We start from the raw sequence: 72,089 nt of genomic DNA, 5'->3' as shown, positions 1-72,089 counted from the left end.
GTGGTGGCAGGCACCTGTAGTACCACTTACTTGGGAGGCTGAGGCAGGAGATTCACCTGAACCTAGGTGGAGGTTGCAGTGAGCTGAGATCACGCCATTGCACTCCAGCCTGGTGACAGAGGGAGACTCCATCTCAAAAACAACAACAACAAAAAAGCCTCCAAGAAGTCTGAGATAATGTTAAGCAACCAAACATAAGAATAATTGGTGTTCCTGATGAAGAAGAGAAAAGCTTGGAAAACATATCTGACAGAACAATTGAGGAAAATTTCCACAGACTTGCTAGAGATCTAGACATCTAAATACAAGAAGCCCAAGGAACACCTGGAAAATTTATCACAAAAAGATCATCACCTAGGCACAAAGGCATCAGGTTATCTAAAGTTAAAGAAAAGAATCATTTTTTTTAGACAAAGTTTCTCTCTTGCTGCCCAGGCTGGAGTAACAATGGCATGGTCTTGGCTCACTGCAACCTCTGCTTCCCCATATAAGCAATTCTCTTGCCTGATACTCCCAAGTAGCTGGGATTACAGGTTCCTGCAGACATACCTGGCTAATTTTTGTATTTTTAATAGAGACAGGGTTTCACCATGTTGGCCAGGTTGGTCTCTAACTCCTGACCTCTGGTGATTTCTTATCTCAGCCTCCCAAAGTGCTGGGATTATAGGCCTGAGCTCCCGCACCTGGCAATAAAGTAAAGAATCTTAAGAGCCATGAGGCAAAGCATCAGGTAATCTCTAAAAGAAAACCTAACAGATTAACAGTAGATTTTTCAGCAGAAACCCTAAAAGCTAAAATAAATTGGAGCCCTGTCTTTAGCCTCCTTAAACAAAACAATTATCAATCAAAAATTTTGAATCCAGCAAAACTAAGCTTCATAAATGGAGAAAAGATGGTCTTTTTCAGACAAATGCTAAGATAATTCACCATTACTAAACCAGCACCATAAGAATTGCTGAAAGGAGCTCTACTTGAAACAAATCCCCAAAACACACCAAAATAGAACTTTCTTAAGCATAAATCTCACAGGACCTATAAAACAAAACCATAATTTAAAAAACAAGTTATTCAGGCAACAAATAGCACAATAATAGAATGGCACCTCACATCTCAATACTAATGTTGAATGTAAATAGCCTAAATGCTCCACTTAAAAGATACAGAATGGCAGAATGGGTAAGAATTCACCAACGAAATATCTTCTGCCTTCAGGAGACTCACCTAACACATAGATATTCACATAAACTTAAGGTAAAAGGGTGGAAAAATATATTCCATGCAAATGGACACCAAAACCCAGCAGGAATAGCTATTCTTATATCAGACAAAACAAGGTTTAAAGCAACAGCAATTTAAAAAGACAAAGAGGAACATTAGATAATGATGAAAGGACTTGTGCAACAGGAAAATATCACAATCCTAGATGTATATACATCTAACACTGGAACTTCAAAATTTGTAGAAACAATTACTACCAGAGCTAAGAAATGAGATAGCCAGCAACACAATAATTTGGGGGACTTCAATACTCCACTGACAGCACTAGACATGTCATCAAGACAGAAAGTCAACAAAGAAACAATTGAATTAAACTATACCCTGGAACAAATGGACTTAACAGATATTTACAAAACATTCTACCAAAAAACTACAGACTATACATTCTATTCATCAGCACATGGAACTTTCTGCAAGATAGACAATATGATAAGCCATAAAACAAGTCTCAATAAATTTGAGAAAACTGAAATTTTATCAAGTACTTTCTCAGAGCATAGTAGAATAAAACTGGAAATCAACTCCAAAAGGAACCCTCAAAACCATGCAAATACATGGAAATTAAATAACATGCTCCTGAATGATCGCTGGGTTAGCAATGAAATCAAGATGGAAATTCAAAAATTATTGGAACTAAATAATAGTTGCAAAATCTATCAAAACCTCTCAGATACAGCAAAGACTGTGCTAAGAGGAAAGTTCATAGCCTTAAATGTCTACATCAAAAAGTCTGAAAGAGCACAAAATCTAAGGTCATACCTCAAAGACTAGAGAAAGAAAAACAAATCAATCCCAGCCCCAGGAGAAGAAAGGAAATAACCAAGATTGGAGCAGAATTAAATAAATTGAAACAAAAAAATTACAAAAGATAAATGAAACAAAAATATGGTTCTTTGGAAAAATAAATAAAATTGATAGACCATTAGCAAGACTAACCAGAAAAGAAAAGAGAGGATCCAAATAAGCTCAATTAGAAGTGTAATGAGAGATATTACAACTGATACCACAGAAATACAAAAGATTATTCAATGCTAGTATAAACGCCTTTATGTGCATCAACTAGAAAATGTAGAGGAAATGGGTAAATTCCTGGAAATATACAACACTCCTAGATTAAACCAGGTAGAAATAGAAACTAAACAGACCAATAACCATCAGTGAGATTGAAATGGCAGTAAAAAAATTCCCACAAAAAAGTCCAGGACCAGATGAACTCACAGCTGAATTCTATCAGACATTCAAATAATTGATACCAATCCTATTGACACTATCTAAATAGACAGAAAAAGAGGAAATCCTCCCTAAATCATTCTATGAAGCCGGTATCACCCTAATTCTAAAACCAGGAAAAGACATAGCAAAAAAAGAAAACTACAGTCCAATATCCCTAATGAACATAGATGCAAAAATCCTCAACAAAGTACTAGGAAACCAAATCAAACAGCATATCAAAAATATAATTCATCATGATCAAGTGGGTTTCATACAATGGAGGTAGGGATGGTTTAACATGCACAAGTCAATAAATGTGATATACCACATAAACAGAATTAAAAACAAACATCACATGATAATCTCAATAGATGCACAAAAAACATTTTACAAAATCCATGTTGTGATTAAAACCCTTAGCAAAATCAGCATAGAGGGGACATCCTTAACATAATAAAAGCCATCTATGACAAACCCACAGCCAACATTATACTGAGTGGGAAAGTGTTGAAAGCATTCTCCCTAAGAACTGGAACACAATTAGGACACTCACTCTCATCACTTCTATTCAACATAGTATTGGAAGTTGTAGTCAGAGCAATCAGTCTAGCAAAAGAAATAAAGGGCATCCAAATTGGGAAAGAGAAAGTTAAACTGTCACTGTTTGCTGATGATATAATCATATACCTAGAAAACCCTAAAAACTCCTCCAAAAAGAAAATGATAAATAAAAACAGCAAAGTTTCAGGATACAAAATTAATGAACACAAATCAGTAGCTCTGCTATACACCAACAGTAACCAAGATAAAAATCAAATCAAGAACTCAACCTTTTTTATAATAGCTGCAAAAAAATTAAACAAAATACTTAGGAATATGCCTAACCAAGGAGGTGAAAGAAATCTACAAGGAAAACTGCAAAACACTGCTGAAAGAAATCATTGATGACACAAACAAACGGAAATACGTCACATGCTCATGGATACATAGACTCGGTATTCTGAAAAGTGACCATGCTGCCAAAAGCAATCTACATATGCAATGCAATTGCCATCAAAATATGACTATCATTCTTTACAGAACTAGAAAACACAATCCTAAAATTTATATGGAACTAAAAAAAGAGACTGCAAAGGCAAGGAAAGGCTAAGCAAAAAGAACAAATCTGGAGGCCTCACATTACCCGACTTTAAACTATACTGTAAGGCCATAGTGACCAAAACAGCATAATACTTGTATAAAAATTGACACATAGACCAATGTAACAGCATAGAGAACCCAGAAATAAAGCCCAGTACTTAACAGCCAACTGATTTTTAACAAAGCAAACAAAAACATAAAGGGGGGAAGAACACCCTATTCAACAAATGGTACTGTGATAGCTGCCTAGCCACATGTAGAAGAATGGAACTGGGTCCTCATCTCTTACCTTATACAAAAATCAACTCAAGATAGATCAAATACTTAAATCTAAGACCTGAAACCACAAAAATTCTAGAAGATAACATTGGAAAAACCCTTTTAGACACTGGCTTAAGCAAAGACTTCATGACCAAGAACCCAAAAACAAATGCAACAAAACCAAAGATACATAGATGGGACTTAAACTGAAAAGTTTCTGCACAACAAGAAAAAAAAAATTAGCAGAGTAAACAGACAACCCACAGAGTGGGAGAAAATCTTCAAAATTTATACATCCAACAAAGGAATAATACCGAGAATGTGCAAGGAAATAAAACAAATCAGTAAGAGAAAAACAATCCCATCAAAAAGTGGGCTAAGGACATAAATAGACAATTCTCAAAAGATTATATGCAAATGGCCAACAAACTTATGAAAAAAACTCAACATCACTAATGATCAGGGAAATGCAAATCAAAACCACAATGCAATGCCACCTTACTCTTGCAAGAATGGCCATAATCAAAAAATGAAAAGATAATAGATGTTGACGTGGATGTGTTGAAAAGGGAATACTTTTACACTGTTGGTGGGACTGTAAACTAGTATAACCACTATGGAAAATAATGTGAAGTTTCCTTAAAGAACTAAAAGTAGAACTACCATTTGATCCAGCAATCCCACTACTGGGTATTTACCCAGAGGAAAAGAAGTCATTATAGAAAAATGATACTTGCACATGCATGTTTATAGCAGCACAATTTGCAATTGCAAAAATATGAAACCAGCCCAAATGCCCATCAATGAGTGGATAAAGAAATTACAGGGTGTGTGTGTGTGTGTGTGTGTGTGTGTGTGTGTACATGGAATACTATTTATATATATACACCACCATGGAATACTACTCAGCCATAAAAAGGAATGAAATAATAGCATTCGCAGTAACCTGGGTGGAATTAGAGACCATTATTCTAAGTGAAGTAACTCAGGAATGGGAAACCAAACATCACATGTTCTCACTTATAAGTGGGAGCTAAGCTATGAGGATGGAAAGGCATAAGAATGACACAATAGACTTTAGAGACTTGGAGAAAGGGTTGGGGGGAAGGATAAAAGACAACACATTGGATACAGTGTACACTGCGCAGGTAATGGGTTCACCAAAATCTCAGAAATCACCACTAAGGAACTTATTCAAGTAACCGAACACCACCTGTTCCCCAAAACCCTATTGAAATAAATAAAATCTATTTTGTTTCATGCTTAAAAACCCACTAAAGCTATTTAATAAAATTTAAAAGTTTAAATTAAAAGTAAAACAAAAAAATACAAAGTTCAAAGTTTACCAATTATATGTAGAAATGTAAAAGATAAAAAATGTGACATGTGGATTCAATAGGAGCTATAGTCTAAATGCGTCCTCCAACATTCATATTGACTCCTTTTTCTTTTGAGACAGGATCTCACCGTCACCCAGGCTAGAGTGCAGTGGTGTGATCTGAGTTCACTGTAGCCCCGCCTCCCATGTCCAAGCAATTCTCCCTTGATTGGTCTCCCAAGTCGCTGGGATTACAGCACGTGCCACCGTGCCTGGCTAATTTTTGTGTGTTTTGGGTAGAGATGAGGTTTCATTATGTTTCCTAGGATGGTCTTGAACTCCTGACCTCAAGTTATCCACCCTCCTCAGCCTCCCAAGTGCTGGGATTACAGGTGTGAGCCACCACACCCTGCCTACATGTTGAAATTTAATCATCAATGTGATAATATTAAGAGGTGAAGCCTTTGGGGGATGATTAAGTCATGAAGGCTTAGTGCCTTATAAAAGGGCTTATGGGATTGAGCCTGTCTCTTCTGCCACATGAGGACACAGCTTTCATTCATAGGAAGCAGGGCTAAAGGCACCATCCTGGATGTAGAGACTGGTCCCTCACCAGACACAAAACCTGCTGATGTTTTGCTCTTGGATTTCTCAGGCTCTGGAATGGTGATAAATAAATATCTGTTCTTTATAAATTGTCCATCTCAGGTATTTTATAATAGCATCACTGAGAGACTCAGAGAATAAGGAAATGATAAATATTTGAAAAGCAGTCTTAACACAGGCTGTATTTTGAAAAACAGAATCAGATTCATGTCATATGTAAAAGTAATATCTAAACAAAAAAGGTAATATAAAATACTGTTTTAAAAGGATATTTTTGAAAGATTATAACACAGAAGGCCTTCTAAGCAAAATACATCTTTCACTGAAAAAAATGAGAGATTTGAATATATACATCCCTACTACTAAACAGTTAAAGAAATGATAATCCAAGTTAGAAGGTGAGTGACAGACTATAATACAATATATACAACACAAGCAACTGGGAAAAAAGTATTTAGAAAACAGTTTCTGAAAATTAATATGAAAAGTTAAGCAACCAAGCAGAAAAAATGAGCTAAGTATGTGGAAAAGTAACTCACAGAAGAAATGTAAGTGACTAGTCAAGTATTTTTAAAGGTAAAATGCTTCACTAATGGTCAGGAAAACTAAATGAAAATACCAGTATCTTTTTTCACCCAATTGCTTAGCAAAAATTAAATTATTAATAATCAGTTTTGCCTGGGGTACTGGTATAGAGAAGACTCATAATACTGGTATAATTTTAAATTAGATCCTTCTTGATAAGTGTAACTTGAAAGTCTCTATGAAAAGTTTAAATGTATAGACCTTAGACTATTAAATTCTGCTTTTCAGAATCTATCCTGAAAAAATACTTAGTATATATAGGAAAAACTTTTGCTGTATTGTTTGAAATATAGCACTTAATACTTATCAATTGTGGTATCATATTATTGAGTGTCATACAATCATTTTTTTATGTTCTGACATACAAAAATGACCATAATAAATTGATACATGAACAAGTTATGTTTAGAATATAAAATATGATTACATTTTATTTTTAAAATGCTTAGACACTATTGAGTGGGCATGCATATGTGCATGTGAATCAAAGCAAGATATAAAAAGCAAACCATGAATTAGAAAAATAAGTATCAACAATGTGGCTGAGTCTGAGTGTTTTGCACAATTTAATTTTTTTAGATATTAATCTATTGTTCAAATTAAATTTTATACAAAATTTTGAAAAGCAAAAGTGAAAAGAAAACAGAGCTTCTGTTATTGAAACAAGCACTATCCTGTCCCAACAACCCGAAGCTCCTCTGTGGAAACTCCTAGGGCTCCTTGGGGAGAAGGCTTGAAAATCACTATGTCTGGCTAATGCTGGTATGTACTAGCAAAGCATTTCTTGCTTTCTTCTTTTCCACTGCTCCCAGGAAATAGTCAATTACAAAACAATGGCACCCTATGTGTTTAGCAATGTATTTATATTCAACAACAAAAATGAAAGCAAAAGCAAGGAGAGAGAGAAACCACAGGAATCATTGTTCCATGTGGCCCCATCCCTGCTTCTACTTGGAAGCGAGGGTCCTGTGTAAAGTTAGTCTACTGGACTAGAGGTGAAAATGCTGTTAATTATTCAGTCTTCGTTCCCAAGTGCTCTCATGGTATAAGTTTCTTGTCATAGTGAATATAATTCTAATATTTAAAAATCCCCGGAATGTGTCCCAATGCTGGAGAAGATTATAACTGGATGGGCCTTAGTGAAAGATGAAAATGTTGGTTTTCACTAGCTTTTTCACAGGCAATTTTCAAAAGAAAATTTGACCATACAAATTTGTGCTTTTCCCATGGCTTGGAAACCTACATGGTTCCATGTAACATGTATTCCCACATAACATGCAAACTTTCACTATAGGTGGAAGTTTAAATATAATCCAGGATTAAAGTGGAGAGTTCATTTGAACTAACTAACTAGTGAAGCAGCGCTCAGAGACACAAAACCTGAATCAGAGCAGAGACTTAAGGCTAGTCATCCATATGATAGAACAAATTGACACAGACAACAGACAATACATAATGGAGCTAGTAGAGGCAACCAGAGGAAGTCCATTTGGGGAGCTTAGCACAAATCAGAGAACGTGATGTCTAAAAAGAATTTACCATCAGGTTAGATTCCTGTGGATAGGCGCCCCAGGGACAGATGGATACTGATGAAGATTCCAGAACCAAAAAATATACAGTGATTCCAGCAAGTAACTAGTGTCACAGAGGTGTGGTGCTAAGAGTCTCCAGGCATAGAACTGACATTCAGGGCTAGTGTTTGGCAAGGCAGAGTCTCAGTCTGAGTAAGACAATGTAATTAGCAGTCAGGGATGTCAGTATAAGACAAGGGTTCCAAATTGAGGCCAATGACTCCACTCCCCACCACAGGGACACTTAGCAATGTCTGGAGACACTCTGGCTGTCATATCTGAGGGTACTACTGACATCTAGCAGACAGAGCCCAGATATGCTGCTGAACGACAATGGACAGAACAGCCACCCCCACCCCCACCCACAACAAAGAATTATGTGGCTCAAAATAATGCCACTGTTAAGAAACCCTGGTATAGGGAATAAGACAGAAAAACCTGTTATGGGAACTATGACAAAAAAACTGTAGGAACAGGAGTTCACATGAACAAGGCAGAAATGTGTAAAGGAAGCAAGAGTAATACAACTAACTTGAGGTGGAACTGAGTTACCTGAGGTGTCAAATAGACTCTTTGATTTCCTTCTGATTAATGACCATGCAGGTCTTAGGACCCCAAGGAAAAGGCATTCTAGTAGGTTGATCTCTGCTTCACCACTTACTAGCAGAGTGGCTTGGGCCATTTATTCAGCATCTATACCTTTGTTTTCTTTTTCTATAAAATAGGAATAAACAATAGCATCTGCACCCAGAATTGCTATGAGACTAAAACAGGAATATGCATGATAAGTGCTTCTAACACTATGCCCAGCTCATATTACATGGTGGATAGTTGAGAGTTGGAGATGGGATTCAAATAGTTCAGCTTGGGAAAAGAGTTTTGAGAATGGAAAAGGGAGAAAAGCAGGGCATTATTGCTCCAATTCCCCAAAATATTACCTGGCAGAGGGTTTTCAGGAAAAAAAATTAATTAGAAATGAGATTTACTAAAATCCGTAATTTTATCATGGGTTAAAACTAACAAGAATACCAGAAGGAAAGTGCTCTGATATACAAGGACCTTGTTTAAAGTGTTTCAGTCTTCAAACTCCTGTGACAACGCTAAACTCCTTTTTCCTAGAGTGGCTAATTCCAGTACTATGCTCTTAGCACTTTATCCTGAAATATTCTGGGCCTGATATTTTTTCCTACTAAATCAAAGATATTCTGGAATATATTCAATCCCCCTTCTTCTCAAGACATTAAAACACAACACTACACTATGTGCTTGGGCATCTAACACAGATGAATTAAGAGCTCTGACCAAAAAGGCGCTGATTGTCCTGTTCTACTGCATGATTAGTTTTCTGGAATTTACATAATGAGAAACAAAAAAGAAAACAAAATGAGAGGAAATGGAAAGTCATTATATTGTGTATTTGTTCTTAAAAGTAGCTTGGCTGGGGTTTCCAACCCCCTGCTGGATCCCCAGACAGATGGAAGGGAACCACCAACATATGCTGGAACTCCATCCTCATAAAGATGCCAGTAGAGAAAAGTCACATCAAGGCCTGTTACCTTGGATTCCATCTGAAAAGAGACAGAAAAACTCTAAAAGGCCATTCTTACAATGTTTGGCCTCTGAAGCTCTCCTTCAGCATGAGCCACAAAAATGTCATTCAAAACGTACCAAAGTCGTGTCTCCTAGGTTGAAGAAAATGAATAGTATCAATCACCGAAAATGGAAGTCTATATAGTTGAGTAGATGTGTGCATTTGGAAAAAGTGTACTGGTTATCCAGTTGGCATATATGTGTACCCTTAAACAGTTTAAGATCTAGGATATAATGATTAATATTATGTATCAACTCGTTTGGATTGAAGAATATCTAGATAGCTGGTAAAGTACTGTTTATGGTTGTATCTGTGAGGGTGTTACCAGAGGAAATTAACACCTGAGTCAGTGGATTAGGAGAGGAAGACCCACCATCAATCTGGGTGGGCACCATCCAATGGCTGCCAGCGTGGCTAGAACAAAAGGAGTTGGAAGAAGGTGGGATAAGCAGCCTCCTGAATCTTCTGGATTTCATATTTCTCTTGAGCTGGGTGCTCCCTGCCCTTATACATCAGACTCCAGGTTCTCTGGCTCTTAGACTTGAACTTACACCAGTGGTTTGCTGGAGGTTCTCTGTCCTTTGGCCACAGACTGAATGCTGCACTGTCGGCTTCCCTACTTTTAAAGCTTTGGGACCTGGCCTGAGCCACTACTGGTTTCCTTACTCCTCAGCCGGCAGGCAGCCCATGGTGGGACTTCACCTGGTGAACATGTGAGTCAATTCTCCTTGATAAACTCCCTTTCATATATTAGTTCTTTCCCTCTGGAGAACCCTAATACAAAGGAACTTCATCATCATAAAGATGTCAGTCTTTACGATGGGCAATATCTGTGCAGCATGATCACCTGACAAGTTTTTTGGTTTTGCTTTGTTTTTTTTTTTGAGATGGAGTCTTGCTGTGTCACCCAGGCTAGAGTGCAGTGGTGCAATCTGAGCTCACTGCAGCCTCCGCCTCCCAGGTTCAAGTGATTCTCCTGCCTCAGCCTTCTGGGTAGCTAGGGGTATAGGTATGCCACCATGCCCTGCTAATTTTTGTATTTTTAGTAAAGATAGGGCTTCACCATGTTGGCCAGGCTGGTCTAGAGCTCCTAACCTCAAGTGATCTAGCTGCCCTGGCCTCCCAAAGTGCTGGGATCGCAGGCGTGAGCCACTGCACCTGGTCTACCTGACAAGTTCAATCAGTTCTGGTGTTGTGCTTGCCTTCCTTTGAGTGTTAACGTAAGAGAAAGGCAATAGGGACCTTGGCTAACTAATTACTTTTTAGGAAATGGGCATAATGTTGGGTCATAACCATTAATAACAACAACTAACATTTGTATTATTTTACAATTTTACCACATTTTCCTATATATCATCTCATTTGAGCTCAATATGAGTCCATTTTATAACTTTCAGAAAACTGAGGCTCAGAGAAGTTAAGTGGCTCACCCACAGTCACACAGCTAGAAAGTAATAAAAAGGGGCTCTCACCAAGATCTAACTGATTCACATCTAATGCTTGTGATTCCATGTATCTTACCACTTTCCAGCATCTTCTCTTTCAGTCAAGAAATAAGAGGGAGAGGGAAAAATAAGCCCATCTCATCTGAGAGGCTACCTACCCACAATCCTTTCTACTGTACCCTCAGGAAGAGAAAATTTTTACAGCTTTCTTTCCACCTTTCATCATCACTATGGAAGGTCCTTACAATGTAATCCAGCTTTCTCATTCCTGAATATTTTTCCCACTCTCATTTACAATGGGAATACTGCTTTCTAAAGGTTATTGGTGAAATTATTTTACATCACCATATCATATCTAGTTCATAATGTACTCCAGAATTAACCAACTTAGGTCCTCCTATTAGTCTTCATTTGCACTTAGGTCAAATTGAAAACTAAATATTTTGAATAGTGCCCATGTCATTATGTAAAAAATAACTCTTTAATGTTACTCAGGATAAATAAATGGATGGATGGATGGATGGATGGATGGATGGATGGGAAGATAAATAGATACACAACCAGACAGAACAGAATTCAACTTCAGAGAGAAATCTGTGCTGGTGTGTTGGTGTGTGTTCCTGTATCTGTGTCTGAGAGACAGAAGAGCCCTCTACAACAGAGAGAGAGAGAGAGAGAATTCAAGCTACTTTTAAATGCAGAAAGATTTCAGAATATATATATACAAATTCCAAAGTTGAAAGTGAAACATCACTCATTTTTAACCAGAGTAACAACAAATCTTTGATATGCCAAATATCACAGGTAAATGAAGACTTTACTATTATAATGTATGTTTATTTGGAACTATTTTTCTTTATTGAAGCTACCTTTAAGTCTTTAAGGTATGCTCACAGTTTCCTTTGGTGTTAAATTATAAAATAAATATGTACAATTATAGGCAATAGCAGAGCTGCGTGTTGTAATTGTTATGAGTAATAACCGATTCATTATGTTTGACATGATAATTGTAACTTTTGAAGATACTAACATTATCCTCAAAACATCTTGTTAACCATTTGACATTTTAAAAATTTCCCAGAGACCATATCAGCAATTAAATTCCTCAAGTCTTAGAGATACTTTGTATGTATTCTATTAGCTAATTAACTTCTATTTAAGTAACTTGAAAAACAATTGAGAAGTTACCTGTTATGAAAACAAAATGCAAAGAATACTTTTCGTGGCACTAGGATGGCAAGTTTTTTATTTACTATGCTTTGCTTAAATCCCCTTTATTATTTGGGAGTGTACTATCTAGACCCATCTTTAATTCTCCTCATGGTTTAGCCTTATGTTATTTAAGGAGATAATTATTAGCTTTCAATAGCCAAAGTAAGGGCTGAATTGCCATAGTGATATAGGACACATGCTACCAGTACAGCTACTCCGAAATCCACATTCCTGTAAAATGGGTTATATGGGTTAAAAGGAATGAGATCTGAGTATCATATCTTAACTAGAAATCCTTTTCCCATTTTTTTCTTTCTTCTCTATTTGTATTAATATAATAATATTTACTAAGCACTTAATACCTTCCAGAAAATGTGCTAAGAGCTCTATATACATTCATTCACTTAATAAATATAAAACTCTATAAAGTATTTTTATTATCTGATCATTGACATGATAGCATCATCATTATTAATATTCTCATTTTATAAAGAAAGAAATTAAAGTTCAGGGAGGTTAAATAATTTGCAAAAGATAAGACAAAGCCAAGAGAGAAAGCTAGGTCCAGCCGATCAGAAAGTTCATTATTCTAACCATTATATTTATTCTTAAACAATGGCAGACATTCTGAGGACTAACCCTCTCAGCAGCCCCATCCCCAGCAATGCCATTCCTGTGACCAGCAGAATAGCTGCACTTTGCATGCACCCCACAGGGCCTAAGGACTGGCTCACCCAGCAGCACTGACCCCAGCAAAGCTGTACTGCCACCTCCACAAAAACCCACAGCCTAAGCTGTTATTGATTACAGCTGAAGAACGTCTTTCTTTACAAAAGCTACTTTAAAACATTGGAAGAGGCAGCTGTTCCATCAGATGTTCAGACATGAATGTAGGGATACAGAAACATGAAAAAGCAAAGAAATATGACACCTCCAAAAGAATACAATAATTCTTCAGTAACAGACTCCAAAGAAAAGAAAATATATGAAATGCATGAAAAGGAATTTAAAATAATCTTAAGGAAATTCAGTGAAGTACAAGAAACTACAGATAGACAATTCAATGAAATCAGGAAAACAATTCATGATATAAATAAGAAATTCAACAAAAGATAGATATTATAATAAAGAGCCAAACAGAAACCTTAGAACTGAATAATTCATTGAATGAAATTAAAAATACAATTGAGAACTTTGATAGACCAGATAAAGCAAAAGAAATAATTCCTGAAATTGAAGACAGGTTTTTGAAATAATTCAGTCAGACAAAAAAGAAAGAAAGAATAAATTAAAAAGAATAAAGAAAGCCTATGTGACTTATGGGACACCCGTAAGTAAACAAATATTCTCATTATGAAAATTCTAGAAGGAAAAGAGATGAGAAAAGGAATAGAAAACCTATTTAGCAAATAATAGCTAAAAACTTTCCAAGTCTTGGAAGATATATACACATCCAAAGCCAGGAAGCTCAAAATCCCCAAATATATTCAATCCAAAAAGGTCTTCTCTAGGGTACATTATAGTCAAACTGTCAAAAGTCAAAGACAGATAATTCCAAAAACAGAAAGAAAAAAGTATCAAGTCACACATAAGAGAATCCTGATTAGACTACCAGCAGATATCTCTGCAAAAATGTTGCAGGCCTGGAGAGAGTGAAATTATATACGTAAAGTGTTGAAAGAAAAAAACAACATTAACCAAGGATACTGTACCCAGTAAAACTATCCTTCAGAAATGGAGAAATAAAGTCTTTCCTACAAAAGCAAAAGCTGAGGGAAATCACCACGACTAGACCAGCCTTACAAGAAATACTTAAGGAGATGGGAGGATAAGAGTTGGATGTAAGAGGATAATAACCACCATCATGTAAATAAGTGAAAGTATAAAACTCATTGGCAGAGGTAAATTCTAACTCAAATTCAGAACTAGTAGAGGTACATTCACTATCAAATTCAGAATACTACATTTATATAATGACAGAATATACAACTCTTTAGTATGAATACTAAAAGATGAAATAGTCAATGATAACTATAGCTATAACAACATGTTAAGGAACACACACTGTAAAAAGATCTAAATTAAGGTAGAAAATTACAAATTGTTGAGGGGGTAAAAGTCTAGAGTATCTGTATGCAACCAAAGTTAAGTTGCTTTATTCATTTAACAAATAGTACCTCCCAATTCACACACCAGACACAAATTATAATTAAATTATAAAATTTTACAGCAGGAAAGTACATGAAAAATTATTTATTTGAAATTCCTGATTTTACAGCTGAGAAACCCCAAGTGAACGAATTATTTAGTGATATTCTATTTGTTAGTACAAACCCCAATCCAAAAATCTGATCTCCAAAATGTTGCAAAATCTGAAATTTTTTGAGGCTATCTTGAAACCACAAGTAGAAAATTCTGCACCTGGCTTCATGTGACAGATCACAGTGAAAACACTGGTGAATAACACTTATTCAGTATCCCCAAGAGGACAAAGACTTTCCCCATGCATGCCCAGATTTTCCCACAAAAGCATATCCACAAAGAGTAATAAAATTGCATGTGTGCAGGCTGGATATGCCAATGGCAGATTTCCCACAATACCCCACATGGGGCAAAGACCTACATGCATTGTGGTGGTGTTCTGTGTTTGTTTGTTTGTTTGTTTGTTTGTTTTTGCTTGGTGTATGCTTTGTGGTGTAAAGATATTTCTAAAATGTCTAAAAATATTGAAATTAATAAACAAATTCAGTAAAGTTTCAGGATACAACCTCAACATACAAAAATCAGTAGCATTTCTATACATCAATACTGAACTATCTGAAAAAGAAATCAAGAGAGTAACCTCTATTTACAATCACTATTAAAAAAAAAAAACAACCTAAGAATAAATTTAACTAAGGAGGTGAAAGGTCTCTACAATGAAAACTGGAAAACATTAACAAAAAATAATAATAATAATTGAAGAGGACACAATTAAATGGAATGATATTCCACATTCATGAATTGGAAGTATAAATATCATTAATATGTCCATGCTACCCAAAGCAATCTACAGATTTAATGCAATCTCTATAAAAATATCAATGGCATTCTATACAGAAATAGAAAAAAAAAAATCCTAAAACTCACATAGAACCACAAAGTACCCCAAATAGCCAAAGCAATCTTGGGGGAAAAAAAAAAACTGAAGGCATCACACTATCTGCTTTCAAATCATATACAAAGCTATTATAACCAATACAGAATGGTACTGTCATTAAAATAGAGATATAACTTAATGGAACAGAATAGAGAATGCAGAAATAAATTCACACACCTACAATCAATTTTGACCAAGGCACCAAGAACACACATTGGGGAAACAACAGTCTCTTCAAAAAGTGGTACTATGAAAACTGGATATCCACATGCAGAAGAACTAAACTAGACCCCCTATCTCTCACTGTAAACAAAAATCAACTCAAAATGGATTAAAGACTTAAATGTAAGACCTGAAGCTATAAAACTAGTGGAAGAAACCATAAAGAAGATGCTTGATGACATTGGTCTGGAAAAGGAACTTTTTGGATAAGAACTCAAAATCACAAGCAAGAAAGGCAAAAATAGACAAATGGAATGACATCAAACTAAAAAGATTGTGCACAAGGGAAAAAATCAACAGAGTGAAGAGACAACCTACAGAATGGGAGGAAATATTTACAAACTGCATCTGAAAAGAGGCCAATATCCTGATAATGTAAGGAATTCAAACAAAATAGCAAAAAAGCAAATGATCTGATTTAGAAAATGAACAAGGAATCCAAACAGATGTTTCTCAAAAGAAGGCAAGCAAATGGCCAACAGGCAAATGAAAAAGATGTTCAACATTGCTAATCATCAGGAAGACGCAAATCAAAACCACAATGAGATATTACATCATCCCAACTAGAATGACTATTATCAAAAAGACAAAAAATAACCAATACTGGCACAGATGTGGAGAAAAAGGAACCCTTATACACTGTTGTTGATAATGTAAATTGGTATAGCTATTATAAAAAACGGCATGGAGATTTCTCCAAAAATTAAAAATAGAACTACCATATGATCCAGCAATCCCACTACTGTGTATTTATCCATAGGAAATGAAATCAGCATGTCAAAAAAAAATAGATCTGCATGCCCCTGTTTATTGCAGTACTAGTCACAATAGCAAAGATATGGAATCAACTTAGGTGTCTATCAACAGACAAATAGATAAAGAAAATGTATCATACACAATGGACTACTAATCAGCCATAAGAGAATGAAATCCCCTCGTTTGCAGCATGGATGAACCTGGAGTTTATCATGTTAAGTGAAAGAAGGCAGGCACAGAACAAATGCCCCATGATTGCACTCATTTGTGGATTCTAAAAACGCTGGTCTTGTAGAAGTACAGAGTAGGACAGTGGTTACCAGAGTCTGTGGAGGGTGGGGTGAAGGGGATTATGGAGAAAGATCAAAAGGCACAAAAATTACAGTTAGGAGGAATAAATTCTGGTGTTTTATAGCAGAGCAGGGTGACTCCAGTAAACATCACAGAGAATGCTTCAAAACAACTAGAAGAGAGGATTCTGAATGTTCTCACCACTAAGAAATGATCAATGTTTGAGGTGCTAGATATGCTAAATAACATAATTGGATCATTACACAATGTATACATGTATGAAAATATCACTGTGCCTCATAAATATGTACAATTATGTGTCAATTAAAAACAAAATAAAAATATATAATAAAAGTTCAAAGAAAGCTTTGATAGGCATCAGCACCACTGATAAAAATCCATATTTCTGGGCCTCACCTTACAATTCCTGATTCAGTAAGTCTGCAGAGGATCCCAAGAATTCACATTTCTAATGCATTCCCAGGTAACATGAATGCTATTTCATATTTTGAAAGTGCTGCTCACTATGTGTGGAAGAAGCTTAGAAGAAGCTTTAAAAAATGCTCAGGGACCACACTTTGAGAACCACTGCAGTGCAATATATTCCCTCCCATGGATGGCACTGTCAAATTAGTAATTAGAAATAATTGAAATGTTTGTTTATTTTAGTGGCTGTTGGCCAGTGTCCTTCACAGAAGTGGGTGAGAGAGCTGGGAAATAAGTGCTGCTACTCCTAACACATTTTATCACACAAAAACTAGTCCTGTGCAAGAGATTTTCTTTCCAAAACCTCCTGTCCTCTCTTACCAAATTCATAGGAAAGACACTCCCCTAAATGTATGTCATTCTTATTCCTTTCTCTGAGAAGCCTTTAACCACTTTTACTTCCCTAAGGATAAGAATATCACTTATGTGTTCATTTTCCAAATCCCATCTTTAGACTTTCCAAATCCAGGTCCATCATCAATGTTGTATGCAGCATGTGTGCAAAATTGGCAACAGCAATGATGCTGCCGTCCTTAGAGAAACTTGCAGAGCCTTTTTCCTGTCAATTAGCATGAGCTTGCTCTTCATCCTGTGGGTTTGAGAATTGAGCTCTTGATTTATTGCTATGGTAAATTTGCTTATGCTAAAAACTATGCCAAGGCTGAGCTTGGAAGGAGATTTTATGGGCCAAGTAGTAAACCCCATAAAATCAGGGTTTAAAATGGAAAATGTTATTCAGAATAATTATGAGTACGTGCAGCTGGGCATTGCTATAGCAAACCTTATTTAAATGTTATCCCAAATAAGGCCATCAGAAGAACACATGTGCTATAGACACCGCCCAAATACTTGGTCAGAGAGTAAAGAAAGCCCACAGTGGCAAAGGGGTGTGAATGTCATCACCATCCCTTTGGCTATTTCCTCATTAGACAGCAATGTAGTAAGCCTTCTCAAGATGTAAACAAAGGACAAAGAATAATGATCTTTAGTGTAGGGGGAAACACAGAAGAAATATCATTTAAATCAGAAAAGGAAAAAGCATGTCTGGTGGAAAATCTTTTCAAACCCATTTTGAACAAAATTAAACTTGCTATGAATCCAAGAGCTGAAAGGATTTAATTTCAAATTAAATGTATGAAAACTGTTTACTGTAATGGCTATAATTTATATAATTATAATGATAGGCTACTATTTTTGTTCAACTTCATTTCAATTGAAATAATAGCTTTATGAACAAATCCTAAGGTCCAAGATAACTGATTACTTTGTACTCTGGGAGATGAAATGAGTTCTAAATTTCAAATGTTCTTTCCTTTGCTTGAATTATGCAGGTGGGGTCTTTGCTGATAATTCTTGGTATTCATAATAAATAGGTCTACATTTCTCAAGTTCACGGTATTTTGAAAGGGCTGCACTCACTATGGGGAGGAAGAAGCTTAGTTTAAAAAAATGCTTTAGGCCAGGAGCAGTGGCTCAGGCCTGTAATCCCAGCACTTTGGGAGGCTGGGGGTTGGGAGGTGCGGGGGTGGATCATCTGAGGTCAGGAGTTCAAAACTAGCCTGGCCAATATGGTGAAACCCCATCTCTACTAAAAATTAGCTGGGCATGGTGGTGGGCACCTGTAATCCCAGCTACTCAGGAGGCTGAGTCAGGAGAATCACTTGAACCAAGGAGGGAGAAGTTGCAGTGAGTCAAGATCGTGCCACTGCACTCCAGCCTGGGCAACGAGAGCAAAACTCCATCTTAAAAATAAATGCTCTAAGGGCCAAGGTAAAATTCTGATACCCAAGGCAAACTATATGAAGAGATAAAGCTTTAAGGCATTTCACTCAACATGCATATATTATTCAATTTTATTCATTTATGTATCTATATATTTTTTTTTTTTTACAAACAGTTAGTGTGGACCTCAATCTTCACCTTCTCACTGCATACCTTAGCAAAGGAATAAATGAAGTTAATATGCACTTGGGAAAAAAGTTATCACAACATTCAATCGCAGTATATAGTAATACATGCTTAAGAGAAAATAAAGACCATCTCCAGAACCACAGCATAATTTAGCACCAATACATTCAAGGTCCAAATAAAAATTCTGAATAGGTGTGATAAGACATTTAGTATTTGGCTAAGGCCCTAAATTTGAACTTTAAACAATTAATTCTGATGCAATTAAATTTGTACCAAACAAACTTTTTTCTTAGGTGGGGGGACCATTCTTTTCATTTTTATATAAAAATATTGGTAATATAAAAGAAAGCACTATAAAAATGCAGAAAGAATCTTAACCCAGGAGTTGTCATCAAGTCAACCTTACACCTGAAAGCAGTGTGCATGCCACATCCTATTTATTTATTTATTTTCAACAAATCTGTTTGATCATTACTAAGTGCCAGGCATTGTCCAAGATGAGTAAGGAGCAATCCATGCCCTTAAGAAACATAAAGTCTAGTAAAGGGATAGAGTGACATAGATGAATAGCAGTAATGATGTTGCATCTATGATAGAAGTTGATGCAGCGAAATACAAAGGAGGAATGATAGATGAGGAAGGTGAGGAAATGTTTCATGAATTTTCAGCTTCCCAAAGAAGGAGACCCTTGAACTAAGCATGGAAAGACATGTAGGTGTTCACCAGGGAAGCAAGATGTTCTCCAGGTAAGAAGAATTAGGAAGGCTAATGGGGAGCATAAACAGGCAAGATGCATGAAATAGTATGATTTATTCAATTAATTGCAAATGCTCCAGTGCAACTACCTCACAGTATACAAAAAGAGATGCAGCAAGGGATGAGAGTGGAGGGGCAAATTAGGGTCAGACTATAGAGTAGTCTATGATAAGGATTTGGATCTTCATCTTTTGGAGGGCCGAGGCGGGCAGATCACGAGATCAGGAGTTCGAGACCATCCTGGTCAACACAGTGAAACCTCATCTCTACTAAAAATACAAAAATTGGCTGGCGTGGTGGCATGCACCTATAGTCCTAGCTACCCGGGAGGCTGAGGCAGGAGAATTGCTTGAACCTGGGAGGCAGAGGTTGCGGTGAGCCGAGATCGTGTCATTGCACTCTAGCCTGGGCAACAAGAGCAAAACCCCATCTCAAAAAAAAAAAAAAAAAAAAAAAAACCTGAGTAGTCATTAAAGCAAGGGAGAGACATAATCAGATCCAGGTTTTATAAAGATCCTTCTAGCATCTCTTTGAGAATGGATTGGAGAAATCAAACCTAGAGATAAGAGGATACTGGAACAACCAGTTTTGGGGACAAGAAGATAACAAGAGCCAAACAAGGGCAACAGATTGAGAATAGGGACTGGAGGAAGGTAGAAGCAATCGACTTTAGCACTTGACTGGCTGAAGGAAATGAGGGATAAGGAAAAGCAGGCATCATCAACAACTCCTAAATTCCTGAAGGGACAGTGCTTCTGTTTTCTAAGATACAGAGTTCAGGAGGAGGAAAGTACTTCCAAGATACAGAGTTCAGGAGTAAAAGGCAGTGCGCTTAGGTTTGGCCATTCTGAGTTTGTGGAAACTGTGGAACATCCAGGTGATTACGGGCGATCAGTATTTTTAGGGGCTGAGGCTGGGCATCAGAGCCTCTAGGCTATTCTTTACAACAAATGTGAGGCACAGTCATTCACAGTTTAGATGCCACAGCACAGTTGGTCAGTCCAACCCCAATAAAACCAAAGTTTCTTCTATGTTAGTATTTAAAGAAAATGGATAGCTAAATTCACTGAAGGTAAAAAGTAAGGTGGTTTTGCCCAATTGAAGGTGAAACAGAATGGGAAAGACGGCAAAAACATTCTGAAAACAGATCCATTTTTCCCATATTCTCCCTGTGCCTGATATAGCTGCTTATCAGTTATTTGAATGTTAAGGTCATCTTGTACCATTGGACTAGGCCATGGCCTGGACCCTAGTTAAACAAGACGTTGGTTCCGTATTTGATATTCTGATCAACAGAGCCTTGAATTACCTTATTCCTCCACCTGGACTTCAGACCCTGTGCCTGCCTTTTCCTATGGGGAGGCCCCTAATCTTCCAGATAGACTACTGAATTTCTCACCCCCATGTTCTAGTTGGGTACCTGACCTTCCCAAACCAGTCATCAGTCCAGGAAGTCCTTCTCCAGTACTACCCACAAGCTTAACGTAACCAGAATATTTTAGAATTAAAAACACCTATTAAACACCATAGCGAAAGATAGTTTTGCTCCATCTGTAGAAAAGCAAGTTAATTCTGACACTGTTCGTTAGAAGTTTGTATATAGATGCAACACACACATAGGTAAATAAAGCAGCATTAATCAAATATATACATTAAATGTGTACAATAAAGTTGCTAAGGAGACCGCCTATATCCAAAGACCACCTTCCAAAATAGCTAAGGGCTCTGAGAATGTAATTTGTTTCCCATCAGAGAAACCTATTTTGAACATGCCTTAAGAGACCACCTGCCTAATATGGATGCAGGCCCTTTACCCAGTGTGTTAGCCTATTAAAACAAAAAGTTTAAGAAAAAAATGTATAGCCTAGACAGCTCTAGCCTCACATATGCCTGTGTCCATAAGCAATGATTTTCTTAAAACCACCCCACATGAGGTTTTAAGTGTTCCTGCTGAGTTGTTAGACCCTTGAGTACTAAGACAACAGGCTTCCAGCTGTTCCACAAGCTAAAGTGATGCTCAACAGTGGTTCTCTTAATGGTTAGTGGTTCACGGAGAGGCTATGGCCAACCTTGCTGTGAGTTTCTTGGGTTCAACTGTGGGGACCATGGTCCATAGAAGATCACTCCAGAAAATCCTTGGGCTAATTTGAGGGTTGTTCAGAGCCAACTACATTGAGTCTGGCATAATTATAGGTTATGAGGCCCCAAAGAATCATTCTATGTGTGTTGGAAGCATAAACTATAGAGAGCACTGTTAAACCGAAGACCACCTGCCAGAAAGACCACTTAATTTTAAAACCCAGGGTGGTCTCCATATGCAGATTTCATAGTTTTATGTTATGAGCAACAAAAGGTTAAATACACTGTGCTGGGTGGTAAGTTAAGAGTCAGCATGTTGAATAACAGTAGAGTCAGAAAGAAAATTCAGCCTAATTATTTAAAGAAATAAACTTCAAGCAACACAGCAGCAAACAGGAGCAGTAAATGACCCTATCTACTATCAGAAATCAGAGTTGCTGTAGAGGGGGTGAGTTAAAAGGAAAAGGTGCAGGTACTAGAAAAAGAAACACAGTAGGCCTTCTCTACTCAAGGGTTACTTACTGAAGAGCCCACCTCCCTTTGCCAGTTCTCTCTCAGATGTTACTGGCCAATGGGATGCCACAGAAATGCACAGGTAAAGCCTTAACATGTTGTAACCTTTAAAGACTAAGATAAACATGACTACACGTACATACACATAATAATAAACCATTATAAGTAAATCTAAATTAGTAACAGGAAAATAAGCAAGGGGTGTCTGCTGGTGGTTTTGAATCTGGAGTGTATACACCTATTTTAAAAATTTTAATGAAGAATCATGGGCAGGCCCAGTGGCTCACACCTGTAAGCCCAGTATTTTGGGAGGCTGAGGCAGGAGGATAGCTTGAACCCAGGAGTTCAAGACCAATCTGGGTGACATACAGAGACCTCACCTCTACAAAAAATAAAATTAGCCAGGTATGGTGGCACAAGCCTGTGGACCCAGCTGCTCAGGTGGCTGAGATGGAAGAACTGCTTGAGCCCAGGAGGTCGAGGCTGTAGTGAGCCATGATCGCACCACTGCACTCCAGCCTGAGTGACACAGCGAGACGTTATCTCAAAAAGAAATAAAAAGAATCTCCCTAGGTTCTTAACAATGCTTCTTTTCTTAGTTTCTTTCTCCAGTTATCACAGTTTACAGTCTCCATCAAGGGAATGAAAGAGGCCATTCCTCCCAGGATGCAAGCATAAAGGTACAGAATTCTCCACTACATGTTGCTAGGCTTATTGTTGCTCTTTCTGCATGTTGCTTATGGGTTCTGCAATGAGTATATGGTTAAAAAAAAATTTCATTATGGCCAGGATGGCCTACCTTAAGCAGCCCAACATGTTAGGTTTTATAGCTGATGTTTGCACATTGTTAACAAATGCTATGAAATCCAGGAACTCTGCCTTTAAACAGCTGTGAGAATTCACTGACTTCTAATATCTCATCCTAAAAGAGCAGCATGATTAATGCGATCCAATCTGAGCCCTTTCTAAAAACCTAACTTGAAAGTTATGAGCCCTAATAAAGATGTATTAGCACCCACTTGATACACTGTCTAAATTTTACTTTCAACTGTTGGAATTGCATCTCTTACTTTCAACTTGAGACCAGGTGGTTCGTTTTGGTAAACTGATGGCTTTGAAGAGTTTTAAAACACACCATAACCTTTTTTGTTTTATTTGGGATGGTCTGTGTTCAACATTAATTGGCTCGTAAAACTCAATCTTTTGAATTCACCTTTTAAAAATGGCCATTTTCTGAAAGACATGATGAGCCACTATTAAATGCAAACTGCATAGTATCCTATAGACATGAGATATTCCGAATTCCATTCTCTCCCAAAAACAATAACCAAAGGAAAAATAAAACTAAAATTGTCTGCAAGGTACATCTGAGTGATCAAAGTCCAAAATGCTGTAAGGCATATTGTAGGGTCCATGAAACCAGTGATGTTGATATTAGTGGTTCCTGTTTCTGAAACATCACATAATTTCCATTTTGAAAGCTCAGGTCCTAACAGTGATTTGGCTTTTTAGAAATCCCTGGACACTTTGAAACAAGTTTCAGAGTTGATAAAAATCGAACTCTAGTTTAACATTGTCATAGCAGGGATTAAACAAGGTCTAGATTAATGACTTGTCTGAAATCAAATGAATACTATTAGTCACCAGCACTTCCTGTGTTTATTATGTGCCAGGCACTGTGCTAAATACTTGACATGGATTGTCTCATGTGTGCCTCAAAACAACCCTAGGAAAAAAATGTCACTGTCATTTGGTACAGCTAGTGCTCGACTTACGACCACGGTCAGGACTGCAGACCGGTCGTAACACGATTTGGTCGTAAGTCGAGTAGGCTATCTGTACAGTTGAAATGGTGCACAAGGAGATGGTAGTGCTGCCGGAAGCTGGTCCGCACTGTCGTACACCCAGCTGGGCAACGGTTGCGCTGCCAGACACGGAGCAGTCGTGGCTAGCGATTATGGTCGTAAAGTCGAATGATCATAAGTTGCATAGGTCGTAAGTCGATCAATACCTGTATTAGTTTTCTATTACTGCATAACTAATTACCACAAACTTAGCAGCTTAAAACAATACAGATTTATTATCTCACAGTGTTGGTGGTCAGTAATCCAGCACATTCTAGCTGGATTCTCTGCTCAAGGTTAAAACCAAAGGCTGAAATCAGAGTGTCACTGTCTGCATCCTCATCCGGAGGCTCTGTTAGGGAGAGAGCTGCTTCCATGCTTCTGCGACTGAGTCTCCATTTTCTTGCTAATTTTTTTCACATTGAGTAGAAAGAAACTGGGGATTTTTCAAGACCTTAATTTTGTTTTCATCTTTTAAAAATGCAAGAAATGAGAGCCCACACCAACTCCAGGTTAGAGCATGATCTATGAATGTGATTGCGTGAATCTATTTTCTTTTTAAACATCTACTTTTCATGTGTGAAATACTTCTATTTCCCGTTAATGCTGTTATTATTTAGATGCATATGCTCATTTCTAATGTAATGCAAGTTATTTCCCTCATTATTTGCTAAGTACCTAATTCCACATTGCTCTGAAGAACTACATTGGATAGACCCCAATCATTTGTAAATTTATAGGACATACATTAAACAGCAGAACTAAGTTGTAAAAATTAAAAATCATCATGTGAATTAATGCAATATATGCTTTTAATTATATAAGGAGCAAAGATAAGAGCATTTTTAACGATGAGAGGCAGAGAAAGTGCACAAGAGGATCAGGATATGCTGTTTCCTTATCCTGGAACACATACTTGCCTACTCCTGACCTGTCCACCTAACTCCTCCAGTCTAACTCTATTCATCTCTCAGATCTCAGTTCAGTTATTACCCATTCCATGAAGACTTCCTGTATCAGAAGTCTAGGTTAAATGTCCCTCCTTAGTATCCATGCTTGCCTGATCATAGCACTCATCACATTTGTTTTGTAATTACCTATTTTCAAATATACTTTTCCAAATTTCCAAATACAGAGACTACAAAAAAGACCTCACGAGGGGCTTCTGTCTTGTTCTCCATTACCTCCTCAGCACTTAGTATACTGTCTGGCAAATAGTAGACACAAATTAAATGTATGTAAAATTATTGAATTAAGTTGGGCCTGGTACCCAAGGGAAACGTGTGAGCTGATAAAGCAGAGAGGAAAAATCAGTTCTTTGGTAAATTTAGAAACTCCTAAGGGTAGAGATGGGGTTCTGGAAATTGCTGCCATTGGTGGTGTTCTATTTAATCAACACATTCAATTCAAATCATTTTGATAAACATTCATTGAGCACCTACCATCTAATGGCAGGGACTATGTTAGGCAGTGGAGCTCCCAGAAGTGGTCTGGGACCCGCAGGGCTGCTGCTGAGATCAGACCTCCCTCTTACAGTCAGACAGTCCCTTGCACTATTTGTCTTGAGATCCCTCCCCAAGAAGAAAACAATCACTCAGTGGCCACACACCTTCTTAATGAGTACTCAGGACTACAGCCTGATTGCTCACCTATGTCCAAACAATTTTCAAACAAAGATCATTATGCCTCACGGCTCTGTCATCACCAGAATCCCGAGTCTCCACGTTATCCATCCACACCTGCCATCTTCTACCACCAGCCAATTCCACTTCAGCTACCCAACTGCCAAGGTCATGGCCATCATTTTTTCTCAAACTATTCCAACCGTGCTCAGATTAGAGTTTCAAGCATCCCACTCTGACAACCATTTCCAAATCTCCCATTTGTCCATTTTTGATTATTTGTCTATTTTTGTCCCATTCCAGTAATTCTTCAAACACATGGAGATTTTAGCTATATATAAGAGCTAAAATTAAGGTTTAATATTACATGCTTGGAACAATCTGGAAGGTCTTGAATGACCTAGCGACATGCGCCCCTCCCTTCTCCACCCCCACAGATAAAATCTTCCAGCCAAACAACCCTCCTTATCATTGGGACCAGGAACAGCTCCTGCTTGTCCCTGAGCAGCATGTTTCAGTTCCCTGTGAGCCCACAGAATTATTCAAATAAATCAGTCACATCCTCCAGTGGGAACCAGATGTTGCTACCCTTTAGAAAATGAAGCCCAGCCCCTACAAATTTGCATTGCCCACTCTATTCCCAAGTGTAAAACCTGTGTGGCCCAGCATGGCATCGGTGCCCTCCTCCCTCAGGCTATAAGGATATGTGATTAATAAACAACTGTTAATCTCACCTGTCCAGTATTGGGTACGATAGCCATTCCCATAACCCTAGGGCAGGAATCTCTTCTTCACCAATGGACTGAAGAGGAAATGATCCAAACACGTTCTTATAGCCCATCCTAGATTCTGTGGTTCATCATTAAAATCATCACTTCAACACTTTTAACTCTCTTGCCCTTCATTTCCACCATCATGCTCTTCTAGAAAACACAGTTAATTAAACTCAACCATCAGTTCCATATCTGCAAAAAGAACACTTTACTGAAGAAAATGACACAATCCTATTCTCTGATCTCTTGTAAAGGTCATGAGCATATATTTTAAATAAGCACTCACTTAGTTATTCACTTAGTAACTTCCCGCATTCTGAGATCAGTGTCTCATGCTCATAGCCTGTAGCCCCAGACTCCTCCCACCCCACCTCATTACACTCCAGACTTACTAACCTGTTTGTTCCTTGAACTCATGGAAAGTGTTTCCACCTCTGGGTTTTCCTGCTTGCTGTTCTCTCTACCAAGGATTCTCTTCCTCAAAATATTTACATGACTATTGGCAATAATAACTTATCTCAAATCTTACCTTCTTAGAGAGAAGACCTACCCTAACCACACGAGCTGTAAGGATCCCTGGCATACCAGTTCACCCTATCACATTACCTGGTTTATTGTTTTCAAATCACTATCTGAAATTATCTATTTATTTATTTTTTATAGTCTGTCTTTATCGCACCAAAATGAAAGCTTTATGAGTCAGACATTTTTCACCATTCTATTTCATGAGTCTAAATTCCAAGTATATATGCTCGTTATTGAATTAATTACTAGGAATTAATTTTCACATAGAAGAGAGAGAGGGTAGGAACACTAAGTATCTCATGTCACATTAGACAAAACATTTATTCACCAGCAACCCCATTTTTTATTTTTAATGGACTTTCTCTTGTATTTTTCAATCATTTACAAACTAAGAGAACTTCAGTTAAACAAACTCTCAGTCTAAACCACTAATTAGTTACATCTTCTTAAAATTCACAAATCTTTCAGAGCTACTATACATTATTAATGGCAAAAGCCTAATCAAGATTTGAATCCAGACCTTAATATCAGTAAAACCTAGTAAATCCTATACTTCGAATCATGTTTGCTATGCTGATCTGCCTTAATGATGATTGGCATCTCTGCAGCAAGAGGAAGTAATTAAAGTTTTCTATACTAAATTAGGTTTTCTTTAAGAACTTGGTCTACATTGTTATCTGAAACCAATATTCTCAACTCCCTAGATGCCATATATTACTTTGAGCTGGTTAAGCCTACATCTGTACCACTGTATTCCATTATATTCCTTTCAAATTCATGACATGACGCATGATTAAATGTAAGGGAGACTTTGTGGCAGAAAACAGTATTTAAAACCCATTTAATTCCATGAATATTTCATGGTGCCAGGCACTATGCCAGGTGCTGCAGGGGATTCAAAGAAGAAAGCACAGCACCTGTTCTCAAAGCACTCAGAGCCCTCAGTAGCATAGGTCTGAGAGATACAGGACATCAGTGGACAATCCCTTTCACTGGGGTTATCAGATCGACTAAAAGCACCAAGCATTTCATAGGAGTTATGTATCTGATGACAGAAACTCATAACAGCCAAAGGTTAAGTATAGCTTAACATCCATAATTTACCTACTAAAATTATCTTGTCTTTTTATATTTTCTTTTATAGAACTTTAGAGTAATAATAATATTTGGTTTGGGTTTAGACCCCGGCTGACTCTGGAAATTGCTATGTAGTATTTACGAATTGTTCTAATGTTATTTTTCTACCTTGTGTTCTCCAAGATAGTTCATTATTATACATTATTACTAGTATAACAATTTATAATAATCCATATTATCAAATTATATACTTACATGGTTATAATGTAAGTATAACAAGTAAAATCAACTTATTCATTGAGATTTTGGCCTAAATATTAGTTGGATGTGCCCAATAATTCAAGCTAGCTACCATCAAATCTTAGTTGACAGGATCACATCATGTCAAATTCCTGCTAAAATTCAGCAGCTATTAGGAGCTAAAAGTATTTTGTAAATGTTCTTTAAATATTTTGCTGAAATGATTTGGGGACAGCAGGGAAGAAAAAACGGCTTTGCAGAGTTAGGTCAGGGAACCAACAGTATTCTATGTAGTGTATGTTACATAAATCAGTGTTTTATTATATATTGTATTGTTTTCTAGTAAAAATCTATCTTCAATAAAATGAACAAGGTCTTGTCTTTCTTTCTTTGTATATTACAGTAAAGAAAGGAAAAATCCAGTGCTTTAACTGTGCTGCAATATTCTCCATAAATTTATATCAATGCGTCAGGAATGATTTATCACACACAACAACTTCAGCCAAATCCTTGGTCCATAGATTTTGCAAGCCAGTTGATGTTGAACATGTAGTTCTACCTGAGGAAAGTAAGGGGAATGAGGGCCCACTGGCCTACCAACAATGCAGATTTTAATTCTAAGTTGCTTTAAGATAATAAAATGTATGCGTTACGTTGCACAGTTTATTTAAATCTAGGGATAGCTCTCATTGCTTTTTCTTAACGGGAGTGGAGAGATCAAAGAATCTAAGGATCAGTGAGACAGATCATTTTCAGGGAGAGAGGAATTTTCTTCTTTTACTTCTTTTTTTCCCACATATAAATCTCTACAGCTATGGGTAAGTATCCAAAAATGTCAACAATTAGAATAGCAAATAGGTTTCAATCCTGATGCTAAGACATAGGGAGTGGCTGCTTGAAACAATGTGCTAAGAAATAGGATTGCCATATTTTTGTCATTGCAGACCTACATGATCCTTGAATTAAGTCAGCATTTAATAAAGGAAAGTACCCTGGTCCCACCAGGCAATAGGAACCTCTAGGCCCCATAGTCTCTCTCTTGGTTTTCCTTTCTCTCTTTTTTACCTATATATTCCCTGTTTTCCTTTTAAGGCCCAACCCAAACTCCAACTTTCTCCAAAGCCTCCCTGATGTCACACATTATTCTGTCCTCAGAACATTTATTCTATGTAGTGTATGTTACATAAATCAGTGTTTTCTTATATATTGTATTGTTTTCTAGCAAAAATCTATCTTCAATAAAATGAACAAGGTCTTGTCTTTCTTTCTTTGTATATTACAGAGTCGGGTATGCTGTTAGCCACACAATATGTGCTTTGTAAATGTTTGATCTATTACTGAAGGGAAGGTCTTGAATGCCAAGCTGTTGGCAAGCGACTTTCAGAATTATCAAAAGCCAGTTCATCTGAATATGGTCATTACAGAGGAACCTAAAGACAAGTTGCAATAAAAAGAATAACATTGCTTATCTTCTCAATTTGGCAAACTAATCTCACTTTTAAGTTAGGGCCACATTTTCACAATGATGTCAAAGGCTTCCATTACAGGCTCTTTTCCTATTTCTCCTGCAACTTCTGGTCTCACAGAGATCCCCACCGCCTGCTGGTCATGTTCCTTGTGACAGGGTTCCCTCCTGCCATCCCCTGCTGCTACTGTTGGACTTAAACAAAGACTTGCCTTAGGGCTCATAGAATACAGAAATTAGGACTAATGTTTCTTTATATACATTATTTATATACATATATAGATGTATATATACACACACTTATATTTTTTTTTTTGCACTTTAGGTTCTGGGGTACATGTGCAGAACATGCAGGATTGTTGCATAGGTACACACATGGCAATGTGGTTTGCTGCCTCCATCCCCTCGTCACCTGTATCTGGCATTTCTCCCCATGTTATCCCTCCCCAACCTCCAGGACTAATGTTTCTTACAGGGAGGACGCAAGTCCTTCTCAGGACTGGAATTCACTGCAAAGTGTAGGTAGTACTAGCTATGCCATAGAGCTTCTGGGAGGCTTCACCACGGCGATGGGTGGGGCGGGGTCTGTAGTTAGGCCCCTAATATCATCAGGTAGTCAGTCCGTAAGTGGAGATCATGTTGCTGTTATTATAGTCTTGATTTAATTGTCCTTTCTTGACCTCAGCGTGATGTTTTGGCAATCCAATTTGTTCTGCTGGTTCTTATCACATTTTATGCAGGAAATTTTCTTGTCAATGCTATTCTCCAGCTGCTATAAATCCCTCTCCAGAGGATTTGGTGCCCATCCTATCATCTCAGGGCTGAGATGGTGATAATACAATTACCATGGCTGACCCTTTCCTGATAAGCTAGTTCACACCTAGCAGAGGCAACTCTTAGATGTAAAATGTTAATGTCCTTATTTGTCTTTCTTCCTGGTGAGTTGATTTTGGGTATCTTTGCACCTTTTAAAAGCCCGTATCACTTTGAAATAATGGGCTCAAAACGGAAACCATGTTCATGAGCTGTTTGTTGCATCTCTGGTATAAACCAGGTCGGATGAGGATGGAGACTAAAATTAATGGGTGAAACAAAGTAGTGAGGCTTAGAAATTACTTGTTGATACCAATTATCTATACTCTTTCATGCTCTTCTCCACACACATTTTTCTTTTTCCATTACCATGGATAACTGATAAATGAAATATGCAAATTCTGTTATCTAATTTTGAAAAAACAAGAGAAGAATTGTACTAATTGTACTATATTATGACAAGGAGGGAAAATGTCCTGAAAGCATATTATTTGGGTAAGAATATTATCATTTCTTATACAAATACTCTGTCAAGAAAGATTTTTTTTTCTGTGTCTGACTTCTGTCTCAATCTACATGCCACTTAAGAATGAAGGGATATTTACTCAAGGCCTAGTATATGTCTAATTTCAATAATATGAGTAACTTTTTCTGATGCCAAATAAAGAACCAAACTTCAACCTTAAAAACCTAAAAATCTCCTCTGGACAACTGAGTCAAATTGAATTTCAATTCTCAGGGTTTGTTCCACTTTCTAAGACTTGTTTAAGCCCAATATAACTTCCTAGATTGTCATACTTTATGTCTTCTTGCTTCTTCAATTTATCTAATAATCTAGGGACCCAATATTTTGAATTTTAATTAAATACAAGTTATCACCTCAAACGTTTTTGTTATATTGAATTTGACTTTCTCCAGAGAATCAGATAACCAAGCACAATGAGTAAGCTGAAATTCACTAAGCTTAATTTATGCCTACTTCATGATTTCTCTTTAGCCCCTCCACCACTCAAGCACATTCAGCAAGAATTTGATGAACACCTAGTCTAAGGCTCAGCATATGTAAAGGAAAAGGTAAACATAATTCCTAACCATGAGAAGCTGATCCTCTATCTGGGATTTATTTTTTTCTGCCATGGGGGGAAGCACTACCCTTAGGTATATTCACATGGTATTAACAGTTATATAAAAGTATACAACAGAACATTAGAGTTTAAAAGAAATGACTTTGGATCCAGTCCCTTCCATGTTCAAAGATAGTCATCCGTCACTTTGTCTGCCATGCCCAATATTCTTTCCCAATTTTCTCATTTAACTGATTCCATCCATGTCCCATGAAAGGCATAGCCTTATTTACAGCATGACTCTACCTGTCTCCAACAAGAACTGACTGGATCAGTTGAGCACACACCAATAGAAGCAATTCGTAAACCAGAGAAAGCAATCCATAGTCTAGGGAAAGTCAGTCTCTCTCTTTCTCTCTCTCTCATTCACTCACTACGAGATAGCCTATAGTCAAGTTGCAGTGGGCAGTAGGCACTAGAGCTGTGAATTCACTTTTAGTCAAGACAAAGCCAAGTGTGAGAAGGAGGTGAAGAAAGAATAAGCATTGTGTTAGATTGCAAAAGTAGTCAAGATTCATCCCATCTCTGTAGGCAATCCCCTTTGCCATGTGACTTTATAGCTCCTCACTTCAAGGCAAAGCTTATTTCTCTGTCCATTGAATCTACACTTGCTTTGGCTAACACAAACAGAAACTTTAAAAGTGCTTGTGTATTGGGGTTTGCTTGCACTCTCTTGCTGTTCTTTGGAATCTTGAAGTCACCATGTGAAGAAATGGCTAGCCTACTGAAGGATGAGAGGCCATGAAGAACAAAGCTGTGCTCCCCAGCTGAGGCTTCCCCAGGCCAAGCAGTCTGTCAACTGCCACATATATGAGTGAGACCATCCCAGGCCATTCGAGCCCAGCTGAGCCTCCAGCTGTCTGCAGTGATCAACAGAGGAGCCTAGACCTGAAGAACCTCCTGCTGACCCACACAATCAAGAGAAATAATAAAGGTTTGTTGTTGTAAGTCATTTACTTTTGAGGTTGTTCTTGTTTCTTTTGTTAAGATTATGTGAAATTACACTTTTCATCACTCTATTTTTTCCATCTGGGAATGGTTCTACTCGCATCTGGTGGACCTGTCAACCACATGACTCCCCAGTATCCTACCACAAAGTCGCACATGTGACACACACTAGCCTAACACAGTACCCCATTTTACTAGAAACAGGAGTGGCCTATGACCCGAGTAAAGACAATGAGAGGTTTTTTTTTTCTGCAACTGCTCTAGGTGCTAGCAAAAAGAGGTTCTCTCTCCTGTGGTTCTTTCTTTCTGGGCTGCTGACTCCATATTTATTACTATCTAATAAATGCCTAAGAATAAAATCAAAGCCAAGAGAGAGAAGGAAAAAAGACAGAATTAGAGAAAGAAAAAAAGCAAAGCCAAGAGATTAGAGAGAGAGAGAGAGAGAGAGAGAGCAGTTCTTTATAATATGATGGGAACTCCTGGATACAACCACACCTGAAGTTCTTGGACTTCCTGGCTACTATTTTGTTTGAGCTGGTTTAAGTTGGGTTTCTGATTCTCGCAACTCAAAGCACCCTAATGCACTAGTCCCTTCAATCTGTTTAAGGTATCTGATATATATAATCTCTACTCACTTCATTTCACAAAGGCTTAAGATGTGGTCTCCTGTGTTTCTTTCTCAAAAGATCAAGGCATCAAAGACAATGTCCTGACAGCACTTGGGTATCCACGGAGAGAGAAGCCTCACGGTACGTGTAAGAAATGATAACGATATATAAAATATCTGAAGAACAGCATTAAGAAAAGAAATATATGGTGATGATTATAAAAGCAGTAACTACATTCTCTGATGCCTCAGAAATCTGTCATACTTTCAAAAACCTACAATTTCCAATCTGATATCCATTATACTTGGTAAATGGTGATCTTCATGATGTGGAATTGGCTTTATTTGCCTTTCTCATCTTAAAATTAGCATTTGCTATGAAAGTGGGGAGTGAGTATTTGCTGTTTGGGCTGCCTCAAATTCATCGCATTTTCTTTGGCTACTAATTTTTTTTTTCCCGGAATTACCTCTGGACACAATCTGTGGAACAAGCAAGTGACCCAAGTTACATTAGTCAAGTACTACTCCTGGGAATTTGAATATTGAACAAGGGTACAAGAAGTTTTTTAAAGTGTTTCTTCATTTTGGCAGCCACATCTTGAAAAATTTTTTAGGTAGTTTCTGCAACTTCACCCCAGAAATGTTCCTATTCGTTCTTAGAACCACCTAATATCCTTCTAATAAATTCATTTTACTACCAACATACACCAAAATCAGTTTCAATTGCTTGCACTCAAGAATACTAGAGCAGAGCAGTCTGGCTCTCCACCAATTATCTGTGCTCACCTTCCAGAGTACAAAGTTGTTTCTGGGAGGCAGTGCCAGCCAGGACTCTATTTCCAAGTGCCCTGCCACCCCATGAGTTCACTGGACTAGTTCTCATTTAGAGTATATGAATGGCAGCAATTCGTGTCATTTCCAAACCCAGCTGGTTCAGAAGCAGGTGTGCCTTCTCCACCTTCTCTTTCTTCCTGCTTAGGTAGACTAGATGTTGTCACCCAGGGTGACCTTGGATATCACATGTTGCAAATGGTAGAGGCTTCTTCAGCTTGGGTTCCTGAATAACCGCATAGACCAGACTGCTTCCTCCTTACCAGCCCACCTAGCCCACCTCCTGTGACCCTTACCTGCACCACCTCTTGGACTTTAAGAGAAACTTCCGCTGTGTCAAGCCATAGAGACTTCAAATTTTATCTGTTACAGCAGCTGGCAGCACTTTAACACAAGCCTCAGCCAATACAAATGAAAACGCAAAAGTTATTTTATTTGCATTTTGACGACTCTGAAACAACTGCAGAAAGCCTATCTGGCAGGAGCAAGAGTCATCCGACACTTCTCCCAGTGATCCAGCTGTCCAGATGCCAGACACTGGCCCTCTCACCCTCTACCCCCAACTCCATTCTCTCCTTACCAGCAGAAAATGACATTTTCTCTCTCCTCAGCAAGAAGAGAAAGTGCTGCTTGATATGTACTATGCTCATGATGAATTAGGTTCTGAGGTCACTGTTGCCTTCTTAATGACATCATGGAGAAATCTTAACACTTCTGCCTTCTGACTGCTTTTAGAGACTCCAAAGGGACACTGAACCAGAAAGATAGAATGAGGCCTAAACAAAGAGGCGAGTAATATGTCCTTTGAGACAAAGAGCTTGGAAAAAGGCAGGAGAGCTATGGTTTTTATTAGTATGGATAATTGCGCCTTTACTAGGCTAAGAATTTTCAGCTACATCCTTCCAAAATTCCAAATTTTCTGCAGCTGATTAACTATATTAAGTGAAATGTTTGTCCTTTTTTCTTTTTTACCTGTAGCTCTTTCAATAATAATAAATTATCCTATAGTAATTTGTAGCCTCAAAAGGATGTGTGTGTGTACAGGATCAAGTGTAAAATGCTCATCTAAAGACCTTTTCCATGTTGCCTGGTCCCCTTGTCAGTAACCCTTCTCACCTGACCCTCAGGCCCTGGTCCCCCACACACCTGCATTCTTTGGAGGATGTCTGCTTGAGGGAAAAGTGTGGGATCTGGATTAACAGGTTCCAGAAGAAAGAACACAATCTCATTCAAATCATCACTGCAATTAACCACATATAAACCCATAACCTCCCTGTGACCACTTCCCTAGCTAGAAAATGGTGCTGTAATCCTTTCACTGTCTTCCCTAACAGAGATAAGGAAAGACTGCACTAAAATCCAGCAACAAAAACTCACACTGTGCTGGAAGGCAGAGCTGGGCATGGCTTGGAGTCAGGGTTTTCTCATTCTCCTCACTTATGTGACCATTACCCAAAAGCTTAAAAACTCTTATCAACTTTTAGCTGGTGGTGAGTCCAAAAGTGACTCTACTTCTCCTCCTAGTTTTATTAACTATAAAATAAGGAAAATAATATAACCCTGGCAGGTTTGTTATGCTCAGTGGGTCTACAAGTCTACAGTACTCTCTCTCTCACACACACTCATATATACATGTATATGTATGTGTAAAATGCTAAGCCCCCTAGCCAATTGAATGGAGTCTCCTCTCAGCCAAGGGCATTCCTAAGTTAACCTGAAACACTAGTTCAGGTTAAGTGAGTGTCTGGCACCTTTTTAATTCTGATAAAAAAAATGCTTAAAATCTATTCTCTCTGAAGCCTGCCACCTGAAGGCTTCATCTGTATAATGAAAACCTTGGTCTCCACAATCCTTAACCCAGACATTCCAGTCTATTGATTCCGGTATTTAGATAAACTCTTTCAACCACTTGCCAATCAGGAAATCTTTGAATCCACCCATGACCTGGAAGTCCATCCCCATCCCCACCTTCACCCCTGCCACCTTCAAGTTGTTCTGCTTTCCTGGACCAAACCAATGTGCATCTTACATGTATTGATTGATGTCTTATGTCTCCCTAAAACACATAGATCCAAGCTGTAGCCTGACCACCTGGAGCACACACTTTCAGCATCTCCTTTGGCTATGTCACAGGCATGTCCTTAATCTTGCCAAAATAAACTTCTAATAGATTGAGCTCTCAATAACTTTTTGGTTTACAATGTACACACACACACACACACACACACACACACACACAGATATAAAGATATTTCTTGGCCCTAGGCAAAGCATAATATTTACAATTGCTTCAGAGGGAGCAATACATATGCATGTATTTTTTGGTCAACATTTTGGTTTAAAATATATATACATATATAATACATATATTTTATATATATATATAAAACTTCTAAATTGAGATCTATCTCGATAACTTTTTGGTTTAATATATATATATATATATATACAGTAAAATATATGTGGTATAAATTTGGTTTAATATATATATTTTTGGTTTAAAAATACATATAAAATATATAGTATATGTATTACTATATATATTTGTACATATACATATATACATATACTATACAGATAGGTTTAATATATATATATTTGGTTTAAAATATATATATATTTTACTGTATATATATTTGAACATATATAGTATATGTATATATGTATATATATTATATATATGTGTGTGTATATATATATATATAAGTAAAATACATATATTTTTAAACCAAAAAGTTATTGAGAGCTCAATCTAGAAGTTATATACATATATAAAATAAATACTTTATATGTATAATGTATAATATATAAATATATTTATATATTTTTATATAATTATATATTTGCATATATAATTGTAATTATATATGTAAATATATAATATGCAATAAAATATATTTTATTTTATGTAATATGTAATATGTAATAAAAATATATAATACGTAAATATATATTATGTAAATATATTTTATATATTTTAATATATATAGTTTATATAATATGTAAATATATTATATACCCAAAAGTTTACCCCAAAAAAAAAATATATATATATGTATGTATGTATTCTCTTTCTGAAGCAATTGTAAATATGTTTTGACTAGGGCCAAGAAATATCTTTACGAAGTTTTAATGAAGAATGAAGAAGATATCCATATTTCTAACAAGGCTTTTCGGCTCTATGCTCCAGCTTCATCTGTAAATCCTCATACTTCAAGATTTTGGAGGTTTCTTTTAGAATTGAGATAATGAAATTACTAGCATGGCCCATTATCAGTCCTCATGGCCTGAAAAGTATACTCTTGTAAGCCCACGTTAACGAAGTCAAGCACTGGAAGAATCACTTTTATAATCATAATTGTTCTCCCCCAATGGTTGTTTACAAAGTTCTTGGCAAATATCTTTCTCTTTGTCTTAAGGTAGTCTCTGGTGGACGTTTTACTTTTGCACTGTTTTTTTATTTCTGCTTTCTCCATAATGTGAACCCTAAGTTCTTGTTAGTTCTGTATTCTAATACTAGGGATTTGCAAGTTTCTGATTTTATTTTATAATTTCTATTTCTCTCAGTGTGGAAAATGGTATTTGCGAAATTCCTTCCTCTGAGGTTGATATTTCCAGTTATTTAAGTTATTTTGGGAAAAGTTATGAACAACGTGTCAAAGTAAAGTGACTTGCCTTAACTATGTGTGATTATATGTATAGATCTTAAGATAGCAGGTTCTTAACAGACCTTAAGAAATACTACCTGCTGATAACTTTGATGATTTTGAGACAAATTACACGTTCTAAGAAAGAAAGGTTAACTCTCCTCCCCTAGATGCCATAATGTCTCCTTTTAAGCTACCTTGACAAGATCCATTTATAACTTTCATACTAGGTTCATAATTCTTTCTTCCTACTTAGAGATTTCCTAACCATTAGAGCCCATAAATTAAAGCACACCAAGATAACTATTTGAAGAACATACTTCTATTAAGAAAGCTTCTTGGATAATACCCAGTATCCTTGCTCCCAAGTTTTATAAAGAGTATTTTTCTTTTTCTAAAACCTCAAAGCTCCAATTCACCTAATTGGTCAATGCCCTGTATGTTTTCCATCGTCTAACACAAATCTCCTTTGAAGTGACAAAGTTTTTTTAAAGAACACATTTTTTTCTTCAGTTTCAAAAGTTAAAGTTCTATGTAAAGTTTATATTATACAGAATAAGGTTTTAACACAAATCATTGCCAGCCACAGAGATTACAACCTTGAATGGGCCAGTAGTTAATCTTAAAGAATTTAAGTTGCAAACCTGAGAAGAAAAAAATACATTGCAAAACTGTTACAGCAAAACTGTTACAACATATATATATATCTTAACTTTGTAAAGGTAAACAACCCTTGGGAGAGAACAATTATGATTATGAAAGTGATTATTCCACATACACACATATATGTACACACACACACACACACACACACACACATACACACACACATATATATCCTGTTTTGTCTGGCCGTTTGTGTCTTATCTCTATCAATAGTATGTGGAAAAGTGATTGGAGGGAGGGAGAATGGGAAGGGGAGAGACAGATTGGGAAAAAGAGAGAAAGATCCAGACGGAGAGAAGAGAAAGAAGGGAGGAAAGAAGGGGCAAAATGGAAGGAAGAGGCAGAATACAAAGTGACAAAGAAAGGAAGGGAGGAAGAAGAGAAGATTATTGTCTAATTTGTTTCCTCTTACAGCAAGTGAGCAGGCAAGCTCATTGTCACTCCCACGGTTTCCAGTGCTACTCTATGGCTCAGACCCTTAGAGTCCATGGGGTAGTATTACCACAGGGCAATTTCCCAGCAGCAGAGCAGTGGCTTCTGAACGTGCACACTTTAAAAAAGAAAACTGGAAATTTTTTTGTTCTACAGGGAAGACAGATACATAGACTAGATAGATAGACAGACAGACAGACAGACAGATAGATATTGGGAGTCCACAAGTCTATTCTTTTTTCCATGTGTATGGAATATGATTCTCCTAGAAGGGAGATTTTAGCTGCTCTCATTCAACAAGATAAAATGGACAGTCAATATTCTGCCATTTTGGGGCTTTAATCTACATTCACTATCGAGCTCTGAAATACACTCACAGAGTGAATTGAATTAAGCAAAATCTTCATTTACTTACATTGTGAAAATAATGCAACAAGCTCAATTTCCATAAACCAGGCAAGAAAACAGATCTTAGACCTTAGTCATTCTATGACATACAGACATCATGTAAGGGGTTGACTTTTCCACTTTTGACCTTATAATATAACCCGGGTAATTCTTCCCAGAAAACCTTTATTCCAATGCATAATCATACTCAAAACATCTACATTTCCTCATGAAAAAGACCATTTGTGTTGGATGTAGTGGTTCACGCCTGTAATCCCAGCACTTTGGGAGGCCAAGGTAGGTAGATAACCTGAGGTCAGGAGTTCGAGACCAGCCTGGCCAACATGGAGAAACCTCATCTCTATTTAAAATACAGAATTAGCTGGGTATGGTGGCGAGCACCTATCCCAGCTACTTGGGAGGCTGAAGCAGGAGAATCACTTGAACCGAGAGGCGGAGGTTGCAGTGAGGCAAAATCACGTCATTGCACTCCATCCTGGGCAACAAGTGTGAAACTCCATCTCAAAAAAAATAAATAAAATAAAAGACCATTTGCTCAGCCACTGAGTTCCATTCTGCACTTCCCCAGAAAGGGGAATGGAGAACCTGCTAATATGGTCATCAGGGTGTGTAGGAATGGATTTGTTTAAGAGGTCACTGACTTTCCCATTCCTACTTGCCAGCTGGACTAAACCAATGAATTCCTCTCTTTCAAATGCATCCTCATGTTATGGACTTTGAAAAGTCTGTGGATATTAATATGTTTGGCTCTATTTTTCTGACAAAATAGACTCTCTAAGCTGAACTCCAGAAGAAACCTTTTTTCTTGCCTGTAAATAGATTACGCTAGCCTGTAAACAGATTTAATCCTCATACTTTTTTTAGTCAATGTTCAACTGAGATTCTGATTTTCGAAGCTGTAGAACATACACTAATTTCTTAATTCAAAAAAGGTAATTTATTTTTATATTTAAAAAAATACTGCCAAGAACAAAGTTAGAGCATAATTTCAGCTATGCTACTTAGCTTTCAGTTATATTACCTTAATGAGAAATAAAGTTCAAGAATGTGGCTGGGCACCGTGGCTCAGGCCTGTAATCCTAGCACTTTGGGAGGCCGAGATGAGAGGGTGGCTTAAAAAGAGTTCAAGTCTAGCCTGGGCAACATAGTGAGACCCATCTCTACAAAACATTTAAAAATTAGCCTGTCATAGTGGCGCGACTGCAGTCTCGGCTACTCTGGAGACTAAGGTGGGAGGAATGCTTGAGCCTGGGAGATCACGGCTGCAGGGAGCTGTGATTGTGCCAGTACACCCCAGTCTGGGTGACAGAATGAGACCCCAGCTCAAAAAAAAGAATCTCACTAATGAACTACAAAAAATACAAAAACGAGTGTCATTTTAATCACTAAAAATGAGGGTATTCATGCAATTTCTTCAAAATTATCAACTTGTTTTCCTTCCTTTCCCTGTAGAGTCCAGCCTCACATCCAGTCTTTTTCACCCCCAGCAGCTATTTGCCATCTGCTGCCTGGGTTACTGATGCCAACCTCTTCCAAACATGTGACCTATTCGGAAGACTGTTTGGGGTACACTTGAGAAGAATGCACATTCTGTTGCTGTGGGATGGAATGTTCTGTAAATGTCTTTCAGGCCCATTTGGCCTCAGTGCACTCCAAGTCCAATGCTTTCTTATTAATTTTCTGTTTGGATAATTTGTCCATCTTTGAAAGTGAGTTCCCGACTATTATTACAGTGCAACCTATCTCTCCTTTTGGGTCTTTCAATATTTACTTTATATATTTGGTGTTCCGTGTTGGGGATACATATTTACAATTGTTATACCCTCTTCATGAATTGACCCCTTTATCATTATAGATATAAGAACATTTGTTCTCTGTCTCTTTACACAGTTTTGACTTAGTCTATTTTGTCCAGTATAAGTACAGTTACCTCGACTCTCTTTTAGTTTCCATTGGTGTGAAATATCTCTTCCTACGCCTTCACTTTCAGTCCATGTCTGTCTTTAAAAGTGAGGTTAGTTTCTTGTAGGCAGCACATAACTGGAACCTTTACCTCCCTTAAGTCACAATTTGGCATCACTTCCTGATTTTCCAAAACTAGACTAGGCACCCCATTCAGCACTTCCAAGGCTTTGATTCACTGTCTTTTAATTGCCTGCCTGTGGTTTCCCTGAGGACTGAGATACTGACTGACATGAGGGCAGGACTGGAAATGCGTGTTCACTGTAGTCACTGAGTGAATGAGTAAATCATAATTTTACCTCCCCATTTTCTCCTGCTCTTCTCTAATCTCCCATTCTTTGTCATCTCCAACTATCTTCATAATTGGAAAGACAAGAAGGTTGTTGAGAAAAAACACTAGGTTTGGTTTCAGTGCCTCAGAAGTCCTAACTCTATTATTGTACTCTTTGTGCTACCTTGGATTCAGTTTCTTCTTCCACATCTTTCAAGTTTGTTGTGAAGGTAAAAAAAATATGTATTAGAAAACAGCTTATAAGCTTGAAAGTGTCACCTAACTATAAAGCATCATTCAAATGTAAAGTACTGTTAACAGTATTCTTTTTCCCTATCAACCAGTTGACTATAACACCTGCTATGGTTGGATAAAAGTTATCACCAATTTTTTTTTTTTCGAGATGGAGTCTCCCTCTGTCACCCAGGCTGGAGTGCAAAATGGCACAATCTCAGCTCACTGCAACCTCTGCCTCCTGGGCTCAAGCAATTATCTTGCCTCAGCTTCCCAAGTAGCTAGAATTACAGGCGCCTGCCACCATGCCCAGCTAATTTTTGTATTTTTAGTAGAGACAGGGTTTCATCATGTTGTCCAGGCTGGTCTCAAACTCCTGACCTCAAGTGCCTCAGCCTCCGCATGCCTCAGCCTCCCGAAGTGCTGGGATTACAGGCATGAGCCACTGCACACAGCCAAAAGTTATCACCAAAATCTTTTGTGGCTGTGACATACAACATATTGAATGTATTAGTCAAGAACATAGGCATAGATGAAAGATGACTTTACTTGGTGTCACAAATATCTGGATATTGGAAATCCAATTCAAAAATCAAAAAGGTGGCTTACCTTCACTGGGGCCAAGGCTGTGTTCCTGTGCCTCATACTCAAAGTTTTCTGGATTCTAAACCTACCTTTTATTCAGCCTTATCCTTTTGTTGCTTTACAGATAAATACATTGTGCTCGCTGGCCGGTACGTATTGTTCCTATGTCCTGCCATATGGCCTGCCTTTCCCTTTATCCGATATTATTAATCCCAAGTACACGTCTTCCACTGTGATGAGTTTTTCCCACTTAGTCACGCGCACAGTCCACTCACTGTGAAGAGTGTATTTATATATTCATTCATCTCATAAGTATTTACTGGCCTCCTGCTATGTGTCAAGCATGGCCCTGGATGTTATGCAGAATACCAAAATGAGAACTGCTCCCTCTTCAGAGGAAGGAGCTTACAGTCGATTAAGGAAGAGACAGATTGAACACATAGCTAGTACTTGATATTGAAAAAGAAAAACATCTAAAGAGATTGGATCAGTGCATTATGACAGCATGAGGGGAGGGATAGTCAAGCTAGGCCTTGAGGAAGAGGAACAAAGAGAGATTACGTTGTTCTGTGCAAGGAAAAAATCTGAGCCAAGGAACAGGGCCCGCATGAAAACCGTAAGTGGCTTAGCATAGGGTGTGTGGAAGGATATAGTAGGATGTCACCCTGACGAAGTTAAATAAAAGGCAAACAGAAGTTTCTTACGGCCATGAGATGTATACAACTATTTTACCCAGACAAGATAAACATAGCCCTAAAGTATACTGAAGAGGTAGCAAAATATTAGTAAACATTCATTCATTCAATATGCATTTACAGGGCAACCATATCTGGGACTACGCCAGGGGCTGGACATAGAGCTGGAAGCAGGGAAGAGGCTCTCCCTTTAAGGAGCACAGCAGCCTGGTGAAAAGACTGATTGACTGATAAATAGGTAACGACAATACAGTGTGGCAATGGTAAATACAGGGTGCTAACCCAGTGGGAAGCCAGCGTGGGAGGGGAAGTACCGTCCAGAAACCATGCCCCATGAGGAAAAAACTGGTGTCTTCTCCCTAGTGTTAGGAAAGAACCTGGTTCATAGTAAAGATTAGATAAGTTTGTCAATTGAATAAATGAGTGAATGAATGACTACGGCATGAAATTTCATCTCATTTTAAACCATAAGAATGAGTAGCTAGATGAGCTATTACAAGAAGGTAGCCTATCTAAAACTTCCAGAAATACTGACAAGACAAATACAGATAAATACAGAAGAGAATGTTTTTAGCCCAAATGTTTTAATTTTCTGTTTGCCCACACAAATTTACTCTTGTAATTTGCTAACCCTCCATTATTGACAGTGGGGCTAATCTACTACTTTTTCTTCCGTAAGATGCAAGTCCTTACACTAGACTTGATATAAAGTAGGTACTTGATAAAAATAAATGAATGATTGGCCAGGTGGGTCAGTGAATGGATGAATGGATGGGTGTGTGGGTGGGTGGAGAGAGGGATGAAGAGAGGGAAGGAAGGATAAAGGAGGGAGGGAGGGAATTAATTATCTGCAAGAAGCCTGGATATATCAAAGTACCTTTACATAATGTTACCGACTTAAAAGCATTTTTCTGGTCCATTGAGATGACTGAAAAAATGTAGTCCACAAAATTTCAACACGATTTTACACAATGATTTAGACGCTTGTCCAAGAATTACTGCTCTCATTAAAAGACAAGGTCTATAATGCAAATAATGCAATTAAAATACAATCAAATATATGACACAATAGGCCATAAATGAAGAGTGTTAAATAATTCACACACCTTTAGGGAAAAAACATCCTACTAAAAATTAAGTATTGAAACCACATGAAGGATTTTTTTTTCCTTTAAGCATATGCTTTCTTGTTAAAAATATCCAAATATTCTCAAAGATATTTGTTTTATCCACATGGTTCGACATTCCAAATGGAACACTTAACTGTTATCAATATAAGGCATCTGCTTTCCACACATGACAATTTTTTTACAAGTTCTTCAAATAACAGATTTTAGTGATATCTAAGCTTGCCACATGTTCAACTCTTATGCCAGCAGTCAATGAATTTGCATGACATTCATCTAGACCTCCAAAAGGTCTTGGATTTCAATGGTAATAATTATATCAATAGTAATATATAACATATTCACATCTAATATGTTTTATTCTAGGCTAACCACACATCAAACCTTATTTTTAATATTGACAATCTGCAATGCAGTCACAATTGTCACCAAAAATACTTCCTCAAAGCTTTCAAGCTAACCTCGGCCCAAATATACAAACAATCATGGTGTAAATCGGTAAACCTCTCTGGAGGACACTGTAGACTGTTTCGAAAGTCTCCAAATCTGCATTCCCTTTAATCCAGAAATTATAAAAATAGGAATTTAATCTAAGAAAATAATGATAAATTCAAAGTTCTCCTAAGGAAGATTATCCAGAGTTTTTATAATAGCAAAAATTGTTTTAATCTTAAATGTCCAACTACAGCCATGAAAAATTAGGACATACAAAAGCTTTTATATATTAATATCATGTTTACAGCATACAATTAAGTGGAAAAATCACATTACAAAATAGCATGTAGGATATTAATGCATGTTTGCTTTTGTGTGTACACACATACACAGGGGACCTGGAAATACATCCCCTAGAGTATTTACAGTGGCTATTTCTAAGACTGAAAATGGCTCTTAATTCTTCCTTTTCATTTATGTTTTCTGCTTTATTTTGCCATCAATGAGCATTGCTTTTACAACTTTAAAAAGTGTTATTTTAATTTTTTTTAATTATAGTTTTAGCTTTTAAGAAATTTACTCATACTTCAAAATGAGTAGCCCACAATTCACGTCTGCTGCCATCAGGTGGTGGGATGCTCTACCCATCATGTCTGAATAAAGAGACCCCAGGTTTCCCACCTCAACATTGTGTATCCCTGCAAATTTTTTTTTCTTGCAAATTCATAATATATGTTTTTAAAAAAGACTGAGTTTCAAAATATTTATATCTTGAAAACTTGTATGACAACTTTCATTTTTTATATTATTCTTGGTATCCTTCTTATATTTGTAATCATTTATGAGAGTTGGGTTAACTGAATTCTGAAATCTACCAGTGCTCCAAAGCCTCACACACACACACACACACAAGCACATGCTGTTTAAAATCCAGATTTTTGCACACACTTAATCAAATCCATTCTGACTAAATTTCTTCACTCTGTTTACAGTATCTAACCATAATTCCAGGATGACATCTTGCCACCAAAAAAAAATTTCAATGTTTTCTAATATTTAAGTTGTATTTTTCTTATTCATCTATAATTGTTATCTCCCATTCAAAGGAAATGGATGATTTTCCAATGCACTCACACACAAATCCATTTTAGGAACAAACTTTTCAAGTAACAAAAACTTTCATAGATGTCCATTCCACCGTCTTTTTTAGTTTATGGACTGTGTTTTCCAAAAAATGAAGAGTATTAGAAGTTCACATTGTTACCATACATCATGGAATTTCAAATAGAGTTCCACTTCCAAATATTTCTATTTTCAACCTTTTAGTGTGGAAGATGTTATTTCCTTTGATACATGACTAAGATCATTCCAAAACAACACCGTAGTAAGAGGCAGCCTTGAACTGTTTGCAGGTAGGTAGGACAAGCAACCTCATTATTAAGATCTCCATTTTTTTTTTTTAAGTCAGACCATTTATTTGTTTAAGGCCGAGATAAGAATTACTGCTGCATGAAGTTTTAATCTATAAAAATACTGAAATAATAGACACAGAGAAAAAAACTGTAGGTATGTGTGTACAAGAATTCTGAATAGCATGGTGATAATGTGGCCTCTGCACCAGACCAAACTGGGTTCATAATCCTTAATTGACCCTTTTCTAGCATTATCAACTTGGGCTAGGAACTTAACTCCTGAAAGACCTCAGTATCCCCGGTGGTAAAATGGGCTGTAAATTGATCTACCCCACAAGGTCATCATGAGGATTAAATGAGATAATCTACGTTAAACCCTTGGCAGAGTCTCTGACACATAGTAAGCACTTCATAAATGCAGGTGATCGTTTCCAAGACATTCCATCTGTTGTATAGGCTGGTTATTATGCAGATGCTGGATGCAGACCAGAAGACATGCAAAAGATGGCCAGTTCCTACAAGTTGTATAATGATTTTTGGTGGTAAATCAGTGCTATTCTGCCCTCTATATAACACAGTTTGACCTTGAATGTGTTTTCCATTCTCCAGTGAAAGTCATAGGAACTCAGGTCTGCAGTCACAAAAGGAATGTGGTTCTTAAAAGCTTACGACAGACCACAGATATAGGGCAGTTAACTTATCTAGAGGAAATGAGCTCTGGTTTTCTTTGCAGTCCTCAGATCCAGGAGCTGCAAAGTTGACTCACCAGCTTGCTATCTGACCCCAGGCCAGCCACTTAACCTCTTTCTGACCCCATTTCCTTACTTAAAATCAACTCTCTGCTCATGTTCCATTCAAATCATTATCTCTCCCCATAAAAATTGGTAGTAAGATGTTCTGCAGATTTTGGAAATTAATTATTCTGTGTGTTGGGTTTACAAAACAGAACTGTAAAAGGCTTGAAAATGACTAAGTCCAGCTATACTTGTTGGTATTTTGCTATTATTTTAGGAGCTCTCTTCCTGGAATAAAATCACCTACCCAGACAATAAGCTTTGTCTGACACTGTGACCCTAGTTCCTGATGAAGCTTTCTTGCATTGGTATTTCTGAGAGTGACAGAATGGAAGAGAACAGGAGCCCCTTTGTCAGAAGGTAGTCAAGAGAGAAATAAATTTTAGTTATTTAAAGAGATTTAGGACAAGCTAGGCAGTGTCATTTGTTAGAGAACTAAACCAGGAGCTTGAAGTATTTGGTTTTACACTCAGCCATTGTCTCTCTACTTGGCCTAGGATGATTTACACAAGTATGAATAACCATATGAGTATCCCCCTGAACTAAAGAACCCTTCCAACTACCCACTTATACAAAGCAACTGCACACACACACTTCCCAAAGTCCTCACACGGGCTGATTTCTCACCATCCTGGGCTCTGTTGTGAATGCCCTGAGGGCAGAGGTACACCATGCCTGTCCTCACTCACACAATGCCTAGCTCCATAAATGCTGACGGCAAAAAGGGGAATAAAGAGTCTAACCTAACGTGTCAAATCAAAAAGCACCTGAAGTTGATCAGAAAACCAAATACTGTACATTCTCACTTGTAAGTGGGAGCTAAATAAGAACTTACGAACACAAAGAAGAAAACAACATAGGGTGGAGTCTACTTGAGCCAGGAAGGTAAAAAGAGGGAGAGGAGCAGAAAAAATAAGCATTAGGTACTGGGCTTAATACCTGGGTGATGAGATAATCTGTAAAACAAACCCCCATGACACAAGTAACAAACTTTCACATGTGCCTCCAAACCTAAAATGAAAGCTAAAAAAATAATTTTATTCTCATTAAATAAATAATGAAAGCACATGGGCTGGCCACAGGGGCTCAATACCTGTAAATCCCAGCACTTTGGGAGGCAGGGGTAGGTGGATCACTTGAGATCAAGGAATGGAGACCAGCCTAGCCAACAGCTAAAACATGGTCTCTATTAAAAATACAAAAATTAGTCGGGCAAAATGATGCTAGTGATCACATTTACTCGGTAGGCTAAGGCAGGAGAATCTCTTGAGCCCGCGAAGTGAAGGTTGCAGTGAACAGAGATCACACCATAGCACTCCAGCCCAGGTGACAGAACCAAGACAGTCTGTCTCAAAAAAAAAAAAAAAAAAAAAAAAAAGAATAAAGGAAAGAAAGCACCTGACATTTCCATTATTTGTCAACATCAACTATGTGCAATTTAAAAAAAAAAAAAAAAACAGAAAAAAAATGTGAATATTCTACACCTTTTCCTGGCTTTTCACGGACTTGAAGTCACCCACCTCACCATTAATTGATTTTCTGGCCTTTAATAATTTTTATTTTCCTCACTTGCACCAGAAGCAGCCCTTCTCACTTCTAATTTGGTCCTTTGAAGCTTCTGAAATATCAAACTAATAAGGTGTATCAGCTAAGGTTAAGTTCATCTGTGAGTAACAGAAACTCAACCATAGTGGCTTAAACACAAAAGGTGTATTCGCCTATGTAAAGGAAATGCAGAGGTAAGTAATCCAGGTAGGAGGACTCCACAAGGCTACTTGAGATCCTATGTCTTTGCTCAGCCGTATGTGACTGTTTCATAATCTAAGAAGGCTACTGGAGCTCTAACCACTGCAACCATGTTCCAGGCCATAGAAACAGAAAAGAGAAGAATAACCAAAGCATACTCTGTTTTTCTTCACACTACTGTCCTAGAAGTCCTACCAACATTTCTGTTACATCTTATGGGCCGTAACTGAGCCACATGACCACCCTGCTAAAATGAAAACTGGGAAATGGAATGTCACCCTAATGATGGATGCATTGCCACCCTAAGTAAAATTTGACTTCTAAGGGGAAGAGGAAAATGGATATTGGGATAGGCCAGTTGTGTTTTTTGTTTTGTTTTGTTTTGTTTTTAATTGAGACAGAGTTTCACTATTGTTGCCCAGGCTGGCACCATCTTGGCTCACTGTGACCTCTGCCTCCCAGGTTCAAGCAATTCTCCTGCCTCAGCTTCCTGAGTAGCTGGGATTACAGGCCCCCACCATCACACTCAGCTAATTTTTTGTATTTTCAGCAGAGATGGGGTTTCACCATGTTGGCCAGGCTGGTCTTGAACTCCTGACCTCAGGTGATCCACCTGCCTCAGCCTACCAAAGGGCTATTACAGGTGTGAACCACCATACCCAGCTGATCAGTTGTTCTTAAAGAGCGATTCCCAGACCAAGATTCTCTGAGAACTTGTTAGACAAACAAATTACCAAGCTCCACCCCAGACATAAACTTTGAGAATCGTGGGATAGACAACAGGCTCTGCCCCACTAGGTTGTTTCAATTTGGTATTATGTGAGAGCTAATGGGTCTGAATGAACACATGCAGAGTATAGTGTAGTTTACTAGCTTTAGAACATATATTTCAAAGTCACCAAAGCCTTCTGTTTGTTTTTATTTTACTTCCTGTTCTCAAGATGTAGAGACTGCTGGAAATCTAAACTAATAAGGAGCAATTACTAAATTATCAGGAATGGAGCATTAAAAGTGGCATATTATCACTATGTAACAGTATTTGGTGACATCTGGAACACAGGCAAGATTTCACTCTGTAAATTCTAAGCTTGTATTTTGCAATATGACTTTAAATTCTCTTTCTAATCCATGCCTTCTTTTGTAAGCAAAAAAGTCATATGCCTCCCTTTGCTGTTATATGAAAAAAATAAATATTGAGATTAGAAATAACTCAGACAATATTTTTAGCATATGCTTTTCAAAATATACAAACACACATGCCACACACCACCACCACCTGCTTTAAGAATCACTATTCAAAGACAGAGACTATACCAAGCAAAGGGATAGACTCAAAATGTTGGCAGACAGTTTCATACAGTGCTTAAAAAAATGAGAAGATAAATGGAGTGATGTCTCTGGATCCAGATTTGGCTATTTGGCCTGCTGCTTCTTCGGTCACCAAATTGGAGGGGTAATCTGGAGATCTAATCCAAATTAACTAGTGTTTTAATTGATTCCGGTTGACTAAAACAGACATTAAGGCTAATGAGCCAACACTAAATAGATAATGCATTTAAACCAAATTCAAGGAGACAGCATATTTAGAAGAGGAGAGAGAACTGTGGGAATGCATGTTTAGAGCTTCCAATTACATGTAGATAGCTCCTTGCATTTCAGGAACCTTGTAATTTTGTTGAATGAATGAGTAAACTTGATATACTGATAGTCAGAGACCAGGACATGATAGGCATGAGATGGTCAGATGAAGAGAATGTCAACCACTTCAGTGGTTTTCAATCCGTAAATAGAAGATCCCAGAGGGAGACATTATTGAAAATGGCTTCAACTCCTTAAGTGCAATATGCACTCTGCTGTCGATTGAACAAAAATTACAACCACTATCAAGACAGGGTGGTAAGGAGAGCCAGAAATAAACCCAAGATTTGATAATGCTACCGCAAGAAATCTCACAAAAGAAAATCTTCAGGCAAACCCCTCAGTATCTGGTAGGAAGGGGACAACTTCATGCTTCTTATCCTGGGGAGCATTTCTCCCACACAATGCTTTCCGCCAAAGCAGCCCTTTAAGAAAGAGAAGAGAGGTTGCCAGACCCCGGAATGTTTGCTAGCATATCCCAAAGCAGCGTCTGACTTCAAACTTGGAAATCCTTTGAAGTTTTTACTTAAACATGCATTCAAATTGCATTTTACCCCATAGATAGTGTTTGTTTTTATTTTCTAATTTTTACCACCATGAAAATGTGATGGCCATATCCTCCATCTTCTTACATCCTCCAAAGCTCCTAGGATCCTCAGAGTACACATAGCCCAATTTAAAACTAAAAATCTGACTCACCAATAACCCAGAGGGTTACTGTGCTTAACCTTGCTTGAATGTTTTCACTTAAATAATTTTTAATGGGGTTAGAAAAACACTCAGCCGTTTGGTATTTCTAAATTACACTCTGCTAACACACTTAGCTAGATGCCCCCTCACTTCATGAGCTGAGGGTGGAACAAAGAAGATCATAACCTGTCAGATAACAGTTTTTACCAACCCAACGCAAAGGAAATGAAGCAAGCGATTTTCTCAAACAGCTTTTCTGAAAATTACTGACATGGAACCAGAACTATCTCAAACACAAGTAAAGCAGGAACTTCTTTTAAAGGAAAATTATCCTACAGTTTACAAGAAAAGTACAAACCCCTCCCTCTTTTGACTTAAATGGCTTTTATCATGTTACTAAATATAAATAATGAAAGCATAAAACTTGGATTAACTATTTCTGCTGATGTATTTATATAACTATACAACCAAAACAAATTTACATACTGGATGACAAAACGAAAACCTTAGGATTAACAGCTTTAAAATAATGCAACCAATGATGCTGAAGTATAGAAAATACATCTCCTCAGTGTGAATAACTGTTTATTAAAACTGACTTTTTGAGGAAACATAAATGTGCACTTGAGCACAGAAATGGTAGGATGTTACTCAGTTATAAAGTAGTTATCAAGATGACCAAGAATATATTTGAAAAAATTTAATTACCATCAAAGTGAATTTAAGCTTTTTAAATTACCATAGAAAGTACAGACTTCAAAGAGTATTTTCGTAGACTCCTACTTCCCTGCCCTAGTTTTAGACGCATTGATAAAGTTGGAGAAACAAAGAAATAGAATATGATGAGAGTTCTTAGGCTGTATTTGTCTTCACCACTCAACAGCATGTCCCATAAATACATGCACAGTCTGGTTCATCATTGTATTCCCAGGTCCTGTGCAGTGCCTGGCACATAGAAGGCCCTAAAATATTACTCACTGAATGAATTAAGTTATATGAAATGGTTACAATCTAGATGCTGGTCGAAAGAGTAAGGAAAAGCTACCTTAAAACTCAAGGGAAGATATGCAACGATCAAAACTTTGGATATTGTCAACAGGGATTTGTCACTTGTCTGGGAGAACATCCTGTTGCTAGATTATCACAGCAGCTGTAACCCTGCAGGGGAGGTCTGCGAAACGACTGAAGTTAATTGTGTTGCCAGAAGAACTGGAGGAAATTGTGGTCCTCAAGACTGAGGTTGCCAGGCATTTTGACTGATTTACATTTTATTTTCTTAAAAAGCTCTTTCTAATCAAGGAGACATATAGGTATGTTTGCTAAATGATTTTCAATTTATGTGAATATTAAACTTTAAAGGGAGAGGGACTATCCTTCTATATCAATTGAGGTACTAGTAATAGCATAATTATGAAACATGATTATCACATTGGGCTTATGATACCAATTTCACTTTCCTATTAATTGAAGAGGAGCTAGAAAAGGAATGGATTAACCAAGATAAGCAAAATTCTTTTCCTAGAAATAACTCCATATTTTTCTAGGTATGAATTATAAAATTAAGTAAATACAATGAAGTAAGCGCTCTCCTTTTAAAGTAGGTAAAAGGTAAGTTTTCTGTGTGTACAAAAAAAATAGATTTCAATGTTTATTTTGAAGTCTTTTTCTCATCTCCCCAAGAGGTAAATATTAATATATTCTCCATGCAGAAGTCTAACTGCTGACAGCGCTACTTGTTTCATCCATCCTAAGGGGCAGGTATGAAAGACAGACTGATCATATGGTCTGGTAAGAATGGAGGAAATTACATAAAAATACTTTCCTTCTCTATGTAATTTAAGACACAAAGTATAATTTGTTTTAACTTTTCATTTTGAGAGTTTATTTTTTAAATATTACTATATTTCATATTAGCTTTCTCAAATTCCCTTTTTCATAAAATATGACCTAATCACAGCAGTAGATGCCTGAAGCAGGTACTCAGAGATCTAGAATTAGGTCTATAAGCAATAATTTTCTGGTTGCTACTTGATCAATCAATCAATCAAAAATTGTTTTGGGTGCTTACTATGTGACTAACATGTTCTTATCTGTATTTTCCTTGATTCTGAATGTTGTATTTTTAATTTAACATTTCAATATAGTATTACGTGTAAATTCCCTCATATCCTTGGGGACTAATATAAAGAATGAATAGGTGAGTGGATGGACGAATGGACAGACAGATGAATGGGTCAATGAATAAACAGAGATGGAAAGAGAGAGATAAAATATTGTTAGCACATAAATCAAGAAAGAATATAAGACAACATATGAAAAAGCAGTAAAGTATACATTATGGATTCTAGTGCTACAGGAATTCAGGAGAGTCAATAACAGATGGGACTGACAAGAATATTTGCCTTTTTGTTAACACATCCCAACAATCTCCAACACCACATCAATCACCTCGATTTTTCTTCTCTATATCAAGGTTATGGTCATTGCTAGAGAAAAATCACATGGTCTCTATCTCCCCGTCCCTTCAGTGAATTTTCAAACTTTTATCACTTTCTTCCAGGCTTATTGTTCTTCCTCCTCACTCTCGGAAGGCTGCATCTCCTACTTCACAGAGAAATTTGTAGAAATCAGATATGAATTTCATCAATCTCATCATTGTCAAATCCAATGAATTCTATTATGGTCCTTGACTTTCTTGGCCTTTCAAGCACTTGAAACTGACTGCCACTTCTTCCTTGTTGAAACCCTCTCTTCTTGGCACCTAAAATACTCCTTGTTCCTGAGCTCTCCCTTACCTGCCTGGCCCTTCCTTCTCAGATCCTTTCATAAGTTCTTCTTCTTCAGTTTATATTTGCTGTATATATTAGTCACCAATTGCTACAGTAATGCTGCCTAACAAACAATCCCAAAACTCAGGGATTATTCAAGCATTTATTACCACATTTTCAAGTCAGCAGGTGAACTACAGTTTAGCCAAACCAGGGTGGGCTCAGCCTCAGACTGTGCGTAAGTTGGGCTTGACTCTGGGTTGCAAGTTGACTCTGATCTCTACCCATTTTGATTCTGGGCTCAGCCTGAAGGAGCAGCAGCCACTGGGGGCATGCTTCTCTCATGACAGATCACTAGAACAGAAGAGGGGAAGTCCAATTCCTCAAGCACATTTCAAGACATTGCTCACATCAGGTCCACTAACATTTCATTAGCCAAAGTAAGTTATGTAGCCCAGCCTAATGTCAAGGTAGAGATGTGTACCTCATCAACCATGAAGTCAAAGATGTGGCTCTATAATTCAATTACCAGAAAGTAAAAATTTGGTATAATATTCAATTTTGTTTTCCAAGTTTCTTTACTAAGCCCTTCTCCCCTCTTATCTCTTCCTGACTTCTTATCCATGCCCATTGTATATTAACAGTCCTAAAATTTACATAGATTTCATTCAGATTTTTCTGCTGACATCAGATCCATAGAACCAGTTGTCAAATCCCAAATCTCTAGTTGGAAGTCTCACAGCATCTGAAATGTAAGATAAAATCAAAACGTATCTGCATAGCTTATCTCTTCATAGTTGAAGAGGCAAAACTTGTGACTCTCACCCAATTATTATTTAGTGAGGAGTTATGTGCCAAGCACTATTCTGGGGACAGAAAATTACACAGTGAGAAAAGTTTACTATATTGCTACCCTATTACTTCTTATATTGCACCATTATAATCTCTCGCTCTATCTCTACCTCTGGCATCTTGTATTTAAGAAATATTATCTATATCCCAAAATGGTTTGGTAACTTCTTGGAAACCCTCAAGTAGCTTACATTTCACATGCTTGTTAAATAAATCTAAATTTCTAGGCATTACTCAGGGTTACATGGTCACCACCATATTACTACAAATAATATAGAAAATGGATTTATTATAGACGTTAGACCATACACAATTGTAGGAGCAGTATAGGCAGGCTGATGGAAGAGTCTATGGAGGCTGTGGTCACTGTGACTAGATTGGTCCACTATAGTTAATTCACTATAATTCAGCCAGAGAGACAGCGAGGAGGGAAAACTGAATGTAAGTGAAAATAAGAACAAACCGGAAACCATGAGGATGAGCTGGGACCTCTATCTGTCCCCCACCATCTCAGTCCTGATGCCCTGGGTGAAATACCCACTTGCCTTTGCACTTGGAGAGGCTGATGGAAGAGACCTGAAGAGCTGGAGGAGCTTCAGGTATAGGAGTTGCCCTATACAAACTAGGTGAGCCAGCAGACTCCACCACATGTGTGAGCTGCCACAGGGTCTGTGACCCACCACCTACCTTCAGAATATAATATAGCTGGCAAGGTCACTTTGGATATTCAGTCCTGGGCAAAAACCTGTGGCCAATGTCAACCCGAAACCATAAAGAAAAAAGATTCTGGGAAACAGTTACAGTGAATCCAAGCCGACACGGTACAAAGTCCTCAACGTTCATGAAAAATATGTATATATACAGGAGATGTTACTTAAATGGGACCTGAATGAAGAATTTGGATAATTCAACAGCTAAGAGGATTCACCTAAAAGGCAAAAATAAGCACAGCAATTTATCATAGTAAGCAGTTAGGCCTAACTTCAGCAGCTTATCTTTTAGAAAAATGTGATTAATAATATACTTCCCTGCTAGAGACTTCATAAAGATTTTATGGAACCTGGTTAAAAGATGCTGGTAAATCAATACACAAATCCCTAGTGTTAAGTGTTTTTAACTATTGTTATTTGGAGGAAAGATATTACGTGAAGACAAAAGAATCCATTCTTTATACATACAATAATTTCAAGCCAGAGGAGTGATTTAAAATGTACTCTGGAGAGCCAGCCATAGTGGATTACACCTGTAATCCCAGCACTGTGGGAGGCCAAGGTGGGTGGATTGCCTGAGGTCAGGAGTTCAAGACCAGCCTAACCCATATGGTGACACCGTGTCTCCACTAAAAATACAAAAATTAGCTGTGTGTGGTGTCAGGCACCTGTAATCCCAGCTACTAGGGAGACTGAGTCAGAAGAATTGCTTGAACCTGGGAGGCAAAAGTTGTAGTGAGTCGAGATCATGCCACTGTACTCCAGCCTAGGCAACAAAGCAAGACTTCATCTCAAAAAACAAAACAAAACAAAAAACAAAACACCAAAATTAGCTGGGTGTGGCGGCACAGGCCTGTAGTCCCAGTTACTTGGGAGGCTGGGGCAGGGGAATCTCTTGAACTGGGAGGCAGAGGTTGCAGTGCGCAAGATCCCACTGCTGCACTCCCACCAGAGTGACAGAGTAAGATTCCATCTCAAAAAAAAAAAAAAAAAAAAAAAAACGTACTCTATAGGAGTAATTTAATGGTAGCCTAAAAAACTAAATGCACAATCCTGTGACTAATTTACATGCAGGTAATGACATACGCTCCTGGAAGCATCTGGTTTATTACCTTCACACTTATTCTGAAAAAGGTGCCAATCAATTGACTATCTGGGCACAAGTGACATAATTTAAAACAGATGTCACATCTCAATAATGGAAAGAAGGTTCTGTTTGGAGAACTGAAGGGTACAGGCGGTGCTGCTGCTGGCAGGCCCTGCAGGGCAAGTTTTCCCCTCAGAAGAAGTTGGACTGTAGTACACCCAAATATTCGCTTTCTTTACCTTTTTCCCTTTTGCCCTCTCCCTCATTATCTACTCATCATTCTCCCTGGTTTTAAGAAAAGAAGCCAATAAACTAATTCACACTAAGGTATAAAAACCTGATAAGGCTGCTATGGGACAGTAACAAGCCCATAAGCCAACAAAAAGAATCCTAGTAATGAGATTTGAGAGAGTCTTGTGCCAATAAGGGAGGAAATAACCTCATCCAAATTCCCTCAAATTAATCCGCCTGCTCACTTAGGGCTTGTCTGATCCCCTGCTCCTCACGGAGAGCTCACAGATGGTAAGATGTCGACTGTACCTCCTCAGTGCCAGCACTTCTTCCAACAGACTCCAGATGCAGGGGACACTGCAGCCCACAATTTGTACTGGCTCCTTACAGGCATTCTAATTAATAACAGTCCAGTACTATCTCCTGGACACCGCTTTTTCTATTGACTGAAACTCCTAAGCAGAATGCTCAAAATATCTTTCTCAACATCTCTTTCTTCCTCTCACTACTGAAATCTCTCTGCAAAACTAGATGCTAGTATAGATACTAGATGGATGGATGGACAAATGGATGGATGGATAGATGGATACCTATCATAAAGGGGAAGTATTAAGTTTAAGACAAGAAACAAGAGAAATGAAATACAAACTAGCTTAAATGGATTTCCTTTGCTAATACCAAAAAGGCTTTTAAAATGGTGCTTAGGTTTACACATTGTCCAGAACTGTACTTCTATCCCTCAAGCTTCCTAAAGAAGCACCCTTAATGGTCTAGCCCTGAAAGCATCCCCCACCCTGTTGTCTGCCTTCCCCCTCTGCCCCAACCCACCTCCTCCCCAGTCCTTGAGCAGCTCAGATCTATTTTAATGCCAAGAGAGCACGGCACAGGGGGGCCCCAATTTACTGGAGCCAAGGGCAAAGATAAAGCTTTGAAATCGTTTGCAAGAGCTTAAAATAACTAGTCTGGCAGAGCTAAGCTACACTTTGAGAGAGAAAACAGAGCAGCAGAAGAGAGAATTCTAACCATCCAGCTGCCCATAAATGACCTCCCTGCATTGCCCAGCAGTGCACTTCCTCTCTGTGAGAACATCTCCCCCAAGGCAGTGACAATCATTCAGCTTTTTATCTTTCGCCCACCTATCATCTTTTTAAATGTCTAATTGAATAATAAAAGACCAGTGGCAATGAGAGAAGTACTTTTAATGTAATTTAATATGACTTCAGAAACCACAGCCAGAAGACAAATACATCAGTGGATTATTTTCCTTTCAGAATAACCAAAATTTACTCATCATGAAATCCTCTGTCGTAAGCATGTCCCAAACAATTGCAAAACAAAAGCTAGATTCACTGGCTTCTTCCTTGCTAAACAAGACTCACCCTATCCCTTGGGGCAGCCAGCAACCAAAAAGAGTTTGCAACCTGCCCCATAGGGCAAGCAACTGAGAGCAAGAAGGGACCTAAGTAGAGAAAGTCTGGGCAGAGGGGGTCTTGGGTCCCACCCTTCCCATCCAGGGACTGAAGCAAGCCACTTGGACAGAGGTCCTATGTTTAGATGTATGGTAATCAACACAATTTCAGCATTTCCCTGCAGCAGGCACAGAACCAACATGATGCACCAGTGGGCGCAGAGACACCTGTGTTCCTGCCAAACCCTTGGGCAAGCTGGATCCAGTCTCTATTACCTAATTTGATTCTGGGCCCTTGGCTGCAATGGTGGCTGAGGTCCAAGCCCTAGCAAATCTCCATCTCCTGAAAGGTTCCCAGGAACTCAGCTTCAATCTAGCCCCTTCACAGAGGCAATGGTCTTACTACATACTCACCCCCTCTCCTCCACTAGCAAACAGGCAGCTTTCAGGCTGGGCCCTGAAGAATTCTAAACTGAAGGTAGCCAGGAATGTAACAGGAGATTTTTCAGCAAATAAGAGCAGAAGCTGGCATTAGCGCCAAGCCAGGATTTCTGAGATGTGAGGAGCCCTGACCTGTTCTAAGTATGTTGACATTCCTAAATGTCATTTACTTATTTACCCATCACCCCTCACAAGACTTTTTTTTTAATCCTAACACTGGCTATCCAAGGATTCATTTTTGGTTTACCTTGCTATCCCCCATAATCTAGCACACAACACATAAGCAACAAGACTGTTAAACTGAATAATCTTTGCTGCTGGTGGTAATAAGGTACATGTCACAAACCACATACTTCCTTATGTTAAACTTCCTATATTGCATTTACTTGTATACCACATTATAAGCTTATAGAGGACAGGAGCCATCACAGCCAATCAATAAATATATGTTCAAATATTTGAAGTGTTCAAATATATGAAATATGTATATCAAATATATAAAGTCAGAGAAATGAATTTCTTAGAAATAGCATCTTTTCTAAAAAAAACTCATTTGAGCTTATTATTTCAAAATTATCTACCAACTATTTTTCAAATCACCATTGCTAAAAAGTTGCAGAATGTTATATATTGACTTTAATTGCCTCTTCTAATCAATTCTAATGGGTACAAAGGGGAAAGGAGAGATGCCCTCCAAAAGTCAAAGGTGAAAGAGTTGAAGAATTATTGCCTGCTAATTAGGTATTTTCTGTAGTGGCAGGGCTACTTAGTAAGCCCACTGCAATGGGAAAGGATTTCATGGTGTTGGTAGTGTCTGGCTGTCAGCATCCAGTCTCTGGGGCTTCTTGCCCAGCAGTCTGGATCTAGGGGCAGACATATCTCCAAGTAACTTTACCTTTCTTAAACACACTAGGAATTTAGCTAGTTGGGCCAAATGGTTCCCATGGATACATCTCATGTCAAGAATTATATGACATATGTATGCTATCTGATTGAGACATTTTCAGTGTTAATAAATTTGAACTGGTGAATGTTACTGGAAAACAGGAAGTTCCTGAGTAAAGGCAAAAATTTTATGTGAAAATTTAATGCAAATCAACTTCCTATGAGATACAGATTTTGATGCAATTCATCAAATAAACTATTTTTCAGTGAATCTAGAAAGATAAAACATGGATGACATCTTAAATATACACCATTCCAATTTTACCCAAGCTAAATAATTGTATCTTATTATAATAATACACACTATTACTAGTTAATAATAGGGTTGAATTCATATACTAAGCACTTTACAACTACAAATACAATGGTATTTTCAGTAGTGGTTGTCATCAAGTCTGCAAAAAGCTTATTGCCTCCATTTTCACATGCTCACATGCCTTAGTTCAACTGAATTTCCCAAATTTCTTGGGGAGAAAAGTCACAAAGTGGTGAAATAACTAAGTACAAGGGAAAGGTGAAGGAAGTCTGCTATTTGCAAAAGGATCTTGGTTTATTGTGGGGGAGGGGAAGGGAAGCATGACTGTAGGAGTCAGACTATTCTGGATTTGAATCCTGGCTCTTATTTATAAGATCTACAAGCTGTGTGACTTTGAGCAAATAAGCACTCTTTCCCAATCTGTAAAGATGGTGATAATAACACCCCTTCAGAAAGCTGATGCAAAGATTAAGCCAGATAATGCATGTGAACATGTCTTGCATCACACATAGAAGATAGTACAAGCTCACAAATATCTAGTTTTCATTTTTACATAGAATTAATCCTTTGCTTAAAATTCATAGCTGACTCTGGGGAAACACCAAGAACTGTCCCCTCTCCTTCCCCTTTTCCCCACATTCTCCCAGGTGGTCAGGCCCACCCTCACATGTTTTTCCATTCTCTCCTTAGGTCAAGTGAAACTTGTGATGTCAGATAACTGAGGTTTCAATGATTTAAAAGTGTACCTTCCTACAGGCAGCAGAAATTTTTTAGAAAGGTCTAGATTTGGGGTCCAACTTGTATCCTAAAGCAGCATCAGATAGAGACAGTGGTCTGTAAGGGCTTTAATCCAGGAAAAAAATAAAATAAAATAAAACAGAAGCTGAACAATCTGAGTTCCCCTGTCCTGGAGGCAGGTGTTGTAACTGATTCAGTGAAGGATGCAAGGGAAATGTTGCATGCTGACCTAACTAGATAATAGCACAAACTGTCTTCCTTGCAGGGAACTCAGAACCCTTTAAGATCAAAAGTTCCATTTGTGCTGGGAATAGATTTGCCTCACTCTAGAAGTTCTGGAACTCTCACAGGACCCTGAAGGGAACAAAAACCTTGAAACTGAAAGGTCTTCATATGGTTTCCCTTTAGGATATGTTTAGTTCAATAGAGGAAATGCAGTTTACCTCCAAGATTTATTATGTACTTCCGGAAGGCAGACATTTACTCTCTCCTCATCACCAGGATTAGGCACAATTATGTCATTAACCTTCCAAACATTCCTTTTGGATGGTGGTGAATTTCCCAATAACCATTATGGTCAAGCTGAGGTCAGGGGTAAACAAAAGGTTAAGCATCACAGAGTCTAGGGTCGTATAACTTCAGAGGCGAAAACAAAACCGTGATTGGAATCTAGGTCCTCTCTCTGGCTGATCATCTCATTCCCACGCAGGCTGGTGTGCCTCTTCTGATACCTACAGAGACTTTGAGTTCCTGATGTTCACAGGGCATGAGGAAAGCTCAAAAGAGATGGAAAAACGACCAAGTAACCATGGACAGAAGGAGAGGCTCCTGCACCTGCTTCATCGTGGCTGTGACCTGTTTATCAGAGATATGGCTTACACAACTAGAGCTCTACAGAGAAAATTCTAGACCAAATCAGTGGGCTTATACCACAAGGTCAACCAACCTGGAGTGGGGCGGCAATAGCCAGTGTGGAGACAAAACTGGATTCTTGCAGCTAAACTTTTTCCTGCACTCTACCTAGGAAATAAGCAGACTATTTGTCTCCTTTCATTATGTGAATTGTCTAATTTGCAGCTCAGATGCTAAGTTAAAACAACTGAAATAAACCAAGATTCTACTGTGTGGTATATCCAATACTGGGAATTTTACATATATTTTCTGTTTTAATTTTATTAACAAACTGCAAGTTATATATTATGTTCCCACTTTACCAAGGAGAACATTGAGGCTCCTGGAGACCAAGTAATTTTTCCAAGTGAAGTAACAGAGCTGGGACTTTTACTAAGCAAAGTTGAGCAAGCTACAAAGTCTATGATCTTTGTGTTTTATTTTCATTTTTTTGCAAAGAAGCTCTCTGTAAGGTAAAGACCTGATCACAACATTCCTCTCTCTCTCTAGATGGCTCACCTAAAATTTCTGACAACCTGCTTCAATTGGGATTAATTTCTCTGAAGTGAAACCAGTTTAACCTCAGAAATCAATTTGCCTCCTTCCAAATATGCCAAGGAAAGACTGTACATAGACATGGATCCACAAGACCTGGCTGACCACAGGATCCGCAAGAGATGTCCAAATTATGAACTTCCATAAAAAGAAAATGGTGGTTCTATGGCTGCCTGGAATGGCTGCAATTGCTCCCCAGGATAATAGCATTTATTGTTAAACTTGCCAGAAACATAACAAAAACATGAATGCTAATCTTTAAAATAAGCAGGACGCCTATCACATCCTTCTCTTGCTTTTCTCTCTATACCCCCGCTTTGGGACCTGCCTCTCTAGAATGTAGAGGGTCTGGAGCAGGGATTCTCAACTTCAGCACTGTTGACGTGTGGGACCCAGAATTTCTTGCTGGGGGGCAGAGGGGCCAGGAGTCTGTCCTGTGCATTGTAAAATGTTTAGTAGCGACCCTGACCTCTACCCACTAGATGCCAGTATCACTCCCCCTCCCACATCACAAAAATCAAAAATATCTCCAGATTTCACTGAATGTCTCCTGAAGAACAAAACTGCCTCTGGTTAAGAATTACCAGTGTCAATCATGCACTTAGCTATATATTAAGAAGAAAAAAAAAGCTCTAGGAAACTATAAATAGAGTATTATTGTGCATCACTAAGATCTTTTTTAAGAAACTACTATGCTTGATCATCTTAAAAGGCTGATAATCTGGACTCGAAAGAAAGTAGCTGGTATTTTCTAGGTGTCATCTGTGGAGTAGAATAAAGAAGTTCCAACCTTACAGAATTTTGCAAGAAATGGATATTCGTTTCCTGGGTTCTGAGGGGACAAAAAACAAATAAGCAAATAAATAAAACCCCTAATATGGAAAGGGGTGGTCTTTAAAATGTCTGCTTGTGTGTATACATTTTCAATTTAATCTTAACAGTTATGGCAATGGGAAAAATAAAATTTTCCATTTCTACTCATACAGATTCTTTTTTGGTGCAAATAAATCAGAGAATAAAACATGAAGATATTCAGATGGCTTATCTTCTCACTTGTACTCTGTACCAATGCACAACAAGTCATTTTCTTGAAAAGTAGGAAGGAAATGTCTATTGGTAATATGCTATTTGAGTCCTGTAAAACTGTTTTCACTCTGCAAAGTTTTTGTCTTACGCTTTGGCTTGAATGAAGTTATAAAATGAAAAAATAGTTCTACAACACAGCAATATAAATATCAACTTAGGTGTGTTTGAACTTTTCACCTTTCTCAAAAAGAAAAAAAAAATTAATCTGGCTAGAGTCAGCTAAACCAGGGATTATTTAAGCAGGTTTTCAGCTGTTAGATTTGTCTGTGACTAAACACTATGTTATAGATGAAATGCAAATGTCTCCACATTTTAGTGCAAGGCTGGCAATGGAAGGATTGGATTGAGAAAAGCTGGAGATAGAACAATCTTAAGAAATAGAAGACATAAACTAATCACCAGAGAAGTCATTTCATACTGTGACCCTATTCATATTACAGACAGAATGTTCCAAATGCTTGGGAAATATTCAGAGGAAAGATATGTATGTAGATATAAGCATATACATATACATTCACTTAATCCTCCCAATAACTATAAGAGGTGAATACTGTTCAGTCAATACTATGAACAGGAAGTGAATACTGTCGCCATTTTTCTGATGAGAAACTGAGGCACAAAGAGGTTAAGTAGCTCAAAGCCAAATATTTAGCAAGAGGCAGACCAGGGATTTGAACCCTGGCAGCTTGATTCCCAAGCTCACACTCACCTATTACACAGAACTGCCTCTTTCAAAGCTTAGAAGCAAGGATCTAGGAAGGAAGTGGGATTGTTTGTCCCAAACAAGTACAAAGTCATGTATCATTTAAAATATGACCACACTGGAGGAAGAGCTGACAATTATTCAGTTAATTTGATCCCTGTAGAGAGAAATTCCTTAGGGTTGTTGGAAAAGGGTACTGACACATGCCCTTCTGCTCTCCATACTCATCAAATTAGCCACGTAATTCCCAAATGCCAAACTCACTTGGTAGATAGAGCTGTAATGTTATTCTTTAAAATAAACAGTTTTGTAAATAAGCATCTTCCCACTCCCACTCCCACTGAGGGCTAGAAAGCACCCCTGTGTGGGAGACTGAGTAATCACATTAGATCTGGAGTGAGATACACCAGACTGAAGAAGAGACACTTCACGGTTACCTGGGAGACACTGCTGGGGTTGGACTGCTGTGCCCTGCTCCCACCAGCTGCTACCATTTCTCTCCCATCTCCTCTCAGAAGTTCCCTCACTTTCCCCTCTGTCTCCTCCTCAGTCTTCCCTTCCTCCCCCTACCCTCTCAACATAGGTGTTCCCAAGGTTCTGTCCTCAGCCATGATCATGGGTCTAACCATGTCACAAAAGAATTCTATATCTCGGCCTCTAGTCTGACCCCTCCCTGAATTCCAGACCCTCGTTCTTACCTTTCTGCTGGACAGCCCCTTTATGTGTCCAAAACAGAACTTGCAAGTGCCCTCTCCCAAAAAATAATCCCGAGGTCAATGATTGTAGCTAATGACCATTGTCTCTGTCACCCAGTTTTCCCTACAGCTCCCTACTATATCCCACCATTCATTCAATGCTGACTTAAAATGTGTATTCACCTGAAATGTGCCTAATTTGAAATAAAATATATTATAAAGGCTTAGGAAATTTTACATATATATAATTAATACCTTCTATATTGATTGCATGTTAAAACATTTTAATACATCAGATTAAAATAGTAAGTCATTTCACCAGTCTTTAGTTTTTTTGTTTTTTTTTTTTTGGAGACAGAGTCTCTGTCGCTCAGACTGGAGTGTAGTGGTGCAATCTCACCTCACTGCAACCTCCAACTCCCAGGTTAAAACAATTCTCCTGCCTTAGCCTCCTGAGTAAGTGAGACTACGGGCACATGCCACCATGCCCGGCTAATTTTTCTATTTTTGTAGAGATAGGGTTTTGCTCTGTTGGACAGGCTGCTCTTGAACTCCTGACCTCAAGTGATTTGCCTGCCTCAGCCTCCCAAAGCAGTGGGATTACAGGCATAAGCCATCACACCTAGCCTCATTTTAGAATTTTTAATGTAGCTGAATAATGACCTCCCAAAGATATCGACATCCAAATCCCTGAAACCTGTGTATATGTTACCTTATATGGCAAGAAGACTGCATGCGTGATTAAGCTAAGGATATTGAGATGCAGAGGTTATCCTGTATTATCTGGATGGGTGCAACATAATCACAGGGGTCTTTACAAGAAGGAGGCAGAGGGAGATTTAACTGCAGAAGATACTATCCCACTGGCTTGAAGATGAAAGAAGGGGGCACAAGCCAATGAACATAAGTGGCTTCCAAAAGCTGGAGTTGTCAATGAAACAGATTCTTCCCTAAAGATTCCAGATGAAAACAGCCAAGTCAACATCTTGATTTTAGACTTTTGACCTACCAAACTGTAATAGAATACATTTGTGCTTTTTTAAACCACTAGGTTTGGGGTAACTTGTTATAGTAGCAATAGGCAACTAATACGTGTGGCTACTAGGAAATTTAAAGTTACATGTGGCTGGTACTTGTAACTCACACTCTGTTTCTTTTGTTTTTGTTTTGAGACAAGGTTTTGCTCTGTCACCCAGGCTGGAGTGCAGTGGTGTGATCACAGCTCACAACAGCCTCAACTTCCTGGGCTCAAGCTGTCCTCCCACCTCAGCCTCCCAAAGTGCTGAGATTGCAGGCTTGAGCCACTGTGCCTGGCCAACATTCTATTTGCATATCACAGCACTGCTCTAGAATCTTCTCCCTGTCAGTCCATTCTCCTGCAACACTGCTCTTATGGTGTTGCTTCCCTGCTCAGATGCTGCCATCAGCAACACAGGTGGATAAACTGAAGCCCAGATTCCTGTCTGCCTTTCAGATCTCTCTCCACCACTTCCCCATTTCCACCCTTTGAAGTTTCATCAGCACTATACCGCCTGCACCCCAAAAAAATCTTATCTTTCAACCTACCTAGTCTACCTCTGCTTCCACAAGTTTCCCTTATTTTCCTGTTTTTACCTTTTTCCCCAAGGTGTTTCCTCTGTCATAAATGCATTTATTTTCTTTTTCATTTATTTCATGTATTTTCATTTTCAAAATCTTGTCCATCCTTGGAAATGTAGTTTAAATCTCACTTCTTCCAGGTAGGCTTCCTCAGCTCCCACTAGGATTAACTGTGCTCTCCTCTGTGTCTCCTATTGCATATTTTCACTTGTACATAACATCATGGAGATCTGACTTACAGTGGAGATGTTGCTGCCCTGGGTGCTTCGAAGGGCAGGGGACCCGCCATACTCATCCTGGTTCTGTGAATTGTGTCGCCCCCCAAGGTTCACATGCTGAAGCCAAAACCCCTAATGCGATTTTATCTGGAGATAAGTTATTTGGGATAGGGTCTTTAACTAAGGTCAAATGGGGTCATAAGGTTGGAGCCCTAATCCAACAGGACTGTGGCCCTATAAGCAGAGAAAGATCTCTTTCTCTATCTCTACCTCTACCTCTGACTCTCCTCCATCTTCCCCTATCATGTGAGGCCATAGCAAGAAGGCGGCTATCAGCAAGTCAGGAAGAGAGCCCTGTTGGCACCTTGATCTTGAACTTTACAACCTCGAAAACTATGAGAAAAAAAAATTCTGTTTTTTAAACCCCTCAGTCTGTAGTATTTTCTTATAGCCAAAAGACTGGGCCTCTAGGGGCCACTCTAGGTTTCCCCTCCACTGCTGTGGTGCAGATGCTGAGAACTGACTCGAAGTCATGGAACTATTTGAACAAAGGACACCTAGGAAAAGACTGGCTTTTCTTTGTGAGCTGAGATTCATGACTAACAGCTCATTAATATTACCACAGTCGTGTAGATAGGCCGCTGAAAGTCAGAATATACTGGAGACAGAGAGACAGTCAAGGGAATCTGTGATATCAAATAAAAAGTTTTAGATAGAAGAGGTCTGCATGTGCTTCTTGTAGGGTCTGGATGTTTATTTATACCAGCCCCCACATTTGTAGCAAAACTGTACCCAGAGTGCAGTTCTCAAAGCTCCTTAACCAGCATTTATTCAGGTAGTCTACTTTGCATGGCCATTTTTCTGTAATGCAGGCTTTAAAGAGATTTGTATATTTCTATGAATACAATATTTTAATAGGTATTAACTTCAAGTCATTCATTTAAAAACCTAAATTGGGCAAACATGCCAGATGAAAACTGTTATGCAACCCCAACATGAAAGGTCCCTGGAATCCATTTGAAGGTGACATGATGACAGCTCTCTATTCTTAGTTTCCTGAGTGTCACCAGCTGTCCACCATGAGAATTCTGGGACATTTTCCTAGAGAACAATGTGTTGAATCATGCTACTTTTACTACCCTGTGAGAGAGTCATATTAGCCTAACGCTCACGGCCTGAAATTTTTACCTTCAAATGGATCAGATTGAAATTAGACACTAAAAAGTGGGAAGCCGATTTCTACACCAACCAGTTCTCTGATTCTCCAGCACCAATTGGTGTCCAACAATTCAATTCCATTCTGACCATTCAGAGTTAGCCCAGACTCTACAGGTTAAGGGCTCAGTCCAACAAGACTGTCCCAACTTCAGACACTGCAAATGGGGTCTGAAGCAAACGGGGTGCCCAGGCTACCCACCTATCTACCTGGCTAACTGCAAATTCAGAGCTCCCTCAGATTCCTCTGTCAGGTTCAATAACTTGCTAGAACAACTCATGGAACTCAGAAAGCACTTTACATACTATATTACCAGTTTATTGTAAAGACTATAACTTGGGAACAGCCAAATGGAAGAGATGCACAGGGCAAGATGTGGGGAAGGGGCACGGGGATTCCATGCCCTCTCTGGGCTCTCCACCCTCCCAGCATCTCGATATGACTGCCAGCCAGAAGCTCTCCAAACCCGGAGGTTTAGGAGTTTTTACAGAAGCTTCATGACATAGGGGGCACGATTAATTAAATCATTAGCTATTGGTGACTGAACTAAATGATCATTTCCTCGGCCCTCTCTGGAGGTCAGAGAATGGAGCTGAAAGTTTCAAGATCCTAATCAAGACTTGGCCTTTCTGGTGACTGGCCCCCACCCCGAAGTTATCTGGAGGCCCTTCCAAGAGTCACCTCATTAGAACAAAAGAAGTTTCTGTCACCCTTATCACTCAGGAAATTCCACAGGTTTCAGGATCTCTGTGCCAGCAACTGACGGCGGACAAGGACTAAATATATACTTCCCATTACCCCACAATGAGGAAAGTATCTAACTTTTCTTCCTAGAATAACATAAAGACCATATTATTTGTATCAATCTGCACGGTAATTTGAGAAGGTTGGTAAAACAGATATTTACATCCCTGCTTCATAAATCAGGAAGTTTCTAAAGCTAGGATGTGGAGAAAGTCAAACTCATGTTCTTACACGTGATCAGAAAACATTTTTAAATGTAGACAACTCACGCACTATTCGATTTAAAGAGAAATCAAGGAATCTACTAGTTCATCATACTAGGTCTGGGCCAGCAAAGCTAGGAAGTGCTTGCTTCCTCTCCCCACTGAGCTTTAGGTCTTCCTTGCTGCACTTTCTAAAAGTGCTTTGCCAGCTACCCACCCCACAAAATCCAAATGCTCATGTAGATATTGGTTTTTATTTAGGAAGCCCGACTGACCTTTTCAACTAAGCCAGATTTCCCTATTCATCAGTGCTGTCCCGACACCACTGACTTCACCACAGCACTTACCACTCCAGTAATTTCACATCAGTTATGTAATTATTTAATTATACAAGATGGTATAATATATTTTAATATCTCTCCTTCCCCACTAGTCCATAGCTTCATGATCCCACCAGTTTATCCCCAGCATCTAGTAGAAGGCTAAATTTGAATAAATATTTACTAAACAGATCCATTTATCTTGATCTCATTCTGTGATTCTAGCCCAATTATTTTTATTTACTGTACTGTGGAAACCTGAATTACTCTTTCTCCATTTATAATCACAAACTGGTCAGAATCTTAAAGTAGTATTCTGTTCAATGTGGAGATTCTTAATTAAGAGAAAGTAAAAAGTCACATAAATGCTAAAGTTTAATGTGTCCCCTCTCACAGACCCAGGCCCCCCATGCCTAATAGAACCTGCCTGTGAAATCTGGCTCATTAATCTTGTTATCCTAGATGAAACCCTAAAGCTTCAGGCTTCACTAAATGATGAATACAGATAAACCCCTACCAGTGTTAACAGATAATTGTGTTTGATTCCAAAAGATGTGTGAATGTTCAGGAAATCCTCCTTCTGGCCGGCTCTGTGGCTCACGCCTGTATTCCCAGCACTTTGGGAGGCTGAGACGGGCAGATCATGAGGTCAAGAGATTGAGACTATCCTGGCCAACAGGTTGAAACCTCATCTCTACTAAAAATACAAAAGCTAGCTGGGCATGATGGCATGCACCTGCAGTTCCAGGTACTCGGGAGACAAGGCAGGAGAATCACTTGAGACTGGGAAGCAGAGGTTACAGTGAATCAGGATCGTACCACTACACTCCAGCCTGGCGACACAGCGAGATTCCGTCTCAAAAAAAAAAAAAAAAAAGGAAGTCAAGGAATCCTCAGGATAAATCTACTGGGCCATTGTTCCCCACCCCTCTCAGGTGAACCACGACCACACAACTCCAACACCCTAGAGAAGTCAACTGAGGATCAGAATTTCTGCTCCTGTGACATTGCTCCTCGAAAATTCTGACAGTAAAATTGGCATGCCACACAAGAGTTGTATGAAAAGAGACAATTCCTTCTGCATGATATTCACCTGGGTTCACAGCCACGTGATTTATTGGCAGGCTCCTCTCCACAGGTGACGCTTTTTCCCAGGGCTTAGGTTGGAGTGAGCCCCATGACAGACCGTTGTCATGCTTCTCACTCTGACCTCCAGGCTGAGGCTGGGTCCGACTCCCTGTGCCAGCCTCCCTCTTATACAAGCCCTCTCCAGAGGCCTCCGGGGTCTCTACCTGGCTCAAACTCCAGCTCCATTTGGGTTATGCTAGTCCACCAGACATATTTTTGTCAGTCTGGCTGTGTCAACATTTCTTCCCAGCAGGTCTTTAGTAAATTAAGGCAGGCAAACATGCCTGAGAGGAAAGCTGCCTCCTCACTCAAATCACCAGAAAGAGCAGTGTCTCAGCTTTCATGCTGCTACAACACTCTGTTGGAATTAGAGTAGATAACTAAGCCTTCCAGGTATTAGACACACTCAAGCTCTCTAGAAGAGTGGGTTACATCATAAGATTTCAGTAAAAGAGACATTTACTTACTTAAATTCTAACTACCTCATTGACTATCTAGGTTACCTCAGGCAAATTTCTTATCCTCTTTGGGCCTCGATTTTCTTAGCCACAAAATCAGCATTAAAATATCTATCCCAAGTGGTAGGTATGAGTACTAAAAATGAAATAGTATATATCAAATGGCCTGGCCCAGAGGCAGTAAAAATAAAACTTGGTGCCCAGACACCTTTTCTTCAAAGTCATTAAGACTAAAGTGAAGAGAGAGAGAGAGATGGAGACCTCTCTATAGATGTAAAAGAATGAGAGGAAGAGACTGGGGCCCAATACTGATGTCCACTGATTTATTCAGTACAAGAATTATTTCTTCCAAAACACATTCGCATCTCACCATCAATTCAGCATTCACACTTCCTCTGGGATTGGTTAATGCAGCCACTGCTATTTTATCAGCCCTTTCTGGAGAAAAATCGAGGCACCAAGGAGGTGACGTTTTAGGTTCCTCCAGAAAGTCAAGAGAAGTATAAAGTCAAATTAATCATAAGGCAAGACAAAAATATATAAAACATTTTAGATTGCTTGATATTTTAAATGGTTAATCTGCTACTTACTTTTTATATAGTGCCTACTGCATATCAGGCACTCTGCCAGGTGCTTTTTGCAATATTTTTATTCAACAAATATTTGTGGACCATCCTTGAAAACCAGACACTATTCTGGCCCTGAGAATATAATGAGAAGCAAAGAGACATGTGCACTCTGCTCCTGCATAGTCCTGTGCAGGAACCAAGCAAATAGTCATACAAGTAAGTGAATAATTACACAATGTGATAAGCACAATGAAAGAGAGTTACACAGCATGAATAGAGTACACAATGGTTTGTAAAACACAGCTTTTCAGCAGAAGTGTCATTTGAGGTGAAATCCAAAGGATGAAATACAGTGAACTAGGGCACCACGAGGGAGAGAAGTTTCTGGGCAGGGGAAACAGCCAGTACAAAGACCCTGGGGCAGGACAGAGCAGGCAACATTCAAGAAACTAGGTCCCCCGTGGCTGGTTCACAGAAAGAGAGAGAAGAATGAGGTCAGATGAATCTCGAGAGACCCTGAGGCTCTGGTGTTCTATCTGTAAACTTTAGGCTTCATCCTAAAAGCAATAAATAATTAAATCAATCAGTCAATTAATTTATCTGTTTAGGCATCTAGGATTTTTCAGGGATATCATCCTACCATAAACATCTACATAATATCTAGTGTAGAATTCAAATCCACTAGACCATGAAATAAGTATTGTCTGCATCTAATCCAGAACCCAATAGCTTTTATGAATGAATAGCTGTCAGATAGGCCTACCCCTTTTTATCCATAAACTCCTCTGCAGACTTTTAGAACCAAACAGTTGCATATGCTGTGTCACTCAAAATGTGGGTTCAGTGGAGACAGAAAACATATTTGGGATGCTAAGACAGACCTCTGCTTCTCATGTATGTTGCTACAAGTGTAAGACGTTTTGAGGTAAAAGCTGAATTTCGGCTTCAAAGGTTCTTAAGAAAGCTACATCTGCACCACTCAACATAGCAATCTGGAAGTTCACATGGTAAGAATTAAGCATTTCTCACTCAGTTATAAACTGTGAAATGCATTTGAAAATATAATTTATAATTAGAATTAGCATTTTGTCATACCGGGCCAGCAGTAGCTATCTGATTACAAAGTTACATTCATTAGAGTGTGAAGATCGTTGAGATGAATGGTGCAATGATCTCCATGAGCTGTCCCAGGCTTAGGAAGGCAGATTAAATAACAACAAATTCACCTTGGCTCTCAGAACAATACATGTCACATCAGAACACGGTTCATCAGATGACAGCTTTA

This window comes from Sapajus apella, unplaced genomic scaffold, assembly GCF_009761245.1.
Source record: "Sapajus apella isolate SASKATOON/1434 unplaced genomic scaffold, GSC_monkey_1.0 scaffold66, whole genome shotgun sequence".
Classification (NCBI taxonomy): Eukaryota; Metazoa; Chordata; class Mammalia; order Primates; family Cebidae; genus Sapajus; species Sapajus apella.
Note: the sequence above shows the minus strand (reverse complement) of the source record.